At 41.1% G+C, this 59,456-nt stretch overlaps 1 protein-coding gene across 2 annotated transcripts; it reads right to left on the bottom strand.

The window, feature by feature from the left end:
• Nucleotides 1-10,447: 10,447 nt before the first annotated feature.
• psd2 (pleckstrin and Sec7 domain containing 2) lies at nt 10,448-54,297 on the bottom strand. 2 transcript variants are annotated; one of them, XM_005811126.3, is made up of 15 exons: nt 53,282-54,297; nt 40,457-41,035; nt 38,002-38,769; nt 21,551-21,739; nt 20,203-20,283; nt 19,384-19,496; nt 19,212-19,270; nt 17,110-17,199; nt 16,977-17,020; nt 16,678-16,868; nt 16,502-16,572; nt 16,048-16,205; nt 15,200-15,344; nt 14,962-15,105; nt 10,448-13,353 (listed from the first exon to the last, which is right to left on the bottom strand). In XM_005811126.3, exons 2-15 carry the CDS (start codon nt 40,843-40,845, stop codon nt 13,138-13,140), a joined length of 2,658 nt encoding a protein of 885 aa, XP_005811183.2. In that variant the 5' UTR covers nt 40,846-41,035; nt 53,282-54,297; the 3' UTR covers nt 10,448-13,137. The 2 variants fall into 2 exon arrangements, with proteins under 2 accessions (XP_005811183.2, XP_023184387.1); XM_023328619.1 differs by having other exon boundaries at nt 17,110-17,200; nt 19,210-19,270; nt 40,457-40,927.
• Between the last annotated feature and the right edge of the window lie 5,159 nt (nt 54,298-59,456).

Raw genomic sequence — 59,456 nt, 5'->3', positions numbered from 1 at the left:
TAAAAAAGAAATCCTTATTAAGATACCCACGTTTTCAGTGGGTAACGTTTTTTTCTTTTTCTTCTTCTTCTTCTTGTCTTATTTGTTACTTTGTTGCTCTTTCCTCTGGATGGGGTAGGGCAGGGGGGATGCGGGGGAAAAAAAAGGTTAAAAGGTCCAGTTGTGGGAGCGCAAGACGCAGAAAACAAAACAAAAAAACCCAACAACAAACAAACAAACAAAACAAAACAAAGGGGAAAAAAAGAAAGTGAGACGCGTCAGCGCGCGGCGAGGCAACAGCATCCTCTCTGACGTCATTACGACCCGTGCCTTATACACTCCACTCGTTTACGTGTTCTCACATGGATGGTCTGTGACCTCGACCGTTGTATGTTTTTATTTACGAGTGTTGTTAACAGTAGGCAGAGATATATATGTGTATATATATATATATATATATATGTATATATATATCCTACTCACCGACGGGGGAGGCTGCGGGTTGCTCGCCCCTGCGGTGCATGGAGCACGGCAACACTAAAAGTCAGCTGAGAGGGACGTGAGGGATGGACAGATGCGGTGGTGGTGGGTCGGTGGGTGGCTGGAAAGGGCTGCGGCCAATGAAATTCGAGGGGGTGCTCACTGTATTATGCCAACAGGGAGCTCAGGAACCCCCCTTGCTACACGACTAGTGGTGTGGCATCTCGTAGACATGGCAGAAAGACCCAAGAGATGGCTTTGCTAACTATATGCACCATTATGTTGACAAAAAATCAAATAAAATAAAGGATGAGGAGCTGCCGGATAGGAGTTGAGAGGTTTGCCCCATGCAGAGAGTGTGAGTGCAGACCAGAGGATGCAGAGGCCTATCAACGGAGGGCCCAGGCAGTGTCTATCTTTTCATGGTGCTACAGCCCTTGACCGGGTCCTCGGGACCTCTCGCCACTCATAACATGTCACTTTTGCATAATTTGTTTTATTTTTTATTCTTTTCTTCTGTCTTCCTTGTTTATGTCTCCATGTATACATTGTCCAAAAACGTCTCGGGTTTCTCCTTCCCAGCAAGAGAAGAAGCCGCCTGGCTGATGTAGGACGTTTCATATTAGTGTGCAATATTGTGTATGTGCCAATGGTGGCATTGTATCAAGTGTACAGACTATTAAAAGAGGAAGAAAAAACAAAAAAAAGACGAAGAAGAAGATGTACAGGCTGTGTGATCGGTAGATATTCGAGAGCACGAAGATAGAGGTCAATGCTTCTGCGTTATATTTCCCAAATGTGAAGACTGCTCAAGCTGACAAAACGTCGTAGTGAGGTCTCGTTTTCCCGTCCCATTCTGTAAAACCGGTAGGCTGCCTTGTCTGGGTTTTATTTTTGGTGCGCATACACTAGTTTAGTGTTTTCATGTGTCCTTCACCAATGAGATCGCCCCCTCCTCGCTCCTCTTCGGATGCACACAATGCAGACACACAACCGCCCCTATCCGTGGCAATGTTGGACCCCACCCCCCCGCGTTGGTCTCCGCTGGACTTCAACTGCTTCTTGAAGGCAGGGGTCCAGAGGAGGCTGACAGCACACATCCAGCCTCCCCCTGCTGAGGCCCCCCGTTGCTCTCTGAGTGTTTGGGAGGTCTCTAAAGTATGTTGAATGGTGTCTCGAACTGCACAAGGCCTCTTGTCAATAGGAGCCAGGAAAGCTGTGTGTTTGGAGTGAGAGCTTGTTGGGAACGGTCGACTGCAGGACAGGTGAACTACAAATCAGCTTGGGCTTTTATTTGATTATTGGAAGCACTTTTGCTAGCTGATCAGCTAAAGCATGGAGGGAGAGTGTTTCCAGTCGTTTCTGCGGTGAGGGTCACAGCATGTCCGTCGGACGTAGCTTTCAGATTCTTCTACTCAGGTCCGGTCCGGTCTCTCTGTGCTGACTTAATAACTTAAAATTGAACGCTCCTATCACAATCAGGTTTATGCAAGGCCAGTTGGCACACAGCGGCTAGCTCAACTGATCCCGTCACGTGGCTGCGGTGGGTTGGGGGACACAGACAGGCCGGAATAAAAAGCGTCGGGGAAAGCCGAGACACACCTCGGCAGCAGGACGACGACGGGTCCGCTTCGATTTTTGTTTTTAAAAAGGCGGAGTTGTGTTTGATTCATCACCCTTCTGGCATCCGAGAGAGATGCTTCTGATAACGCCGCCTGTTTCATGTAAAGACATTTTGGCTCATGGAGAGAGAGAAAAAAGAGAGAGAGAGAGAGAGACGATGAAAGGCCCGACGAAAGCCTGGCACTGCCCTGCTTTGGGCTTACCAGCAGCCGCCTTTCAGATCCTAGCAGGACCTTTTTCTCTCGCTTGCAGAGATTATTTCATCGCCCCGGCTTGTGAATGATAAAAAAAATAAATAAAACGCCGGTATTTATTGAACATGAGCCACCGATGACTGTGTGCCCGACAAAGCACATCTGAGGTCAGTCTGAGTTCATCCTGAGGGTCAAGACTCTCTGTTGTGTGGCAGCACTCATCCTCCAAAGTACTCTCTCTCCTTAGCTTGATTAAATTTAGTTCTCCGCCAGGTTCATGCAACACACGGCTAACCCACACACACCCCCCGTCCCCCCGCATCTCCCCGGCAGCCATTAATGAGAGGCCGAACCTGCTCAGACTTTATGAAACTTGCACCTTTTTCTTTCCGAAAGACCCCGACACGTATACTGTACAGGCCAGCGCCGCGGGGGGGGCAGTTGTGTTTTTGTCACAGAGCAGTTCTGTCTTGAAACGTGACTCGGCCCCTTTTTCTTTTGGGTCGCGGCTCTGTGTCGGATTACGCGGCAAAAAAGGAGGCGAAGGGGGACGCACATGGGATTGATTTTTTTTTTTTGCTGATTGATTCTGGTTTCTTATTTCACGGGAGATCACACAGACTCAAAGCAAACAAAAAAAAAACAAACCCGGAGTGACCTTGCAGCCATGTTGTTGCCCAGATTAGAGCTTTTTTTGGGGGATGCAAAATGGTAGGCCGGCGTTTTGTGTGCTGCTGTTTTTGTGCGTCAGTGGTCAGGCTCTGCGCCGAAGTTCAGCGTGCGCCGAAGCTGTTAGCATTGATGAGGATGATGGGTTGATTAATTATACTCCAGGCGGCCTCGCAGCAGCACCTCTAACGCGCCGTTTCCCGGCCTTTTCGTGTTTATCGACCGCAGCGCTTCTTTGTCAAATGAGCGTTTTATTTTCTTGAAACATGCGATGCTTGTTGAGCAAAAACTGGAAAAGTGAAGGACTTAGCCTCCTGCTGGCTGTTGTTGTTAAGGTTGCAAAGTTGACTCCAGCTTTCGGCGCTTGTTGTCTGCATCCGGACAGAACACCTGGCAGAACGCTCGGCAACAAGTAGGCATGGGAACGGCCGACGGGTCTAAAAACTTAAGGTTTCCAACCCGGAAGATTTTCCAGCTGCTATTGTTTTGATGTTTGAAAAAACGATCCTAGAGAAAGTACCAGAGTGAATGTCTTTTGCTCTGTGGCACTCCCCCCACCCACACCTGTTGCTGTGCACTGCCAGTTAGATGGCTGGGAACCCCCACCCCAAAAAACCCCCCCACCAGAACCAATTCAGCTGGAACAAACTAAGCCTCATTTAATGAAGCGCCACCAAGAAATCTCAATAAAAAAAGCTCAAATATTCTGAGCAGTAAGCACTTCTGTTTTTGCTTATTAAGTCTTTCTGTAAGAATCAAAATACCAGAGGATGGGAGAGTACCAAAGATACGTAGTCAAGTAAGAGTAGCACTACTTTAATGTATTTTTACTCGAGTAAAAAGTATCCAATCAGGAAATTACTCGGGTAAAAGAAAAAAAGTTTTTAAAAAAAAGTCTACTAAAGTACTGAGTAACTGTTCAAATGATCAATCAATTTGATATTTAAAAATTACATCACCAGATGGACTGAAATATGAAATTATGTGAATTTTTGTTTTTTACAAGACCAAACTGAAAATAATTCACATCAATAACATAATTACAAATAAATAAATAAAATCAGGCAAAACAAACATTTTTCCAAACAAAATTCTTTCAATTGAAAACTTGTGAAACTTTAACAAGAACTACAGGTGTGTGTGTGTGTGTGTGTGTGTGTGTGTGTGTGTGTGTGTGTGTGTGTGTGTGTGTGTGTGTGTGTGTGTGTGTGTGTGCGTGTGTGTGTGTGGGTGTCCGAGTATGGTGAAATTTTGTGGGGTAAAAAAATGTTTGTTTTCATTCAGCTGGTGGAGAATCCAGAAATTTTACTCAAGTAAAAGTAACGATACTTCGTAATAAAGTTACCGGGGTAAAAATAAAAAGTTCAGCATATTAAGAGTACGCCTAAATTTTTTTTATTTTTCCCCCCAAAAAGTTACTCAAGTAAATGCAACCGAGTAAATGTAACTAGTTATCACCCAACTTTAATATTAATGGATAACACCAATACATTCATTACAATTACTGTAATCAATGTAGCACTTTTGCAGGACTAGAGATATTGGCTGCATTTTTTTTTCTTTCAAATGAAACCAATCAGATCGTCTCTCTCTGGCTGAAATGTGACATTTCTACTGAAAGCTCATCATCTCTTAGCGGCGGCCCAACAACAAACTTCCAAATCAGATTAAAAAAAATCAATAAAAAGAACACATGCAGGAGGCGGCGACTTGCTTCTGCAAAAATAAAAGCTCTGAAAGAAACAAAAACTTCCAACAAGGTGCCCCCCCCCCCCCCCCACAACTAAATGTTCTTTGTTGGTTTTTTGTTTGCTTATGGAGTTCCCAGTGAACAATCAAAAAGACAAATAAATAAAAATCACAGCCAATCGCAGCCTCTTGTCAAAGCCAAGCACTTTTGTGTGACTCATCACAAAACCCCTGACAGGTGTGGATGGGGGCCGGGGCGGGGGGGCTTGGGAGTGCAAGGGGTGTAGGGAGGTTGGGTCCATTCGGCACGTCTTCGGTTTGCACACGCACAAAGCAGTAGGGTCCATGATGTCTGCAGACTGTACAGGCTACTGTTGTGTATAGTTGTAGAGACGTTCCTTCGAGTGTCGCGATGCTGTTAGGAACGACTAGACCCCCGTTCAGGTGTGGGGGGGCAGGGGGGTCACCCGAACGGGGAAGAGGGGTTTGGGGGGGGTCAATGCACAATGAACATATCCCATGACACCGTTTGATCCCTTTACCCATCCCCATTTGAGATCATATGTTGTATCTTTCAAACATATTTTATCTGTGGCGTGCGTGGGCGTGCGTGCGTGCGTGGGCGTGCGTGTATGTGTGTGTATATAAATATATATATATGGTTTGTTATATATGATGCTCCTCCTTTCAGAAAATATAACATGTAAACAGGAAAAACATCTTGCTGTTTTTTTTCCTTTGTATTTTATACTTACAGAAAGCATTGAATAAAAAAAAAAAAAAACCGAATACTTGCACTTTAGATATATTAAGAAAAAGGAAAAAAAATCTGCATATTATTTTTGATAGGGATCTCACATTTAAAGAGTATAAATTACAGGCTTTGTGACTATTGCTGGACAGAGATGTATTGAGTTCTACTTACTGAAGTATATTTTGTCTGTGTGTCAGAAGGTTTACTAAAGTAAATTGCATGATAAAGTAGTGCTACACCAATTATTGTTCTGATTTTTTTCTTTAGTTGGTATTAAAAAAAATAGAAGAAAAAATGTCTGAAAACTGTGATAACAACCCTCTTGTATCATGTTTAACCTCTCCTCACCCGTTCTAGGATATTTCTTACTGAAATATGGCCTTTCCCTGACTACATGACGATGGTGCTTACTTTGGCTTTTGACATCAAGCTCGTCCCATTCATCTCAACGTCATCACACCTCGCGTCCACACACACACACACACACACACACACACACACACACACACACACACACCGTTACTTTCTGTTATGTACTCTCGCAACCTTATTAAATTTCTGTTGATGGCAAATAAAAAGAAGGGTGTGCTGTTTTGTACATTTGCTGTTTGTTTTCAATGTTTTCTTTTTGGGAGCCTTGTTGTCTGAAAAACGACTAATCGCCGCAATAAAATGTCATTCCACGTGTCCCCCGTCTCCTCACAACTGTCTCGACTCCACGGTTATCCGCTCACACGGGTTGCCTTCGTGTACATGAAACTGTCCACAGTGTTGCTTTTGGAGGGGCAGGGGGAGGCATGGTGCGGGGTTTCTCGAGGTGAGGTTCCGTTGAAGCATCGTGTGCAGTCAGTATCTTATCTGCGGTGGGTAACGCGGCGGCGGCGTTTTTTGTCCGTCTGCATTAGTGTGTCCCTCCGGGATTTCACGGCTGTTTTTGTGATTTTTTTTCCCGTCTAATCAAAATCACTGATTCTGAGGTGTAACTTTAGAAATATTTGCAAATAATTTTGTGAATTTAAAAAAAAAAATTTCCCTTATTAAAACCCCTTACAAAAAAAAAAATGAGAAAGAAAATATCAAGCAGACTGGATACAAAAAAAAAATCTTTTTTATTCTTTAAATAACTTCAGTAGCTTGATTTTTGTTTATCGATCACAGACTATAACTCGACATCAAGTAAGGATGTGGCAGCAGTGTCGTAGAAGTAAGAAATACTGCCACCTGCAGGTGGGAGTTAGCAACTGGCATTTTTGCAATTAACTCAATTACGAAACAGCATAAAACAATGGTTTTGCGTAAATTTCCACGACTGTGGATTGAGGCACTTGACTTGTGTACATTGGATGGTTATTCACAATGAACCTGATTATTTTCTGTTACATGACAAATGGAGGTAGGAAGTGGTGCACCACCGGTGATCATCCTGTGTGAAACAAACTGAGAACAGAACATGTTCCGGTCAGAACAAATGTCTGAAAATCGAGATTTCGTAGAACTTGAAGTGAGAATGTTTTATTTTATTTTCACAACAGGTTATAAATCAGACAGTTAGTCACAGAACACGTTTCACGTGGGACGATAATTGGTGGCGCACGTCCTCTTGCCTTCTTTTATCAGGTAAATAATCACTTTATTCATGGTAAATGCAGCCTACTGCACACATAGCAACAGGTTAATTACAACAGGGTATTATTATTATTCAAGTTTTGAGACCAGAGTTCTTTACGATGGTAAAAGTCAGCCTTGTTGCTTATGCTAACAGTTAGCATCCAACTAATTTGCATTTACACCAAACGATGATGCTCAGAGTCTTATCCCCTGCAGGTGAGACATTAACTGCTTAACTACCTTTGAACAGAACATCTCTTCAAACAAGTGCATGCCACACCTTTAAGAAGGGGAATGTGCTGCAAACGTCCAGCTAAGTTGGACTGGTTGAGGCTACCTCAGCTCACGGCTCTGACCCCTCTCCAATATCACGGTTTAACCCAGTGCTGCGGACATGTGTGCTTTTAATTTTCACCCGGGAAATCAAAGGCAGAGTGTCACATTGTCGCCACAGCAGGACAGCGGACACACTGTTGACAGAGCGGTATCATCCAGGAAAAGGACGTTTCTCCCTGCAACAGGTCAGTGCACCAGAAGCAATTAAAGCCACATGGACAGTCTGAGTCCACTGTCAGCCTATTCCAACCGCCTGGAAGAAAAACAATTCATATTCCCAGTGGAGAAGAACTGTGAATATTAATGTGGATGTGGAAACCATCCATCATGAACCATTGAATTACTAAAAGATGCACACAATAAACATATTTACTTGAATACAGTAAGAAATTTAGCAAGTGTCGAGGCTAAATTTTTTGCTGAAATCTTTTTCTCTCTCGCTATTTTGATCATTTCTCCTTTTCTGCAAATAAACACTACATTTTTGCTTGGAATTTCAGAGACATGCTTTCAGTAGCTCATACAACAAAAGAACAATGTTCATTTTACTCAACCATATACCTATAAAAAGTAAAACCAGAGAAATGGATCATTTTCTCTTAATTCTTTCCAAAGCTGTAGCTCTATTGCTTCTGTTTTATTTAAAGCTATTAGAACATGTTCATGTGTATGACACCTAGCATAATTAAATAACACAAGTGCAGTTACTTTTATTAAATCACTAGCCCACAATGCTAAAGATGATACCAGAAATTAGCCTTAGCCTACTTTAAAATGACTTTTATACCTGGGTTTATGCTACAGGTCAACATTTGCATGGCAGTGATATAAAAGCTTTAGTCATTTAATGTTTGTCGAGTTTAAAAAGGAATAAACAGGTTTCTATGGGACAAATATTGAGCGGAAGACATGTTGGTGATGCAACTTTAAAAAAAAATACAATGAAGCACCTCGACACTGAATAAAGTATTACAAACTACCTCAGCTCTCACTAATATTTTTGACACACAACTAAATTTTCTTTCATATTTGAAAATGAATTTCATTTTTATTTTCTACAAACGTCAGACGTAACTCGTGACCAAACTCAATAAGCAAATTACTTATTAAAATGCAACTTTTTACAGCTTCATTTGAACATGTCTTACACTTGAAAGACTCCGAGTTTTATAAGTAATTTACTTCAAGTTGATAAATGATGGAAGAGAAATGAGCGAAAGAGCAAATACAATAATTAGGCCAGCTCAATGGCGTCACGGACTTAGAGCTACACTAGCCAGCCAGAGCAGCTAGCTACCTAGCTAGCTAACCCCGCGGACTAGCTGGAGCGCGAGGTGCATTGTGGGTAATGTAGGCGACAGGTTAGGCAAGTGAGTAATACGCAGTTATAAATCTCAAGACGAATATCTCTGGTTTGCTACATCATAAATTAAATAGACTGTGGAGGAATAATAAATATTTTTGCACCAGTTGCTATTCCCTACTCTTTTTTCCCCTCTGTTTTAGTTATTTTCTGGGGCAAATCTTACTAAACTGTGGAATTATTCTTGAAGGAGCTCATTTTAAGAGACAAACTCTCTTTCAAATTTAGGAGCCAAACTTTACAGCTGTGAAGGGAAAACAAGTTTCTAAAGGAGTATTTAAAAAAAGAGGGGGAACGCAGCTCGTTTATTACGATTTCAGCTCTGAGAAAGGACCAGAGCAACTCGAACTGTCCACTCCATCACTATGTATCACACTCAGTGGGATTCTCTGATGTCAACCCATTTGTTTCGTAATGGATTGAGGTCCAGGTATGCTGGCTGCTTCATAGCATTTATCTGGTTGTTCTGGAACCAACCTGCCACCATCATCCCTGGTAAGCGACAAAGGAGGGAGGTCAACACTCACAGGTAGGCTGCAGACGTTTCCATGACCACCTTGGAGGCGACCGTCAGCTGAGTCTTTACTGTTTTGGCTCTTCTTTGATAGTTTTCCATTTCCCTTGAAGTCCCTCTGACTTTCATTTTAAAGCATTTTCTATAATCTTTGTGCTTCACTGTATGTTTTCTTCTCTCCAATTAACTTTTCAGTGTTCACCAAACAATATTTAGAGCGAGCCTTTTCGCTCAGATTTACAGACTCTCTATAGCCAGCATTTAGATTTGTGAAATTAAAGGTATTAAATAAAAGTAAAAAAACACCCGTTTCAAACCACATTTTTCCACAAAACGAGTGACGTCCCTGATTGAAGCCCACGCTGTTGTCGTAAACAGGTTTGATTAATGCTTGTTACACACAAACAGCGGCATGTCGTTTGGTTTTCTATTACTCTTCTGCACTGACTAGTAAATTAATTGCTTTGTGGCAATTCAATTTTTATAGAAAACAAAATAAAAAAATCAGTGATGTTGGACCGCTGTTATTGTCGTAAACATAACTTTGGGTGAACAACTTTGTTATGGATTTTCTTATATGTATATGGTGAAGAGGTTGAGTGTTGCTGAAATATTTACATAATCCCCTTTGAATCTTTGAGGAAAGTGATTGCAAATTCTCTGGATTAAATGGTTTGGAATTACTTTACAATTGGGGGTAAATATGTTGAAATATATTTTAAATACACTGCTATATGTATGAACTATGTGAAACTATTTCCAAAGTGAAGTGAATGGATTTGATATTTCAATGTCTGGCGAGCATATTTTGCTTCAAATTCAAATTTAAAAGAAATATTCAAGTATTTATTTAAATTTTTTTTAAATTAATAAATAAATCTGTCATTTTTAGCAGATATGCATTATATCCCTTATGATGCATTATTTTTGTGCGTAACCATGATTCAACCACTTACCAATTCTCACACTGTTTCCTCCACAATAAAACAAATCAGATTCTAAGAAATCCTAAACCTTTTTCAGTAATCTAATAATCTGCTTTGCTCTGTGTTGGTGGTAATAAAGTCAAGCCAGAGTAAGTATAAAAGCTTACTTTATGAAGCACAGACTAAATACTCAGTAAATATGTCCTTTACATAGTATGCGCATTCTGTCAAAAAGTTCAAATATACAAACGAAACCAAAAAACAAAAAAATGACAGATCAAATTCTGACACCAACGTGCCAAAGTTGTCAGGTTTTTTTTTCTTTTTATCCACTTTTTATTTTTGTCACAACCTTATTTTACAGCACAGGCCTACCCTAGAACCTAGAACACGAGGAATCGAAGGTTAGAACGACAGCCAGACAAAGGGACTACGCCGGGGAAGTCTCCCTGTAACGAAGCGGTTCTTTTCATCCAAACGGCTTTAAAAACGGGTAGTTCCTCCTCCGGAAGCACGGCTCTTCTTCAGCGGTTTATGCTTTTAAGTCTGAAAGAGAATCCGGGTTATTCCAGCCAAAAGTCCCAAACGAGGATCCCGGACTAAGTCAAACCTGGTTCTCCAACGTGGCGGAGGCGTCCAGATCGTACGGTCGGCGTTTCCAACGTGAACCGCATCCGGGTCGAGTCAGCGGATACCGAAGTTACTGGTCTACAGTTGTGTCATAAACAGTTACGTTGGGGGGAAACAAAACATGTTTGTGTGTGATTGGGGGAGCTTAGGTTCAGTCCAATCAGGTGCTCACAAACAGATGTACTAGCGCATCTCCTGTTCCAACGACCGTCGTCTTCTTCCAGGAAGTTCAGGTCCATTGGGTTGCTTTTTATCTCTTGGTTTGGGGGGGGAAAAAAACAAAAAAAACACATGAGCCGTAGATCTGCTTTGCCTGTTATTGGTCTCTACTAAGAAACTTAAACTAGTCCCTTTTTCCTAGAAGACGCTTCACACCAACAGAAAAAGTGTTTTGATGGCTATGTTGCCGGATACCGACGGGCTTATCGACTTAGAAACACGAAACTGGAGCAGTCCCGCTGCTCCGCTCTACAAATCGGCCGGTTTCCGTTTCCCCGAAGTGAGACGTCAGCTTCAGTCAGTGCTGGATACTGGAAACAGGCCAGAGAAAGTTATGACGGGTGATAGATCCGAGGGGGTTATAGTGCATGTTCAGTCACAAAGGTAAAGGCCGGCGAGGCTTTGGAGAGACCCAGGCCTGACTGTGCCGGCAGGAAGTCACACGCGCTCAATCAGCTCGTCGTACGACGACGAGACCCGGGTATTTTACTTTAAAAAATCCTTTCAGCTGCTTTTAGCTTCAATATGCCAACTGGAACACATTCACACACAACGACCAACATGACCTGCATCGCCCACACCTTCCTGTCCTGCTCTTGTAACAGCCAGACATATTCTGTTGCAGCGCCAAGCTAAAGAGTTTCTATCTGTTGAACTTTTCCACATTTTGTCACTGCAACAAACTTCAGTGTGTTTAATTGGAGTTTTATGTGAGAATCAGATTTTGTGCGACCACAATTTGATGTAAATTAGAACAGAACTACCACTTTTAAATTAAAATCTGCTCACAAAAGTGTTAGACGCTACACGAAGCGATCATCTTTTCCAAGCTACCTGGTTTCCCTTTGTCGTCATGGTAACCAGGGGCACCTCCTCTCGTTGTACTCTAAATCCACCTCCGCTTTTAATTGTTGTATTGAAACTTAGTTGAACACAGCAACTGTTTTCAAATGCAGACTGACCTACATCTTGTCTTTATTGCTGGGAACGGACAAAATATTTTTCCTGTTTTCCTCAATCGAGTCCAAAAATATTAAGCGTAACGTAGCGTAACTTTCTTCTATCGAGGGAATAAATATGGCCCAAAACAATTTGCATTTATGATCCGGTTTCTACCTAATCTGGAGCCATTTTGCAAAGAAACAAGGGGCAAGAATTAGATTTCAGAACGCCGTTTACTGCCCACTTTCCAAATACGCACGAAACGCGTCGTGATTTATCAGAGACGATCCCGACGACCTGCACTGAGGTTTGCGACGCAACAAAATGCTAAAAAATTCAAGAGCGCTGCAGACTTGTTTCTGTTCAATTGGGACAGAGATGCAGCAGTGAGAGGATAGCACAGACAACAGCAGGGAGGGTCTATCTATCCAATCAGCACTTCTCATGACCCGTTTTATTTCCTGAAAATGTGAAAAATATGAAACCAATGTTAGTATTTTGGGCAGTTTAAGCAGTCGTTTGATCTCTCTGAGCCAAGGTGCCCTCCAGTAAGGCACTAAACCTCCAGCTCCATAGTAGAGCAACTCACTAGGAACAGTTTTACCCATTTTACATCCTCCAAAGAGACATAAAAAAAACCTTTCGGAAACAGGACGACAAACCTTCTCTGGGCTAAATAAAGTCGAATAAATAAATAAATATGATAATTAGGGACTTTATCCTTCTGAGTTAATACAGTCTTCTCGTACTGTAGGTCCATTCGCTACACATGCCTGGATGAGTCAAGATGAGTGAAAACGGTCCAATGCTACAGCGGTACAGCGCCTGCCTCACTACACCCACCGACTCACTTCAGGACTGAAGCACAAGGTCAGAAAATAAAAACCAGACGGTTCCGACTTGCTTTCCGACTTACTCAAACCACTTCAAGTTCTTCTCCGAGCTAACGGCACTTTGACTAGACAACTGCCCGACTCTGAGCTGATAAAAAGTAATACTGACGGTGCTGCTTCGAAGCAGAGATCACAGTTAGGATCGCGCCGAATGTGCGACAACAGGAGCTGAGAGAACGAAGGGAACAGCAGCTTCCCTCAACTATTGCTCAAGGTCAGGATTTTCATCAGGTTTAATAACATCTGGGAGGGAGCGGGACGGTTCGCCGGGAGGGGAGGGGGAGATCCGAGGAGCCACAAAACGCGACAGGCTAGTGACTAAACAGTGCATCCGGGGAGTCTCCCGTTCTGGCCGGCGTGGGACAGGCTGATGGACGGGAAGGAGCGCGTCTTCCGCAGGACGCACTCTCGGCCCGCCAAGTTAGCGTCCGACATCATTCTGCCGAGAACGCCGGCCTCGATCTTCTCCAGGTCGTCCGTTTTGGCGCAGATTTTGGCCTGCAGGAGGCTGACGTACGTCTCGTAGCGAGTTTTCTGCTCAGAGACAGGGCAGGGGGAGAGAAGAGAGTTCAGAAACAATCAGAATCACTCAACTTAAAGCTACAGTAGCTAACTTATTTTAAAAATCAGTTGTTTTTTTTTACACATTTGTTAAAAACGGTCACTGTGTCACAATAGTATAATCTCTCCTGAAGAAATGCCCAACTCCATCCAAAAACAACCAATCAGACCCAGGAGAATGGTCTTGGCGCTGCTAATCAACCTCATGAATCGCTGTTAAGAAAGAAACAACCTGTCTTTACAGGAAAACTGTTTATCTGCGTTAGCATTCGTGATGAGGAATACCAACGCTGTAGCGTAGCAGAGAGTTCGTGTATGTGACCAGCGTGTACATGAGCTTCATTGACAGCATTAAGACCCTCCTCCTCACTCTGATTAGTTGTTTCTGGTTAATGCTGGGACTAGGCAGAGGAGCTACATTTTTCCCACAGATTATACTCATGACATGGTGACAATTTTACCATTTGTAAAAGAAAAACTTATTTTATAAACGTTATATACTTCAACTCCACTGTGCAAATCGGAAATGTTCCAAGGCGTATATTGTGAGGCTACAAATTGTATTTAAACATTTATAGTACCCACCGCATGAATCTTCTCACACAATCTCACGTTATAACCACAAACCTCAAAGTATTTCCTCAGGACTTTGTATGAAAAGTGGAAGGAAAACAATGCAACGATTACAAAATGCAGAAATCTGAAGTGTGTTGCGGATTTGCAATCAGCCCCGTTTACTCCGACAACCCTAAATTTAATTGGGGTTCAGAAGTCGCCTAATGAGTAAAGCTGTGTAATTTTATTTCAGTATAAACTGACTGATCTGTGAAGAATTCAGACGTTTGTTAAGAGAATAAAACAGCATCATGAAGGTCATAACATGATCAATTTTGCTGGAAAATAAATTACCTCAGTAATTATTGCGATGATAAACAATAATATTGTTGTTTTGAGACCATTTTCAACTGATGTATTGATAATGGCTTAATAGTGCAAGTTTTCCCTCTCTAGGACCAATGAATTTAATTTTGTAAAGAACTTTTAACACTAGAACTGGACGATACTTTAAACGTCCGAGATGAATAAAACGCAACAACCAAACAAAACTAAGATCCACACACAACTGAAACCATAAATAAAATGAATCGGGATGTCTGCAAACAAAACCGACCTTCACAAAAATATTAATCAGAACCAAAAAAAAAAATGAAAAATGTATGTCTTCAGATATAGCCCAAAATACCTGTAGCTCTAATTAAAGCAAAACATGGTTCTGTAGAGTACCGACCCAGGTAGACATGCTGTTAAGATTTATATTTTAAATTCAGGTTTTCTGTTTAAGGTTGAAAATCATGTTATTTTCCTTCCACTTCACAGTCGTGTGCTGCTTTAATTTTGATCTATGACCTAAAATTAATTGAAGTTCGTGGCTAAAGGATGACAAAATGTTGAACCCAATACTTTTTCAAGGCGCTCTAGACAACCCGGGATTGTCGCTGATCAAATAATAACAGAAATCTCTGTGGTTCCTGTTTGCTGAAGCTGATCAAACAGACGGTGAGCGCCGCAGGAAGCCGCTACCTCGTACGTGAGGTAGTGCTCTTTGAGCCGGTACTCCTCCCGGTCGCGGCTCTTCGGGTCGCCCGAAGGCTGCAGCTTCCTGTGCTCCTCCAGCTCCAAACTCGTCTGCTTCAGCTTGTTCTCGTGACTCAGCAGCTGCTCCTTCTGCACCAACCAAAGACGGCCCGGAAAAAAGAAAAAAAAAGGCTCAGAAATTAGCTGCTGAACGCTGAAGTAAATCAGGCGTGCTCCTTCGTACCTGGCTCAGCCTGGTGGACGAGGACGGCAGGATGGGCCGGCAGAATTTCTTCCTGGATCCGATGGCGGCGGGAAAAGCCGGGGCGGAGAACAGCGCCGCCACCAGGTTTATCCGGAAGATCCAGGACATCATCTCCTCCTCACTCCTGCAGAGAGAACGGAGAATAAAAATGACCTGACCGGTATTTGATCAGCAGCACCAGTTTTTAGAAGCTTTTTCTCAAACATAAAAAAACTAATGATAATAAATAAAATAAAAAAACTAGGGGTGGACCGATCTACGTTTTTCAGTTCCGATGGCGATATCTGAGATCTAATATCAGTTGATACGGAAAAATAGGTGAATTGACTTAAAACGTTTATTTTTTTAAAAAAACAGACATAAATGTGCTGATTTTATTTGATAAGCTTTGTCAGATATTTAAAAACAACTTTAATTTGTTCAGTCAGACAATGTAAAATAAATAAAGTGAAACAACAGGTTGTCTATTTTGGTCAAACATGTAAAAATAAACAGCATCAAACCTTCTTTCAAATGGTTCAGAAAGTTCAGTTAGGGATCCCAAATATAATGTAAAAATAAATAATAAATCATGATGTCGCTCAGAGCACAAAGCATAGAATTAGACTGACTAGATCTGTCCTTAATAGAAACATTGTTACCAATATCCGAACTAGAACATTTTTAATATCAGGACCAATACAGATATTACTATCAGACCGGTGCATCTCTAAAAAAAAAAAAAAAAAAATCCACGGAGCTGATGTTAATTATTTTAACATTCATTAATATCAACACGTTAGTCCCTGCAGATGTTTTTTTAGTTTCATGTCTGAGTTGTTTCTTACGGGGCCTGCAGCAGAAACACTCTCCAGTCTGAAGTTTTCAGTTTCAGCACATGGGGCTTCTTGCTGTAGTCGGTGGCACGAGTGGCTAGAGCGTGATGAATCCTCACGGCGTTCTTCAGGTCCGCCTCGGAAATGTCACTGTCAGGTTTGTACTCATCCTGTTAAAAAAACAAAAGAGGAAAATCAGTTTAATAATTAGGTTTTTTTGTAAAGTAAACCTACCAGCTTTACTTGGAAGTCAAACTGAATATTTGGTCAGTGCAGGCGTCCAGCCAGCAGAGGGAGACACACACACCATGCCTCCCTGTCTCAACACATTTTCTACCACACGCACACACACACACGTGCGTGCATGCGCACACAAACCGCAGCAGATTCGCAGCATCCAGCACGGCTGTCGCTGTGGTGGTGGATGTGTTTCTATGGCAACGGAGCAGAGGAAGAGATCTGGTACCTTCTGGAGATATAAGATCATCCCCTTTAGGACTGCGTAGAACTTTTTCCAGCCCCGCCGCCCCTTCGGAGCTGGAGGAGAAACAAACTAGAGTAAAAATCTGTTTCACTGAACGGTCAGTGAATGTAGATCTTTGGTCGCCTGCGGTTTGCCGGTGGGTTCGTGGGCGCTCTCACTTTTTTTGCCGTCCATGTCGGCGTCGCTCTTGCGCGTCAGCACCCCGTGTTTGTAGGTGACGGCGTTCAGCTGAACGGGAATGGCGATGAAGGGGTTAGTGCCGTCCGTCACCCTGGCAACACGCTTGCTCCCGCCCTCACACTGGTCCTCCACTAATTCTGACAGACTCTTCCTGAGCTCCTCCTTCTCACTGCGTGCACACACACACACACACACACATTGAGATAAACACACCAAGAAGCAAAAAATAAAAATAAGCTTACATATTCCACAAAATACTTCTAAAAGGTGAACTCACACTGCCCACTCCAGCTTTTCATTCTTGATTGAGTTATACAGGACCTGTGACACAGACAGAAGAAAAATTGTTTCAGTTTCAGTTCTGGTGGGAAAGATAATAATAAATAAAGAGAAATAAAAGCTTATTGTACCTTTAATAATTCTTTAGGAAAGTCATTGCTGTTGTTGAGGCCATCTAGGTTACTAATAAACTGCTGGCAAGACATCTTCTTCCCAATGTTCTGAGGACAGGAGGAAAAGCAACCAAGCAGCTTGAGTCAATAAAGTTTTATTTTGAAGAGTTATTTTTTCAGCCTTAATGAAGGTCAGATCAGTGGAAATATATGTGAAAATGTAAAGATAAGGCATTTTCTGTGGTTCATTTTTCCCCTTCAGCTTGATTGCAGTTTCCCAGCTTCCCCACTGGGTGGCAGTGTTAAGCTGCTAGAGTTCAGCAGCGCGTCTGCTTTCATAAGAGGTTAGCTAGCAGCTACCTACCACAGAGGGAGTGTTGGCAAGTAATTATGGTCCAACATTAAAGAGAGAGCTGTTTGTAACTGCAGTCAAACTATCTGAACACAGATGAAAAAGTAAATCTCAGGTAACAATTCTGTTTTTAAAGAAATTGTTATGAGATTTGAATGGATTCATACTCAAGTTTAGGTATTTAGTTATTACAATAACTGGCACTCTGGTTTATTGGTAAAACGCAATTAAGAAGATAACAACTTGTTAGTCAAATTTAAAAATAAAACTACTAATTCCAACATGAGTGTGACTAATTATAGGCTTTGCTGTAAGCTATGCAGTTTAAAAATATTTCACTTTAATGAAACGGCTGCAAAAAATATATTCATCTGTTACTGTAGTTTAATCTCTGAACGTTTTAGAAAACAGTTGATTTGACCAGATTTATTTAGTGGGGGAAAGGAGAGAAAGCTAATTAATAAAAGCAAAAAAAAACAACAACAAAATCACCAGTTTTGAATCTTGAAATTCACCAGCAGGACAACACACTGAAGGTTAGCAAAGTCCTCACTTCTGATTGATGAATATTTAATCCCCACTCTCTTTTCTAGATGGCATCAAATGGTCGCTATGGATACGTGGTTCTCCAACGGTAACTTCTAAAATGTCCTCACTGTGCATATTTAAAGTAAAACTGTGTCAGAGTCCAGTCTTTGTGGACTATCCTCTGGCACCATCATGTGTTGGACTTGGTTTGTTCTATTATGTAGCTACATTTCTTTCATTTACAGTCTTTTTTATTTGCAGCTTCCTGTTTTATTCTGGCTAGTACAGCTAATACCTGTTTTCTTAATGTCTCAGACTTTCTCCTGTCTTGTGCTGGGTTTGGATTTTCTTAAGTCTAGATGTGTTTATATATAGTTTACCAGCTTCTAGTCTGTTCTGCAAAAAAACCCAAAATATCACCAAGCATTTTTGGTTTAGCTTCTAGTTTAATAACTTAGAAGACTTGAAATAAGACGAAACAAACTTCCTAGTAACTTTTCAGAAAGAAAAGAGCTTGTTCAAATTATTTCACTTATTACAAGACATTTTTTCCAAAATATAATTGAAATAATAGTACTTTTTCATTGATATTAAGGAATTATTGACTTAACAAGCTCTTATATTTTTCTGGAAAGTTACTTGCAGGTTAGTTTTGTCTTATTTCGAGACAAAAATTCAATAAAAGGAGAACTTATTTTATTGCTTTTCACACATCTTCACTGGGGCACACCAACAAACGTGATCTGTGCCGTTTTAGCTGGTTAAAGGAGGGCAACACATCTACAGGTAGAGTGTTAGTTGGTAAGTATACTCACCACCTGCAGGGGCAGAGAGAGACCAGGGGCCAGATTTGGTTAGCAGGGGGAAGGGTTTGAAAAGGAGGAAAGGGAATTGAAAAGACAGAGAGGATATTAGTTAATACTGCTAGTGAGGGTAGAAGTGAAGTGAAGAGCAGGGCCAAGGAGAGGCAAACTGTGAACTGACAGCGCTCCAGTTTTCACACCGCACACATGAAACGGGTCCTTTAGACGAGACATAAGCAGGTCATAAAGTAGGCCGAGGAGGAGAGAATGAAACAGCAAAAAGGATAGACGGGTAGAAAAAAAACGAAATGCAGAAAACGCGGCAAGGACATGCCGTCCTGACGGTAAGTCATCTCAGATATTTTGCATCACGTTTAGAAGACTTTATAAATTAGAAATCAGCAAAAACGTAGAGGTGGGAAGACGACGGTGCGTACATGTCCATGTAGATCAGTGTTGAGCAGCATTAGCGCGCAGGTCAATGTGTGGGCTCCATCTGCAAAAAGACGAAGAAGAAGAAGAAGGTCGGGGGATCGAAGTGAGCCGAATTGCTCTGTAAATAAAATAAGGCAAATCCCGAACGTGTTAATGAGGCAGGTTGAGTTAAACCTTCAGAAGTGGCCGTCAGTGGGTTGCAGTGACAGTAGCGTCTGGAGAAATGGACGAGGACCCGCTCTCTTTCCTGAGTTTCTCCCATCAATGGAAAGGCCTTTAAGAAGTTTCTGTAACATAAAAACAATCCAATGAAATGAGAACTGATGTTAATCTGTTCTAATTTCAATAATGAGAACTACAGCCGCTGTTACCATGAGCTGAAAACCCTACATCACGTCTGATATACTGTAGGGCTGAAACAATTAATCGGATTAATTGTGATTAATCGATTACTGAAACAATTGTCAATTAATTTAGTAATCAATCGCTATAGACTCTTAAAAAAAAGAAGCACATTCAGAGCAGTTATTAAGCCAAAGTTGAACAAAATATACATACATTTTGCATTGAGGGTAAAAAAAATAAATCTTTGTCTGTAAATAACTTTTAGCCAAAACTCCTCAAGTAGCTTCACCTGGTTAAATTCACTAAGAAAGCAATACTATTTTCATCTTTAAATGCATTTCCAGTATTGTGTAGGAAAACGCGCAAGTGGTTAAATGAAAAATCTGTAGAATGTGCCAAACGTTTTTATCCCATTAATGACTGATCAACAGTATAATCGATTAATCGTCAGAATAATTGATAGATTAATCAGTAGCTAAAATAATCATCAGCTGCAGCCCTAATGTACCGTAAATTGCACAGGATAATCGACGTCAACACTGACAAGGAGATTAGCTCAGAGCTAGTGTGGGTGCGTGTGTGTAGGCGTGTATGCAAAGGTCTTCTGTGTCACCCATTTGCCACTAAAATTTGCTGAGTAAGTGTTACCTCAGGGCTCGGTCGAGGGACAGGCCGGAGAAATCAAAGTAACTCAGGTACTCTGAAGCCACCAGCTGACTGAACTCGTTGCTGCAGAGAGAGAGAGAGAGAGATAATCAGCATCAGAAGGTCAACGTGACACCAGGCTGCGGTGGATGTAGCTTCTTATTAAAACATTAAAATCTCTTGAAGTTTCTCCACATTGGAACCACAAGATTCTACGTATTTTCTACTAGGATTTTATGGAACAGACCAACACAATGTGGTGCTGATCTGTGAAATGATAGCTGGAACGAATGCATGAATCTAAGATCATTAAAGTCTCGTCAGAAAGGAAGTAGGTTTGTTTTTGTTCTGTTGATGTGCAGTGCTAGTTTTTCATTACATGCAGTTTTTTTTTGTGAGCTGGTGAAAAAGTTAAACTTTGGCCTCACCTGCCCAACAAGAGCGGGTCCTCGTCCATGTTACACGGCTTGTGGCAAATTGCAAATGGAGTTTCTTTTGTATTTCCTTAAACAACATGAGCCTTTATGGTCCATAGGTGTTCGGACTTGCAGCTCCAGCAATTTTATCATTTCTTAATAGTTTGTTTCATTATACCCGGCCATTTTAGTTTATCCCTTGTGTTAATTCAGTCATTGCCATTGTGTATGTCACGACATATACAAACACTTTCAAAAACATCAATTAGGGGTTTTACTCATAAACTCTCCAAAGAATATGTTTCTCTTTCAGAAGGAAAGTTTGCTGATTTATTTGAGAGACTCTAGTTACATTTACTTGAGTAATTTTTTATCCGTACTGACAGCAATTGGTAATATGTAATGTTTCATTTGTCGATTTTTGTGTTTTTATGATGTAAAGCACTTTGAACTGACTTCTTATTGAAACGTGCTTTGCAAATCAAGTCTGATTGATTAATTGATATGAAGTATTGCTACTCTTACTTTAGTAAAATTTCTAGCCACTGTGAGTCACTTCACTGAATAAGGAACAACCAAGTTAAAAGTTTCGTACTGGAAAAAAAATTGATTTGGAAATTTTTTATTTTTTATTTTGCCTGATTCTATTATTCTGTAATCTTGACATTTATGGGAATTATTTTAATTTTGGTCTTTAAAGTACCAACATTTCCACATAACTTTATATCTCAGTCCATCTGGTTCTTAAATATTAAATGGTTGATGTTTTGATCAGTTACTCTGTACTTAAGTAGCCAAATGCTTTTTTACTTTTCAGTAATCTCTTGGACGGCTACTTTTTACCTTAACTTGCGTGAAAACATGTTGAAGCAGTGCTACTCTTACTCGAGTTCGGTTTTTTGGTTGCTATCTGTCCATGTGTTACACCGACTCACTTTTTGCCCAGGTGTCTGGCGACGTCGCAGCGCTTGAAGCCGTCCAGGTGGTACAGGCGCTTGGCCAGCCTCTTGGCGGCCTCGCTGTCGACTCGGCAGCCATTGGCCAGAGTGTCGGTGCTGCCGCGCTCCAGACTGCCCAGATCGCTCTCCTCCAAGTCAGACGGCACGTCTGACAGGTCGGCATCGCTGGGAAAGGCAACATGCGCACACAGACACACACACAACAGATGCAAGAGCTCAAGTTAATGAACGGGATGAAAAGAAAACAGTTTTTTACCTCAGCACTCAGATTTGTTCTATGCCTTTTCCTCCGGTTCTGGCCTGACGTTGCCTGGGGGTAGCATGTCATAAAGCACGGGACAACACAGGTGCACAGATCCATCCACCTCCAGCGTCAAAGTATCCTTAGGTCGGAGGGGAGGCATTCTAACACTTGACCTCAGCTGTGATGCTAGCTGCACACTTGTAAAGTCTGACTGTTACGAAGCTTTCCTGATAATGTCAGACACCTGCCAGGTTTCTGAACCAACGACTACGCTTTTTGTGAATCTCCCGTTACAGCAGGAACACCCCCCCCCCCACACACACACACACACGGGTTTGTGCCAAGAACGGCAAGGTGAAAACAGCAGCAGCAGCAGCTTCGTGGTAGTAGGTGGCAACAAGACGTACGCGCATGCTGACTTCAGCAGCTCCCATGAAACTGTCCTTAAGGGTAACACTCAAAGTCAAAATGAACTATTCAGCCGTTCAATTTGTGATTTTCCCCGACTGTCTGGCGAAGTGAAAAACAAAACGTCCGATCCCGTAAAAGCACTGAAGAAGGGAAAACAAAGACAAACGAGCAGGAAAACTGTAAATAAACACATTTGCTTGCAACAACATGACAGCTCCACAAGATGATGAAAATGATTTTTTTAAGTAATACATCATAATTTAGACAATATAATCGTTCCAGCGAATGGCTGGATAAGGATGAATCATAAAAACATCTCCATTGTCAGTTATTTTCTGCTCCGCTGGATTTTAATGACACCTATTAATTGTTAAAGCTCGTTTTAAACACGACAAACACATTAGAAAGCTCCTGAAAAATAAAACATGGGGGGGGAAAAAAAGAAAGAAAAGCAACCGACACTGTTTCAGACGTCCTGTCCCGCGTTACAATAACCATGCACTGTTGTAAACTAAAACACAGAGAGGCTAAGCAGCTCAGTTCTAATAACTGTTTATGGGTCGGCCTCATACTGTACACAGTTGTTACGCTGTTGTCAAGTAAACAGACAATCAATGTGCAAGTATTAATTAGTGCCCTGCTTGTTTATTTATGACCTACCTAAATAATCTTGAATTGCAGTCAGAGCGCATTACACACTTCACTCTGCAACGTGCTTCTCTGCTGAGTCAACCAGGAAGTGAATGAGCCTTTTCAGGGTCATTTTAATAAGCCGTGTTTGTGTTTGATTGCGAGTTTGAAAAATGCTCTTATTTTAATTACTTCTGCACCAAGCAACTTGATTTGTGTCCCAAGAGCTTTCTTCTGGATTACACACTTGTGCGTTAACAGCGCTTTATTTCAACGTCAACGCCACACAGAGTGAGCGTAAGCAGGGCATTGTTTTGGCATTTGCTTACCAATTTATGACAAATGGCACAGATTTATTCACCTCCACTAATCTGACTGGCGTTTCCTCATTTCCTGTTGGAGCATGCCTACCGGCATTCTCACCAGATGATTCAGATGTTTTTTTGTGGGGGTTTTTTTCTTGCTTAATCTGATCAGCCAAATTTCATTACCGTGACAAATTCAATACATGACAGACCAGCTGATTAGATGGCTACCACGGAAGCAGCTGACGCTAAGTAGCCTGTCCAAGCAGAACAATGGCTGAAGCGTAACACAGAAACATAAAGATGGCAGAGAATGTTTCTTCTGTTTGTGTGTTAATGCAAACGTTGAACTTCTTCATATGTTAAAACCCCAAACGTCTATATTATGTTACTGCGACTATCAAGTGACAAAGCAACTGCATACTTATGGAGTAAAAAGGAAAACAATGCATTGTTTTCAAAATGTTCTACAAATAAAAATAAACGTGTATTCCTCCAAATCACTACTTTGCAGAACCAAATACTTTAACAAAAAAAAAAAAAAGGCTAATCTTTTTTGAGATAGAGTTGGAAAATTTTTTTATCTGAAATTAAACTACCGCATCCAGTAATCAGTATTGGTCCCATACTCATACTGGTTTGATAAGGTAATTTTATTTATATAGCACATTTTCAGCAGCAAGACAATTGAAAGTGCTTTACATGAATTAAAAGGAAATAATAATAAAATAAAACAAGCCAAAGGAAAGTGCAAAAGAAGAAAAATAATCTAATAATGTTGATCCAAGGTATATAAGCCAGATACTGATGTTCAGTGTTGCTAGATAAATATCCTCTGGTCTAATTCCTTTTATGGGTTAGAAGAATAGGAGTCTCTCTGTATAATCATCTAAAAAGTAATATAGAAAGTATGTTGGTTTAAATAGTGAGCACTCCAAAGTTTCAAAATATAAGCTAGAGAGTAATCTAAAATAATGAGAGTATTGATACTGTGCACTGATCAGTGCCTTCCACCTCTACCTTCCACTTCATTGTACAGATGCTCATGTCTCGCATTCATTCCTCATCAGAAATCGTGTGAAGCCGAACAGGTTCAGCAGCACAACGCTAGCCGCCATTGTTTTTGTTGTCATCCGCCCATCCACATGTAGAATGAGTGCCACAGCCGTGCGTTCTGCGCCTTCACGCCTCGGCACGGGGTGCTACAGAAACGGTGCTACACTCTTGGCTTCAGAAAGTGCCAGTGTGAGAGACGCCGGTCACAGCTGTAGCATTTTTGCATTTGGATCGCAACAAAAATGTCACGGTTCAACTGGGGAACGTCTCCGTGCAAACGTGGATCTCAGATAAAATCCTGACGTCATACACAAGCCAATCTATCCTGTTGTAACAGGATAGAAAGTTTAATGACATGTTAAGACACTTGACCTACAACCTTCGTGAAGGGCCTGGATGTTGATGCTCTTTGCAAGATTTCACTCGAGTGTCGCTCTTCATCTACTTCTTCGGACTTAGAAAAAAGTTATTTATCGTATCAGCACAGCCCCAGGGAACATAAACGGCTGCATAGCGATGAGCTGCCTCTTGTAAACTCCTCCACCTTATCGTGGCGAAGCATCAGTCGCACGAACCGTGTCGAGATGGTGGATAGAGGCGGTAGAAACAGAGCGTGAGCTCAGCCTTGGGGACGGGGTGGGGAATTTCCAAGAGGCTTGAATAAAAATAAAAAGAAAACCCACTGGTCTTTGGAGTGGAGGAGAAGTCATCTGATTTTCTTTCGAGATGGGACTTAAACGCTTCCTGTGATGCTCCCAGCGGAGAGGCTCTAGACACGTGAAACAGGGCGGAGGCCGACAGAGCGAGTCGCTTTATGCAGCATAAAACCTGTACGGATTACTGCTTATTTAGTCTTTAAATTCATATAAACTCCATATAGAGATACAGAAACACCTTGAACTCATTGGGCCTCAGATACAGACTCCGATCACTGCAGTAACCACAAACGTAATAAAAAGAGGTCACTGCTAAGCCGTCCCTGCAGTAGAAATTGCTCTCGCTTGTCTGACCATATTAATTCCCAAGCTTCAGAGAGACCTCATAAATCACTCAAAACTGATATCAGTCATGGGGCGAACATGATGCGCACACACACAACGATGGAGATTGGACACAATATTAAAGAATTAGACTCAGATTTCGAGACCAGACACTTGGAGTTGCCAAAGGCCAAGTGGCACACAGCGACGCTATTAGTATATCTAAAAGCACAATTCTGTACCCCGAGGCCAAGCGTACTCGGCTACCATGGCCGCCGCTCAGTCTGCACGTGTGTGTGTGTGACTGTGTCAGAGTCAGAGCGCATGAAGAGGCACGCCTGTGACTCACATGCTAATCCTTTGCAGAGTACCGCCGGTACCCACACCTAGAAAAGCCATGCAAGGTGTGAGTGGGCGTGACTGGGAGGGAGGTGGATGGTGGTCGCCGTGGCATTTTAAAAGGTGGTGTGTGTGTGTGTGTGTGTGTGTGGAGAAATAATCCTGAATAATAGGGAATTGGCCAAGTTTTGCAATTCACATGGTTTCTTTTTTCCCCCATGAACAATGATTGATAGGGAAACCAGAAGCATTGTGGGAAAAAACAGCGTGCATTTGTTGTTGCATGTGATATGTTGCAGCTTGTAGATGTAATTATGTGGAAACGCTGCTGCAATACCGGACCTCAACATTCAAAACAAGCAACACCTCCAGACTGATTTACAGAGAGTTGCTAATGGCAACGTCTACCACTGTTCACATAAACCGTTCTTTGTTCTTTTTTAACTGATTTCTAATCAAATCTGATGGTGTAGCATTAAATGTGGTGAATTCCTAAGAATATTTAAAGTTTAAATACAAATTACAGAATATTTGATCATTTTATGGAAAGCTTTAGTACCATTCTTGCTAGTTCTTAAATTAGTTATACATCTTGGACCCGAGGCTCTGAAAACATGTGGTAAGCAATAATTTTTATCTGAATAATCAAGTAATGACCTGACAAATACAGAGATTTCTGTTTTGATGAGAGCTGCAGCCAGAGCCTGCAGCTCTCATCTTGAGTGATTTAATAGAGATAAACACTTTCTTGTCTTACAGCGTCATAAATCTGGATAAATAGCTCTATATAAAAAATAAATATCAGCTTAGTTATACACCAGGATCATTGCTTTTTCATTGTGTTAGGGTCAACAATGTTTATTCAGAGGTTACTCTGTGATCCCAGTAAAATATTAGCAGAACTACTGACTCATTCCCAATTTTTTTTTTTTGCTTTTTTTGGGGGGCATCCTATTTTTTTTAACGTCGCCTCCCCTCAACTATAAACCCATCAAACGGATCTTAACGCGAAACTCACAGGAGCTGCAGCAGGAAGTCGAAGTGAACATCATATTCCTCCTTCCACATCTCGGATCCTGGAAGTGAGCGGGGGAAGGCGCGCTGCGGACCGACCCCCTCATCCTCCAGCGGCCGGGAAAACGGGCATCGTCCCGGTTTGCGGGTTTTGACGTCAAGCTGCAAGCGATCTGCTGAGCGACCGACCGACCGGATCCCAGGATAAAAGCGCTGACGGTTCCCGATCAACCTGAAGGGTTAGCGCTGCGGCAGGAGGTGAGGTCGTACTGTAGAGGTTTTCCTTGAAGTTTCTTGGTCGGTGTGGACTCTTCACAAAGGAGAGGATGTTGGAGGCGGAGCGACCGGCTGGACGGGATTGCGCTGTTCCTAGTTGTGGCTTTACAATGGCCCTGTGTGTCCGGGCCAGCACAACTTCCTCTGCGCTAAAATGTGGAGACTAGAGGCCAACAGGTCGGGTCTGTGTGCGCGGGGTGTCCCGACTTCTGGATACCACGTTGCTTTTTCTGCATGTTTGGAGGCGCAATCAAAATTAAAAAAATAAATACTGGCCGGTATTTGTATTAAAAATCACCAACCTAATAAGTAATGAGGACGAACAATATCAGGAAAACGTCCAATCGTGCTACTATTGCTGAGTATTTGATTGCCTTCCTACAGGGCTGGATTTAAATTAATTTAAATTAGCCCTTGAGCTGGAGCCAGTTTTGGTACCCCATCACGAAAAAATTACAAAACAAAAAAAACATTTCAAACATCTAGCAGATGGCTCCATGTTGGCAACCCCCCAAAAATAGATTTTTTAAATATGAGAGTATTTAAATGTTTTTTTTTTAAATCCAGCAATATTTTTAATAAAATGCCACATGCAAAATAATCCCTTGACATCAATATGAGGTACAATGTAAAACATGCACAGTATACAACAACAAAGACATTTTTTTAGCCACCCCCCAAAACTCTCTGCCCTGGGCTGTTGCCCCAGTAAGCCCTGCCTTCCTTCACTACTCCACTCGATTCCAGTCTCTCTTCACAGCTCAGACAATCAACTAGACCTTTACGAAAAGCAAAGCACAAAAAAAAGACCTTCACGTTCCATCGGGATGACCAGAAATACAGCCAGAGTAACAGCCAAAGGGTCTAGTTCTGAAGTCTACAACCTTTTCAGTCCAAGGAGCCATTTTTGTCTTCATTTCAACAAAATAAAACAGTCTTGGTGTGAAGTGGTGACGATGGACCCAAATTCAGAGCAGGCAGAGGCAACGAGTGGCTGTGAACTATTTAGTGACAAAATGATAAACATGAACTAACAAAACCAAGGCGGTGACAGGGAGCAACAAACAGGGACTGTAAGTGTCAGTTTTTGGACCTGGATACTAGCAACTGGCACAAATACTGACTGATGGTGACTTGTCTTACTTTATCAGTGCTTGGAGGAAGCAACAATTTCAGTTTATTTTATTATTATTTTTTCAACGACTGGCTGTTTGAATATTGATCAGGTTCTTGAAGGGACTTTCTCGGCCACTGACCCGACATTCAAAGACATTTAGCTATCACTTTGCCTCATGACAGAGTGCTCCATCATGCTGAACAAAAAACCAAAACCAAAAAAACCCCCATGGACTATTGAGTTGCTGCTGGATCACTGGGGACAGTTGCTCTTCGAGAATGCTTTGATCCCATTATTTATGTCAATAATGTTAGGCAAAGCTTTGTGTGACTCTACCCTATGAGACAAGACACGATGACTAATGTGAACACCGCAAAAACACAAAATCTTACCAAGTATTTTTAGGTTCTAGTGCAAATATCTTATCACACTTGAAATAAGATTAAACTAAATCATAAGTAACTTTTCAGCAAGATATGAGCTTATTTAAGAAAATAATTCATTAATACTGATGCACAGGTACTAGCTCCATTAGCGGATAAATGTACTTATAACAAGCCAGTTTCCTCTTGTTATTAGTGAAATAATCTGCAAGTGGAACTAGAGCTTTTTTATGAATATTAAGGAATTATTGACTTAATCTCTTATATCTTGCTGAAAACTTTCTCATAAGTTAGCTTTGTCTTATTTCAAGTATACTACGATATTTGTACTAGAAACTAGACCAAATATACTTGGTAATTTTTTGTGTTTTTGCAGTGTGCAAGTGTTTCCTTGCAGAAGAATGATTTGTTTTGGAATAAATCATTCTGCGTTTCTAGTTCAGTCAGAATGACAAAGTGAAATCAGCGGCCCTGTCCACTTGAAGACACTTCCCAGCTTGAATTGATGCCAGCGCATCAATTTATGGCATCGCAAGTACAAATCCAGTTTTTCCTCATCGAGTTCATTTCCATTATCTTTACTGACTAGAAGCAGTTGCGAGTCATTTCATTTCATCAGAGCACTTTTCACTGAAAACACACTGAATGCAAATTTAAATGAAGCAGTAAAGCTTGTGAAAATAAGATTTCTGTCCGTCTCAAATCATCCGTCTGCTACCTATAAGGAGGCATGTGGAGGTTTTTGCTGCTGAGCTCTGGTCACAAGTCAGTCTGCCGTGACTCACCGGCTCTTTGTCACTCACTGACAATAGACCAGACGGCAGAATTTATAGACCTGCCCGACGACAGCTTATTTTCACAGCAGACGTCAGATAGGAAAAGTCTCCTGTTTCACTGGAAGAAGTTACGGAAATCATATGCAGCCTAATAAAGTCGTCCTCACACCATGTTTTTGCTTTAAATGGCCAGACAACATCGCCATGACGTAAAGCTTTATTCGAAAGCAATCTGAGCGTTTTTGGGCTTTTGGCTCCATCTGTATTATATCCAATATAGACTCTGACACCTGCCTGTGTTTTCAGTGAACACAGACATATATGGGATTAAATTGGTGCTGATAATTTTGTTTTTGGATGTAGTTTTTTTTTTTTTTCTTTTGGTCTATTTATTGTGATTAACCCTCTATGGCATGACTTTTTATTTTTGTGGGGAAGAATTATTTTCCTGCATTCTTTGGGAGCTTGGTGGTCCCTAATTACATGTCAATCATAAAATCGGACTCTGACACCTCCTGGAACCAGATTTGGGTTTGTTGCCTCAGGGTAACATTGGTCTAGAACACCAAGATTGTCTACACTGATTATGAGAAATGAAATACAAATCAAACAAAAACTATATTCATAAAAAAACTTTTTTTTGGACAAAAATATGTCAAAAATCATGCCCCCCAAAAAATAAAATAAAGGAGCAATGTGAGGTACAGCTATGTGGTTTGTTGCCTGAGGGCAACGCCATGCCATAGAGGGTTAAGACTTTTTTCTAAAATGTACACTGACACCAGTCATTTACAGGGAGTGAAAAAGGGGTTGATATTCGTTACTAAAATTACAATGTGATGCATTTTTCTTTATGTAAGAGCAAATATATCCATGATCACAGCAACCATGACCGCTAACTGATTAAAATCAAGTAAGAGGAAGAAAAGAGATGCTCACGAGGTATGTGGTCTGCAACAAGCAAGTAAGTAAGTAAACTTTATTTCTATAACAACCCTCAAATAGGTGGTGTGTGTCAAAGTATGGAGGGCAGGAATTAGGCTTGGGTGATAAATCAAATTTTTGGTTTTTGAGGATTTAATTTCGGAAGGAGAAAAAAAAGAACATATCAGGATTTTTGGTCTCTTCGGGTTTCCGTAGCTCAGACTGGCGTCAATGCACGCGGGGCTGGCATCTTGTTTGACAAGCGTGTTTTACAGCTTTTGTTTATTTGGACAAAATTACCAAAAGCTGTAACTCTACGAAGAATTATAAAGAGTCTTTCTTAAATTATGAGGAAAGAGTCACAATGTTGCAAGAGTACAGCCACAATATTAGGAGAATGAAGAAGCAATTTTATGAGAACTCCAACACAAAAAATAGAGAAAAACAATTATCCAAGCTTTCTGGTGACATTGTGTCTTTCTTCCGTTAATATTATAACTTTGTTCTCATAATTAACAGAAATTGTTGTAGCTTCGCTTTTACACACTTACACTTGAATTAGAGGAATACAGAAATGAACTGAATCAAAGTTTAAGCACTCTTGTTCAATTTTTAAAAAAATAAGAGACAAACCAATTTGATATTAATATCTGAATTGGGCCCGATGTTGAAAAAAATTGTAGATTGAGCATCATACAATGAGGGCGGTTCTATCCAGTCTAATTCTATGCTTTGTTACTTATTTTGCTTTACATTAGAATTCCTGATTGCACTGACAGAAGAATGAAAGTTTTGTTATTTTTACATGTTTGATCAAGCTTGTAAAACTATTGATGTGTTTAAGTGTGCTCTACTGGGACAGAGTTAGCAAATACATTTGTAATTCAGTTCATCTATGTCCCTGTTTTTTTAAAAAAAAGAAACATTTAAAGTCAGTTCAGCTCTGTTGTCCTGTATTGGATCGGTATAGGGCCATACTAAACTTTAGATATCAGTATCAGAAGTGAAAAAGTGGATCAGTGAATCCCTAATTAAAGAAAAGAACATTTATCTAAGAACAGAAGTTGTTAATTGGAGGATTTTAACATCAATTCTGCATCACAGACAATAATAAGAATCCTCAGTGCCAAGTGTTGAGCTTTTTCTGGTATCTGCCATGAAACTCAAAACAACAAAAACGTTTCACTTTCACAATGAAAGAAAGCTCTACCATTTACCTGCAAACCTGGTTTTTCACCATAGTGTTGATCTATTTTCCGTCTCGCTCTGTCAGTCTCCCTTTACAGACACAGCAACACAACATCACCACTTAGCTGCAAACAATGAACAATGGTGACCTCTTTTGGCTGAGTGAGACCAATTATGCTCAGGTGTGGGATTGGGTTGGGTGAAACGCTGAACAGCAGCCTCGTCTGACTCGCAGAGATTAACCTCTGGGAAAAGAAAACAAACAAACAACAACAAAAAAAAAAACAGCCACGCTTTTACAGTGAACAGCGTCCCAGGCTGCGGTGGGAAGAACCTCAGCCAGCCAAACCAGTCGTTGCTACAGTAAGAATGTGGGATGTGTCATTAAACACGGAGTCGAGCTATAAATAGAGACGGCTAAATCTGCCAGCGTTGAAATGAGTCCCTTACTGTGTGCGTTGCGGAAAGTGGCTGGAAGGAAATTTTGTGCTGCTGCATGTTTTTGGAACAAAAAAAAGAAAGTGTGTAGTCATCCTTTTGTGTCTTTGCATGTGTGTGTGTGTGTGTGTCTATATAGCTGCCTGTGTGAGAGCCAGGAAAAGATCATCTGCAGGATGTTTCAGCTCAGCTATAGAACCATGCTGAGGTTTTTATTTCCTAAGTAATGCCATGAAAGAGAGAGAAAGAGGGAGAGAGACACTTCCTATGTGTGCCGTTGAGGAAGCTTCGGGATGTGAGCGAATTAAGCGCAGCCCTTGTTTACGTAAGCGCTGCTGCCGGCCCGTGAGTCTTCTATGCCGATGTGCGTTTCTCACTCCACGTACATGAAAGAGATTAGTCCACACGCCAGAGCTCCTCCTCTGATATGGAAACAACTGCGCCTGGCTTTCATCTGCTTTGCCTGGCGCTCTGATCTGCAGGGCCTCGGAAGGCAGCGGGGAGGAACGCATGCAGCAACGCAACGCATGCACGCAAATAACCGACCGGGAACAAACCCGAGAAACGTGGGGAGACGCATCTGTCTGTGTGTGTGCTAATAGTAACACCTGAAAAGTTTAGTGTTTTAATGTGATCGTGTGAGCCGTAGTTCATCTCGGAGTGTAAATTGCTGTGACTAATGTCAGCAGCAAAGTTCCATATAATTGGTACAAATAAGAAGCCAAACTGCAACCAGGTTAGAATCCTGAAGGCATTCAGTGGAGGCGCATTTATAAAAAAAAACTAAAACTAAAGTATCATCCTTCCCTAACAGTTTCTGCAGCTTCGTCAGTCACATATGCTGTTCCAACTGCTTCACACTGCATGCTAATGATTTCTTGCAAACACACACTTCAGCTGTTGTGTGATTGATATTCAGTCGGCGTCATCGCACGTTCTACCAAATGTCAAATATCCACATCCAGAGCTGCGTGTCTCCTCAAGGAAATGGCAAATTCATTCACGACCCGTGTTTTTGTGTTTCTGTATGTGGCCACCGGCCAGAACAATGGCTGGTGTTTGTTTGTCACAGCGGCTGACGAGGACAGCCTTTCAGATCTGTTAGTTTTACAGGCTGTTTTCCTTTCTCTAGGGATTAAAAAAACCCACAAAAAACTCTACACCATTTATTAATCTATGGAGGAGTGTTAGGACCATACTGAGACAAAACAAAAAATAAAAAAATACAATTATGAGAATGGTCATAACATTAAGACTGCAAAGTAAAACTATTATGAGAATCAAGTTGTAATATTATGACTTTATTCTTGGATTATTTTAACTTCATTCTTGTATTCTCCTAATATTATGTAATTTTATTACTTTATTCCTGTAACTGAATTTTTAAAAAATTTCTTAGCATGGTCATATATACCGTCATATTAATCGACACTATTTAGGAGAAAGCAAAATTATTAAATCAATCCTAGTAAAAGTAATTAATGTCACATAGACATTGAAAATGCAGTATTATGTATTGTCCAGGCACATAGTGCCATTTTGTAGCACAATCACATAATTATGCTAACTTCAGTTGTTATAAAAAATACTGTTTAAATCAAATATGACTTAAAATAAATCTCCCTTTATAATTTAACAACATGAAATTGGGTCTCTGTCTCTTTAAGAAGCTCCTGCTTCTGAAACTCCGCCTTCAGGAAGTCATCACAACATGACTCCTCTATTAACCCTTTAAGAAAAGTTTTACCACCGTTTACCTGAGAAGTAGCTCCTGAAAAGTCATATTTGGAGTTTACCTCAAATTATGTGGGCTCACAGGATATGAAGGTGTCCTGATCAGGCGAGACTTTACACACAAAGAGCTTTTTGTGGTGAAAAACTATTGATGCTGTCACATTCCCACTGTGGCGCATGGCGGTGGGAGCATCATCCTGTGGGTGATGGGAAGCAATACACAGGACAGTCCAGGAAGAAAACCTGCTAGAGGTTTGCGCAGGTCGATAACAGATAAAATGCAAACTTATCACCACTTTCACCCTTTTCCACTTTACAACTACTCACTACCGTTTGCTGATCTATCGCATAAAATCCCAACACAACACGTTGATGTTTGCGGCTCAACATGATAAAATGTGAAAAAGCTCAAGGCTACACATATCTTTGAAAAACACTGTATCTATTGCTGCACAGCCGCTCTGTCCTGCGGTGAAAAAGACGAGCTGCCCGTGACGCTCTGGGAGCCGAGATGTGCAACCAATGGCTAGCCACTGGAAAGAACGGAGGAGAGGAAAGAAGGATCAGAAGGAGCAGAAGAAAAACACTGAGAGGGGAAATGGAAAACAGTGGGATGCAATAAACAGTGGAGGATGGTGTGTTTGTGGCCGAGGGGGGGGAGTGTAGGTGATTTTAGATGAGCCTTGTCACGCCATTTTATCTCAAAAGGAGAAATGAATGGAAGGTGAGACTGTCAGCAACAGCAGGGTGACAGAAAAGGAAGCTCAAAATGTTGTAACAGTGCAAGTCATACGTTTAAAATAAACATCACTGACGTCTTATAATGCCCATTTACAAGAAAGTCCAACTAAAGAATATCCTTTTAAATACAAAAAACTATGTGGATGGAGAACATAGGCTATATTTTATGACAATAAACAAGCATTTATGAAAGAATTGAATCGAATCGTGGTCCTAAAAATGGGAATCCAATCGTGAGATCGTAACAGATTTCCACCCTTATTTTGGAGTTCATAACGAGGTCAGTGCAGTGCAGATCTCCATTAACGAGACACAAAGTGCTGTCATGATAATACATTTTACTGGATGATAAATTGTTCCAGTAATTATTGCAATAAACGATAATATTGGCGTTTTGAGACCATTTTCAAGAAATATATTGATAATGGCGTAATAATGCAAGTTTTTCTTCTCAAAGGCCAATAAACTTTTCTACAGAACACTTAACTCTGGAACTGGAGGATATTTTATAAAACCCAAAATAAATAAAACATGACAATGTAACGGAAATAAAAACCACATGCAATCGAAACCATGAATAAAATGGATAACGAAGTCTCTGTAAACAAAACATTAGGCTTCAAAAAATACTAATCATCACAATGGAAACCATCAAGCTCATTTTAATTGATTCTGCTGTTAATTAATTGATTAACGGCCTATGCAAGGCTTAGAGACAAATTTTTAATAAATACTACCAACAACACTAAACCTGACTTACTCAAAAACTGTTAATGCTCCCCATTTAATCCTATAAAAGGACCAAAGCAGAACCGGGATCAATGTGAAAAAGGATGCTGTTGAGTGTCTTTAATATTCTCCCTTTAACACTGCCAAACAGATGTATCCACTCCACATTTAAGTGCACAAAATCTGGCAAAGCATGGCCAACGCACAGAGCAATAATCGCTCACATTCGCTCCGAGACCCCGCCAGGCAGAGGGGAGGCTGAAGACGATGATGTCATGAAACAAACAATAGCTCATTGAGGCTGAGGCTGGTGGTCAGGAAGCCAGGCCGTCCTTGAAGAACAACGTCTGCAGACTGGATCGACAAGGAGACGAGAGCCCAGGAGCAGAGAAGAGCCGCCGTCTAGAGGCCTGGAGTCGGCCAGAGCCGCCGGGCGAATCCCCACGGTTTGTTGAGCAGATCATGTCGGAGGGACTGTTTGGCGTTGTGGTCCGTTTGGAGCTGCAGGAGCCGTGCAGTGCAGGAAAACAGACTTCAGAGGCGGTGGAAATGCCAGCCAGGAAGACCTACGGCCTTAAGTTGCAGTGAAGCAGCAAGGTTTTCCCCATATGGTTCTGGTTACGGCCTCCCTCCCTGCCCCACACAGCCACCCCCGCCCCTGGTGGCTCTACGCCGTCTTCCTCGAGTCTTTTAGGGCTATTAAGGTTATTATATGTAAGGAAGTAATGTAAGCTGCTGCTGTATTCCCACAGTCCCATGGGGATTTTGCATATGATGCTCAGAGTGGATGAGTTTACGATCGCAGAGAAAAATCGTTAAACCAGTTCAAAAGATTTTCTCTCTGTAAGGATCCTCCATCATGCGAGAACATTGTGGTTTAGAGACTTTTGCATTGTGCTTTTAGCTACCATTTTCCTCCGATTCCTAACCCTAACCCTTTTGTATTTGGCTAACCTGCCTTGGTTTCATGTAGTTTGTTTTTGATTCGCTCTTTCTGTGTGTTCCTGTACGGCTGGTCTTCATTACTTAACATTCTGACTCTGACTTTTACTCTCTCTGCTGCTCCTTGTCGAGTGCTTCATGTTGTCATCGCCTTTCGTTGCATTATGGAGTTTCCTCCGGCATGCCTATGGCTTCCATGTTGGTTCAGCAGATTCTTAGATTAGTGTTTTAGACTCCCTGCAATTGTAGCACCTTTGGTTTCAGAAAGTACAGTTTGATTTTTGACCGTATCTCTGCAGATCCTAAACTTACATACAGGACATCTTCATCGATTTAGTACCACTTACCATTTTTGCAAATACCTTTTATGAAAAGTGGTTAAATAGACAGTAAAAAGATGAGCTGGTCACCAACTTCTTTCTTTTCAAATGCAAAAAGCCCTTCTTTAGAAAGCTACTTTCACATTAAAGTCTTTCACAATTGAGCCAATATATAACTCTTACTTGCCAACGGAAAGCACAGCCGTGAATATACAAAGAAGAAAAAAGACTAAAGACATTAAGATGTGTGAAGTCGACCTACATTTTCCTTGTTTACTGAAAAGAGAACTGCTTTCAGCAGCTCTTTTTTCCAAGAGCTGCCTGAAGAAAAGTGAGATTGATCTGTCTGTACTGAAAGGTTAGTTGCTTTTTAAAAAAAGAAAAAAAAGAAAAGAAGAGCACATATCCACCTTCAACCCACACGTTTCTCTCTCTCTAAGCACCCACTTGCAGGGTTTCACTTTACTAATGCCATCTGCTGGTTGAGTCAAGGTTACAACACGTTAATTACACTTTTGCCAGTCCGCTGCGCAGACTTTTTTTTTAAATATAAAAACGAAACATATATCACATTAACAGAAAAGAAGGGCATTACAATCATTTTTTATGGTCTTAAGATTGTTCTTTTTGTGAAAAAGTAGAAAAATAAAACATTATCAACACTTTTACACTCACAAGACAGAAAACACAACTCAAATTTCCATAGTTAGGAGATTATTAGAGTATTAGAGACTTTTCTACATCTCTGATTAATACATGTAGCCTGCTGATCCTTTTGACACAACTCAAAACAACAGAACCACTAACTCCCACAACACATTTTATTTTCATTAATTATTGGTGACTGAACTGTTTTTTTTCAGCTCAACCAGTTGGAGATTCCTATATCCTATCTTTCACTGATCAGTAAACACACCACATTTCTAAGAGATGGAACAAACTACATTCAGTATCAATTGGTACTGGGTTGGGTTTGGAAATCTCTGAATTAATATAAGAATCTACAGTTATTAAAGCAAGTCACGCTAACTGTGCTAACTGCTAATAAAAGATACTACAGGCATTTAAAAGGTTTCCTCTTTGGTATGAGACAGTGAAACCCTGTGTTACAGTGACTCCTCTTTGAACATGCAGCGTGACACCACAGCTGCTCCTAATACATATGATTAATAACCACTCCTGGCAGGAGAGCTGGAACAATCATTCTCTGTTTTTTATCTTCATATATTATAGTTCTTCAAGAGAAATTGGAATCAGTTCAAATCTGCTGGTCAAAAAGCAGAAATTGGGAGTTTGCCACTACATTCTGATGCAGCTCTACAGACTGGGACCAAACTTTAAAAAAACATCAGCTAAAACCAGGCACAGAGATGAATTTCAATCATAAAGCCTTAGAAAAGGCAAACATAAAAAAAATATAATTAAAATATATTTTTTAGCACTTCAGTTGTTTCATCCTAATTAAAGTGTGTGCAATTTTTTTACCCTTTCTCCATGACTTGTCACTTTTACTGTTATTGTTAGTGTTTAGCTCTGTAAAGACAGTCAGTGGTTAGAGTTCCTGCGTATAAAAAATGACCTCTGACCTCAGTCTCCTATATGTTCACATGCTGACCATACTATGCTGCCATTGTGCTTAAAACCGTTTCATCAGACGCTCTTCTGGGGGAGCAAGTTAAGCCTGGTGGCCTGCCAGGCTGATAATACATTGATATGTATTATGAAGCGTCTATCATGTTATATATAAATACTATTATAGATTTATTGCCCAGCCCTGGTTTGCAGCAGCCAAATTTAAACTCTTGAATATAACCGGGAACCTTTATCCTTCTACCTTCACATTTGTAAAAGCTACAGAGTGAAACCTGCCTTGTCCTTACCTGACAGAGCTGACCATGGCTTCAGTGCGCTCCCCGGCTCTCTGGGAGTCTGAGTGGTATCCATTGGGAATAGCCCAGCGTCCGGGCTGGCTCAGCGTGAACTCCGACCTGCTGCCTGGTATGGTCATCCTTAACGGACTCCCCCCCGCAGCGCCGCCTGCTCCACCTGTACGTGCCGCGCTCTGGCCAGCCGTGTCGTCGCCATCGAGGCCGTCGGCTCCAGGCTCGGCCCCTTCCTGCTCCTGAACCGTGGCCAGCTCCAGCTCCAGGGGCTCGGGCCCCTGCAGCAGGGACCTCTGCTGGATGAGCGGGGTCAGCGGCGCCTCGAAGCTGACGCAGCTGTCCGTCTCGTCTGTGAGCGACAGCACGTCCAGGGAGTCGAGGCTGCTGTAGCACGTGCCGCCCCTCAGCAGAGCAGACTCCACAATGCGCTCGAACGTGGAGCTGAAGCCATCTTTGTTGTCCACCACCTTGTTTTTCTCCTTCTCCAACTCTCTCTCTTCTTCTTCTTCTTCTTCGTCGTCGTGCGCATCAACCTGCTCCACGATTTGCTCGAACGCCGAGCTGAAGGTGTCCTGGTTTTCCGTTTCCTCTTCGTCTCCCTGGGCTCCTTCGTCCTCGTCCTCCTCCTCTGTGTCAGCCTGCTCTACAGTCATCTCAAAGTTGGAGCTGAAAGTATCCAGGTTGGTACGTCCCTCCCTCTCTTCTCCGCCGTCCTCCTCGCCGAGCCTGTCCTCGTCATCGTTCCCGCTCATACCGTTTTCAAGCCTGTAAAAAGAAAATCAGAAAATATCTTGAGATGACCTCTTTTATTCTGACACACTTTCAAACGAATATTCATTCATTTGAAATGGGAGTCCAGTGGCAACCATCACATCTGTTCTTGCTGTGACAGAAATTGTGGAAAAGTGGGCAGTTTTGGTCTGACTGGAATTGGTAGGAACTTTTTGAAAGCAGATTAGTTTCAGGAATTAAGGATTCATTTTACATGAATTCCTTATCATTCATGACAGTGATGTCATCCGTCTGAATTAACATCTGAGCGGCCACTGCTGTAATTTAAAATAATAATGTTCTACTGTGTTGTTCATGAATTGGGAATACAATTTGTTTTATGAAAGATAAAATTACAGTTCTGGTGAGAAGAAGGTCTGTCACAGTAGCAGATTTTGCTGGAGGATAAGTTGTCCCAGAGGTTATCGCGATAACCGATAATATTATTATTTTGAGACCATTCAAGTATTATAATGGCATAATAATGCATAAACACATTCTCAAAGATCACCAAACTTATTCCATAATCAAAAAAGATTATGGAAAATTAACTTCAGTTCTTATCCCCAAAAATGAGAGTTTTGGGGGGAGAAAATGAATTTAATGTGGATTTGGCAAAATGCAAACACATCTCAACTCTGTTTTGCTGTTGGTGTGCTAGCTTGTTTATTTCCAGTTTATTCAACAAAAACCTCAAGTATAATTCCTATTTCACTTTCTTTCATCTACAGCTTCCTAATCTTTATTGTCTTTTCAAGACAACAAGACAAGTGGTTTTAAGCTGAGTCAGTTTTTTTTATATTGTTTTCTGAGCTCAATTGGTTGGAGATTTTCTGTTAGAAACAGTGAGTGACGCACTTCAGGCTAGTAATGTGTGAGGAAAACACATAGAGAACACCTCTTGAAGAAAAAATATTTCCAATAAAAAGATCAGTCACAAGAGGCTTTCTGAGGAAACAGCAACATTAAAGAGGCAGAGTAATGTGTTTCCCAGGCACATAATGCCGTTTTACAGCACAATCAAGTAAATATGTTACCTCCAGTTGTTATAAAAACTCCTATATATATATATATATATATATATATATATATATATATATATATATATATATATATATATATCAAACATGACTATAAACAGAAATTTCACTTTGTAATTTAGCACCTTGAAATTGGGCTTCTGTTTCTTTAAGAAGCTGCTTATCTCTCTGAAACTCCACCATCAGGGAGTCAAGACAACATGGCTCCCCTATGAACACTTTAACAAAGTTTTTAAGAAGTTGCTCCTATAATGAGCTCGGCAGATGCGCCGCTCCATCAGGTGTTTGCTAATTGCTGCTGGCTAGTCTGAAGGAGTTGAGTGGAGGAGCTGCTCTGTGAGGTGGAAGCTCAGTTTGGAAACCGCCTCAAAGGCGGGGCTAGGTCCAACCAGGTGTTTTACACAGCTGAATGGTTGCCATGGAGAATAAATGATTTCTCAAGCATGCGACACTCCAGGTACGTTTTAGATTAGGCAATAACCTTATAAGATGATGCAAAGCTCAAAAATGTTGGTTTTACACAATACTGGCCCTTTAAATACTTCATTACATCCCCACATTACAAGTACTTGCTAATAAACTCTAAACATTTAACACCAATCTACATTATTTATAAAACACACATGGTTTCATTCACTGACCGTTCAGTCGGTTGAGGTTTAGTTCCCTCTGTCTCTGCAGATAGCTGCATGTCTTCATTGTCCCCTTTTTCGTCTTCTTCTCTTTTGCTCCGATGATGCTCTTCTTCAGTTGAACCTTCCTCCTCCTTATTTAACTCCTCTTCCTCTCCCTCATCTTTTCCCTCTGCCCTCCCCTCCCCCTCACTTTGTGCCTCCTCCTCCTCTCTTCCTATGCTCTCCTCTTCTTGTCGCCTCTCCTCTGTACTGTCCCTCTCCACGGCCTCTGGCCTGTCCTCCACTGCCTCGCTGTGCGTTTCCGCAGGTGGGTCGGTCGTGGTTGCGGTCGTGTCGGGCTCCGACGTGTTCTCAGGTGGGGTGGGAGAGGGCAGAGCCTGCCCCTCCTGGGTCATGGTGGCCTTTTCAGAGCGGCGCAGCAGTCCACTCTGGCTGCAGATAAATACCAGCACTGCAAATCAGCAGCCAGGGAAGCAGCTGGAGCAAAAGAGGAAAGAGAGGAGAGAGACGCTAACTGCACTGAAGAGAAAGACTGAAGATAAACTACATGTGACTCTTCGGAGCGTTCAGAGGTGATCCATGGAGCTAAAAAAGAAAAGAAAAAAAAGCCATTAAGTTTTTCACAAGAAAAAGAAAGTTTTGAAACTGGACAACATATTTGAAAGTCCAAAAAAATATTTGAAAGTGAAAAGTTAAGATCTGAAGCTGAAAAAACCCCTATTTGAAAACGAAATAGTTTTGAAAATGAACAAATAAAAACTGAAAATAAAGATTTGAAACTGAAAAAAGGTTTGAAACAAAACAATTAAGTGGTTTTAAATAAAAATGTAAAACTTAAAAAAATGTTTTGAAACTAAAAAAAGAACATGAAAATTATTTTTTTTTCAAAACTACTTTTCAGATTAAAGTTGTTTTTTTTTTTTATCTTGAACAAACTTTATGGCTCCAATTTAGCTCCATAATGATCACAGCAGTTTAACCCGTTTAGAGAATTATTTCTGCATAAAATGCACCTAAATATTGTTGAGATTTTTATATAACAGACCAACATAAAGTAGTGGATTATAGTGAAGTGGAGGGAAAACTAAAAATGCTTTTCACATTTTCTTTGACAAATAAAAACCTGTCAAAAGCAGAATCCATTTATATTCAAAACCCTTCAGGCAATACTTTGTAGAACAACATTTCCCTGCAGTCGCAGATGAAAGTCTTTTGAGGCATCTGTCTACCATCTTTGTACATTCAGACACCGAATGTTTCCCATTCTTCTTTGAAAAACAACTCAAGCTCCCGTCAGACACGATGGAGAGCGTCTGTGAACATCGACTTGCATCTTCTGTAACAGACTGGATTTAAGGCTGGACTTTGGCAGAAACATTAAAATGTGTCTCACACAATTGCCTTTTTTTTTTTTTTTTAAATGGGAGCTAATGTCCTAAATTGTTGTCTGAAACCTTGCAGTTACTGACTGCAGTTTTGATGATTTTTAAAAGGTCTGACCTTCTACGTCCAATTTTGGAAGGTATCGTTTTTTTTGTCTGAAAAGTTGATAAATATAGCGACAAAGTTGCTAAGCTGGTAACACTGGGATGATTGTTGTTCAAATTTACGGATGCACCGATCCACTTTTTTCATTTCCGATACAGATATCTGAGGTTTAGTATCGCCCGATACCGATCTGATACAGAAAAACAGCTGAATCAACTTCAAACGTTTCTTTTTTTGTTTAACGCACAGCCACAAATATACTAAATTACAAATTTATTTGATAACTCTGATGGGCACTCTTTTAATAGACAGCAAATTGCTAAAAATAACTTGGTAGAGATTGAAAGTACCAGTCCTTACGGATAAATGGGCAGAAATATTTACTCACAGGACATTTAAAGAACTGCGTACAATTAAAATAAGCAAAAATATCCAGGCAGAGATTTGAAACTTAGGTCATAAAGGGTTAATTTCTTCAGTTCAAAACAGAATTAGACTCTGCAGATCTAAATAACTGTCACAGATACCTGATCTAGATTTTGCATCTGTATGCAAAATATTGTTTTTGATATTTAGCTAGAAATAAACAATATGTTGTGAAGATAAAAGAGAAGTTCAAACTTCTTTTGGATGTTTTTTTATTTCTGTGACGGTAAAGACGAAGAACATCCCGTCTGAACTTTGACTGAACAGTGTGTTTGTAATTACAACAGTCCGCTGACAGGCTGAAGTAGAGCCGCGAAGCAACTCTATCTGCCTGATCCTCTCTCATCTCTGCTGACTCATCTGCAACGAGGGACTCTGAGCAGAACTGCAGTAAAATATTTACTGCCACTCCGAGCCTTTTTTTCTGGCTGCATGCAGACGCAGGTAGGGATCTGGTACGTCTGGAACAAACTCTCCCAATCTGCCAACAAATCGCTGCGGCCTCTCAGGAGCATTTCTAGCATTTCTGAGTCCAAAACATGCAGCGGCGGGATACGCAGGGGCTCGGATGTGAACCGGTTTCGCTTCTCTGATTCTGCGAATGCTTTGAATGCGAGGTTGCCAGGGCTTCCTCCCCCCCTAAATGTTTCATCAGAGTTGCAAAGTGACGATGCAAATTATGCAGAAGCCTGGAATAATTTAACAAATCGGTCCCCTCGTTTCGAGCTCCCGGTTAAGAGTGGAACGTTTTGCTTTCTCAAGCGTCACGCCGATGAAAAAACACAGATGAGATACAGAATAAAGATATCACACTTACGAGCTTTTATGTCTTGCTAATGAGTCCTCTAATCCCCCTTTCTCAAACTGATGCTGCTCTGATCTCAAAGGACACTCTGGCAGATTGCTCAAACAAATTCTTCCTGAATCCATAATCAGCGATTAGCCTCCTCCTTTTATTTATTTATTTATCTATTTCGCAACCAGATGCTTTTAGTGGATCAGTTAGCCATCTGCAGAAGCGTCACTCGTTTTTGCCGTTACTAACTGCATTTTCACACAGTGAGAAAAGTTCCTCTCAGCGTAATGAGTCTAAAAGTGTCTCTGGCACTAAATCATTCATGGATTAGTATCTTCTGACTGTCTTCAAAAGCTGCATTAGGGTGAGCTCAGCATAATCCCAACCTCAGGTACTCAGTGGTCAAAAGACGTCCCCAACTTGGCTTCACTGCATGTGAACCAGGGCTGGGCATTTATCGTATCGCTTATCATTTATCGTGATAAATTCCTAGAATTTTGATTTATTGTAGTCACGATAAACTCCAATTAAGGATGTTTAAACCTCCACCAAAACTGTCCTTATTGTTGGGTTTGACAGATTTACTATTTTCTCCACTGTTCAATGAAAGCATCAGTGAATGGCAATAAATTTACAGCGATATAAATCACACTTTTTCATGTGGCTGGTGTCTTAAAGAAGCACATCCCAAATGGGAATGTTTTTCAACAGCAGTGTTTGTGTTTGGGGAGCTATAGTTGCTGTGATACACAGTTACCTAAAAAAGATGTAATAAATAGTACTTGTCCTCACTTTTGTTGTTATCGCAATAGAGCAGCAAAATATCGCAATAAAACTTCAAGTCGTATCGCCCGGCCCTAATATGAACCACTTCTACCCAAACATCAGCAACCTGCATCCATTTCTGCTGCTTCTCAATGAGGAATATTAAAATGCAGTCAAATGGACTCCCAGATATGCGCAAGTGGAGCAGTGACACGTCGCCATAAATGGAAACAGTGAACCGGTTATGAAACCAGACACGGTAAGTGGGAATTCTCCGTTTCTGTCTCTCTCCCCCTCTTTGAGTCTCCTGCGTCCTGTTTTCCTCCCACTCTGCCTTCTTCATCTGTTTCACATTAGGTTTGCTGCTATCTCACACAGCCTAACTCCGCTTTCTCTCATCTCCATCTCAGCCTCCCATTTAGCTCTGATTGAGCTAAATGGGACTTATCCAATGGGGTGGAGAAAAAAAAACAAAAGCAAAAAGAGAGAGAAAGGCTGTGGAAGTGAGAGGAAGTACGAATCTGGATGCAGAAATGAGAGAGAGAGCGCAGATGTGCGCAGGCATCCCGCATGGACGGAAGTAGAAAATGCAGCCAGAGATGGCGAGAGAGTGTGTGTGTGGGTGGGCGTGTGTGTGTGTGTGGGTGTCGCTGCATCTTTGTGTGCCAGACAGGAAGGACTTTGCGCCTTCTACTTTTGTCAGCCAAAAGCCAAGGCTCTAAAGCCTTATCAATTTCCTTTAATTGGAATCAGACCACCTGCCAATCATGTGGACAGCACACCAGCACAACACATAAAACCCGCTGCAGCACAAAGGGCCAAACTGCCATCAGTTTAGTTTTTCCTGAAACAGAAACGCGCACAAAGAGAAAGAGGTACACACACTACTCCAAGAATAGAGCCAGACACACAGAAACACACCGTGCTCTAATTTATTGATCTGTGAGACGGCGTGCCGCAGTCCGCTGAGAATCCCCCGCTGATGAGCATGACTGGTCTCTACAGGCAGCAGCAGAAAGCCAACGCTACAGAAGTAATGAAACTGGAAGCTTTTGGAAACCAGAGCAGCTCGGGGGGGAAATCTCAGAGCTCATCTGGAAGAGTTTCAGAGTTTATTTAATCTAATGTCGATTTAGGCACGACGGCCATTACAAAGCAGTTTTAAAAAAAAACATTGAGGAGCAAATTTCCCTCTTTTCACAAAAAGATGTAAGTGTTCAAATATTTAGACTAAAGTAAAATAAGATTGGTCATTTTGATTTGGACAAAACATAAGACAGTCTTACTGTTTATAGTGCATGAAAGAAAAACGTGTTTCGGTCATTTTGTACCACAACGACCAGGTGGACATCTCACACCTGCTGTGATTAATCTCCCATCTAAAGTAATTTTCTATAATCTACGTACAGTCTTCTGTAACTGTATGTGGTTATGTGACTCCAATAAATAATATCCCATTAGGGGTCATAATCTGTCAAGCCAGAAGGTGATTAGAACCAAATTGAATAGAAATACAGCGTAATGCAAAAATTTCAGATAATAACCCAGAATTAAGTAAAGTTTTACGCAGGGTCTGATGATTTAAGAGACCATCTACCTCCAATATTTATGGAAATACTCAAAAACAACAAGCAATTAATCAATTAATCACATGATAAATTAAAAGCAGTTGATAATTTCCATTCTTGTGATTAATATTTTTTTGAAAGAGAAATTTAGAATAGAATATATAGAATAGAAGTACATTATTCATCCCAGCAGGGAAATTACTTCGCAGTTACAGCATAGAGACAAGACACAATAACAACTACCACTGAGTAGCAGTTGTAGATAAAATAAAAAATAAAAATAAAATATAAAATGCTGTTAATATAAAAAGCAACTTAGAGCAGTCCTTGCAAAGATTCAAAAATTTGCTCACAGAGACATCACAACACATTTTACTTATGGTTTCTGCTGTGTGTGTGGTTTTCATTTCCATTTCATTTATTGTTTTTGGTTGTTGTGTTTATTTTGAATATTTAAAATATATTTCAGTTCCAGGGTTAAGTATCCTTTATAAAAGTGAAACTTTATTAGTCTTTGAGAGAGCAAACTCGCATTAATAGGCCATTACCAATATAGTATTTGAAATAGTTCTTGAAACAACAATATTGTAATTTACCGCAATCATTTCTGGGTCAATTTTGATATCAACAATAACAAAAAATAAACTCCTATGCCATTGTTTAAGTACACGGTTATGTGACTGGTACAGGTAGAAAATGAAAGTAGAGAGAGAAATAAATGATATTGTACACTGACAATATCAGGGTACCAATTATTGAGAAAAAGGGTCAAAGTGATCCAGAGTCTAACAAAACTAACACTATGGATGGATTTAAAGAAGCTCTAATTCAACATGTTTTCAACTTTGTCCAAAATATAACATCCATATGGGGGTCCAGTGGTCACAGCTCCCCTAAAGTCACAAACCAGTTCTGTGTTTCATTTGTTCAAAATGGTAAATATTTCACTACTTACTGTTTTGCTAAACTAGTTTTCAAATCTTCTAGTCATCATCACAGTACATGATTTCTATTAAAAGTGTTTTCATTTTTTAAAATGTTCAGGTTGGTGTATTGTGTAGAACCAAAGTGAGACAGTAATGGTTGTTTGGTGACTGAACAGGAACAGATTCGTACAGATTCGCTGGAATATTGATTGTGAATTTAAAATATCTAGTAATACCTAACTGCTCAATATAGTCATTTCCAATCGGACATCTCAATATCTGTATGTGCAACAAGGAATCCATTGGACACCAAGCAGGCTCTAATATCTGTAAATACCATTCATTCACATTTTATTTGGACATTTGCATGGACTTTCACTGCCTTTAACCCAGTTGTGATGTACGATGTAGTAACTAAGATGCTAGAAGTCATAATGAGGTCAGCATGATGTGCAGAACACAGTTTGTTAGACTGAAGGGTTGAGTGTGTAACCAGGTGGCCAGCAGCACCACAGGGCACTGTACTCTCAAGACACATTGATTCTGAATCTAGATCAGGTTTCACCAATAAAACTGGTGTGTAATTTTAATTTGAGCTGAATGGAGGACGTGGATCCAGTTGAACGAAAGAACCCGTTCCTTATAAGTCACTACATTACGAGATGACCCCACCGTTCAAAACAGATGCTGCTGATGTAAGTCACACTACCGCATGGTTATGATGTGCGATTCCTGGAAATGCAACAATACTTGGTCTAATGAGGGTAACTCCAAAAGGGAATCATGTCATTCCCAGATGAAAAACAGACGATAAAAGACCATCTCCTGTGTAACTGTTCAGGAATTTTCCACTTAATATTTATTATACCAATAAAAACAACTAGTTTATAGTGCCTTTAAGCAGGGCACTGTGGGGAGTACGCTGCAGTTAGATGTTACTGGCTGTCAGGTGATGCAGTGGATGGGGATTATCCTGGATTCCCAGAGAGTTTAACAAATGAGACAAACAGGATAAAATCCAGAAGCAGCAAATTTGACACAATGCAATGTTACAGCAAATTACAGCCTAAATATGGTGTTTGAGAAAATCGTGTTTTGCTCTAAAAAGACTTAATCTCCTTAATCCTTTATCTCTATCTATCTATCTATCTATCTATCTATCTATCTGTTCTAGTTTTACTAAACATCATTGTAGTTTCTCTTCCGTGGATTGAAGTGTTCGCCACCAGTTGACCACATTCAACCTGTCTGACCTCATTACATTCACAGTGCTGCCCACAGTCAGTCCAAACACAAATGTTTGTGTGTAGCTCTTTTGGTTCTGCTGCGTGACTCACTAAGTTTCTTTCTAAAAGGCAGCAAAAACAAAAGGTGCGATGAACACTACGCGTTGCTTCAGTGCACTCACCAACATCGAGATGACTACGCCATTTTTATATATTTTTTAAATCCGTATTTCATAGCCAACAAACGGAAAACAATGACAAGTGGCTAATACCACATGGTTTTGGTGGGAAAATTAAAAATGTAGGCAACCACAGTGAACGTCTATCAGGTCAAGTGTTGCCACTAATATCACAACAATATTGTGATATTGGGTTTACAGCCACTGTAAACCCAAAGACCCACCAGGATGACTCTCTAAATACTTTCTATAAGGAAGTAATTAGCTGTCAAAATTAATTTATGAAGCTGCCAGGTGAAATGATTGGTAATATAAGATCTGCATACTAAAGACACCAAAGGAAAACCTCCAATGTGCTTCCCTTTTTGTATCCCTCCACAGTGGCTAACTAGATTATTCATGCCCCTTTGAGTTTTTCACATTTTGTTGTGTTACAGCTAAAAATAATATGTTCTGTGTTAGTTTTTTTTTTGGTACTAAAATAGAGGAAATAAAATGATACATAGGTTTCCAAATTTCTAACAAGAAAAATCTGACAGCTGTGTGGTATTCATTTCTATCCAACGCCTCTGAGTTAAGACCTTGCAGAAACACCTTTCACTGCTATTGCAGCTGCGAGTCTTTTGGGGTATGCCTCTACCAGCTTTGTGCATCGAGACACGGACATTTAGCTCAAGACTGGGACTGCAGGACAATAGGTAAACGTGCAATATGGAATAATATCAGTGAAAGTCGCATGATTATCAGCTGTAGGTGAATGAAGTCTCCCACCTAAGCCGTCTCTGATTAATGCTTCCCTTGCCCAACATGCTATTTTAGGTGAATGACTACTACTTGGTCGGTTTGCAATTCTGGCATAATCCTTCCATTTCAGGATGATGGACTGAACCAGGCTCCGTGAGATATTGTTTTATAAACATAAACTTGCTTTAAACCTCTCCACAAACTTTCTCCCTGGGCTGTCTGCTCTGTTCCTTGGTCTTCATGATGCCGTTTGTTCTCTAATGTTCCCTGAAATACCTCTGAGGACTTAACAGAACAACTGGGTTTATGCTTAGATTCAATTAGTGCTGTTAAACGGCTGCTATAATTATTTTCTCAACTTTAATTAGAAAAAAGCCAGAACAGCAGATGTAAGAACTTCATTTTTCAAAAGAAAAGCTCTCTATGTCACAAAAGGCACAGGTTGTTACTGTTCAATAATCTGTGCTTGAACGCATAATCTAACAAGATATATCTGGATATTCAACTGGTTTCTTCATGTATTGGTTTGAGGTTCTTAGATTGAGAAATTGTCAAGTTTCATCCATAATGGCTCAATTAAAGATAAACTTGTGTTGGTTTAAAACTTTTGCACGTTACTACTATCAATATTACAAAGCTGTTCAAACAAACTGGCTGTCAAAATTGGAGGGCAGAGTTAAAAGCTACACCACCAGGTGTTTCTTAAGCAGCATCAGGTGGTTAATTATTGTCTGGTGGTAATACATATTAAACACCAGGTGGCGCTGCCATTTATTAGCCATGTAGTGGCTCTAATTACATGCCAGGTGGAGCTTTTGAGGGCATTTATTAGGACATTTAGGTGATGGTGGAAAACAAGTAATCTCCAAAATGGCTTCCTCTAAACTTCTTATCTAAAGTTACTGCTGTATATAAATGCAAGCTATGCTTTTCAGATATTCATTTGTAAAAAAAAAAAAATATATATATATATATATATATACAGATATGAAAACTATGTATCATTTTCCTTTCACTTGACAGGTACACTCAACTTTCTGATAGTCTTACACATATTTTTTTATTTAATAAATTGACTCCCACTCATCTTTCATTGATTCCTATAGCCTAACTCTGACACTAATCCCACACCTAACCTCTAAACCCAAAACAGAACATAAGGGCAAGCGGGTCTCTGTAATGTAGTATTTATTGGAAAAATGGGCAGAACAAAATGAGAAAGGCTAAAAAAAACTACAAAAACCATCTGTATTTCTACTCATATGAGGCCTTTGAATTGACTTCCATTCATTTCTTTAACTGTATATTTGCCTAACTCTAACCTTAACCAAAGCTCAATTCCAAGACCCATCGCTCTTCAGATGGTTGGTCGGTGTATATAGGCAACATAAACAAGTACACACACACACACAATGCAGATATAGAGACACCTTTAAAAATGCTGGTGCAGGTGCAGAGGGGAAGTAAAGCATTTCATCATTTCCTACTTGTGAGCCTGAGACAGGAAAGCAAGGAGAAATTAGCTTGGGTCTAGTCCAGGGTGTTTTGCTATAGTCTCTGTGTCTGCTTACAATCCGCCACACAGCACCAGCGTACAGCCTCCGTCTGACTATGCAAGCCTATTGGAGCGTTAACAGTGGCCCAGCTCCACCCCAATGTGTCACTTCCAGGCCATCAAGGTCAACTGTCCACTCGCATTTTGTCTCTTTCAGTGCTTGTAATACACATGTACATGTATTTTCATTAAATACATGTACATTTATGCATTTTATAAATACATAAATGTACATGTATTTATGTAAACGTGTGTATTTACATAAATACATGTAAATACACTTAAAAAAATGTATGTACATGAAAACACAAATGTGATGTTTAGGACTTTTGCTATGTATCCTTTCTAATTTCTTATTACATGAACATGGAAAAGTGCAACGGTTCAATTTGGCAGGTATAAGTGGTTTAACTTTGTCTAATTTTTGGAATATCAGTGTTAGAATAAAAAAAAGAAATTACCTGAAAAATGTGGGCAAATTAAGTATCTAACTATTTTTGAAGTATTGATGCTATTTCAGTAGTTTTGATATTCTTCCACAATCTTCCGGTTAATCCAGGATCGAGTTGGAGTAGCAACAGCCTAAGTAGAGAGACCCAGACTTCCCTCTCCCCAGCCACTTGGACCCAACTCCTCCGGAGCTCCCAAGGTGTTCCCGGACCAGCCGAGTAACATAGTCCCTCCCTCCCTGGGTCTTCCTCTGGGTCTTTCCCTGGGTCTCTTCCCAGTGGGACATGCCAGGAATACCTCACCAGAGAGGTGTCCATGAGTCATCCCAACCAGATGCCAGAGCTACTTTAACTGGCTCCTCTTGACATGGAGAAACAACGGCTCTGCTCCGAGTCCCTCCTCGATGATGGAGCTTCTCATCCTACCTAAGGAAGAGCCCAGAGACCACCCACTTGTATCTGTGACGTCATTCTTTTGGTCACTACCCAGAGCTCGTGACTACAGATGAGAGTAGACATGAGGATTGACTACAGCACTCACTTCACTGCAGACACTGCACCAATCCGACTACCGATCTCCAGCTCCATTTTTCTCTCATTTGTGAACAAGATCCCAAGATACTTGGGGAAGGACCTCTACCCTTCTACAACTCAAGACCCTGAATTGCTCATTCTCATCCCGGCCGCTTCACATTTGGCTGCGAACCGCTCCAGTGAAAACTGGAGACCCCGGTTCCATGAAGCCAACAGAACTGTTTTCTGCACAAAGCAGAAACCCCATCCGAAGGCCACCAAAATGGATCCTGTTCTGCTAGAAATTCTGTCCATAAACTTTATGGGCTGTAGCTCTGACACTGGTTGTACAGGGACCTAACTGGGACCTTTCAACGGGCCCACTCTATAGGCAAGCACCTCCCACAGGATTCCCAGAGGGATGCAGTCGAGCGCCTTTTCTAAGCCCACAAAACATGTAGACTGGTTGAGCGAACTGCCATGCAGCCTCCAGAACCCTGCTGAGGATGAAGAGCTGGTCCAGGCGACAGACAGGCTGACAAGCTAGAATTATTTATTAGTTTTCTTGCAGTTGTGTTTTAACAACTTTCTTTGTTTTGACTGAATTTATTAAGTAATAAACTTAATTTTCATTCAGATTCAAACAAGAATGAACTGAGAGGAACAACATGCGGTTGAAAATTCAAACCAAGCATGGGTTAACGTAGCATGGGTTAAGTTAACCCGGGACCTGACTAGTCCATAGCTACGATATTAGGGGTTGGTATTTATCGTATCATTTACCGTGCTAAATTTCTTGTGATTAGATGAATCTTGATTCATTATTGTCACGATAAAGTCTTATTAAGTTAAAAAGAAATAAACAAATAAAACTGTCCTTGTCATAGTAGAAAGTTTTGCTGTTTTCTCCACTTAATTAATTAGAACATATGCCTAAAAGCAGTTACTGTGAGCAGTTTAGTGATACAAATCATGTCTTTATGTGACTGGAGTTCTTAAGCAGCGTATTATACATGTATGGGAATGTCTTTCAAGAGCAGTATAGCATATGTGGGGATATCGGGAGGTGCTGGTGTCTTTCTCCAGCTAACGTTCCGGGTCAGAGGTGGGGTCACCGTGGACAGGTCGCCAGACTGTCGCAGGGCAACACAGAGACAGACAGGACAAACCAATCACACCAATTAACCTGACAGTCATGTTTTTGGGCTGTGGGAGGAAGCCGGAGTACCCGGAGAGAACCCACCATGCACAGGGAGAACATGCAAACTCCATGCAGAAAGACCCCGGGCCGGGAATCAAACCCAGGACCTTCTTGCTGCAAGGCAACAGTGCTACCAACTGCGCCACTGTGCAGCCCACACTGATACAGTTACCTAAAAAAAAAAGAAGTAATAAACAGTTCTTATGCTCACTTCTATCGTCATCACAACAGACCCACAGTCCTCCTCTATTCTAAATCCAGGTCTGGGTTTGTGAAGTAATCAGGATTGTGTTGGTTTTAGCCCAGTAGTTTTTAGAGTGCATTCGCCAAGGTTTTTAAACATGTTCCTAAATACACGGACTTAAACAAACAGGACCGGGGTTATTATCTACTCACTCGCCTGTCTCTCTCCCAGTTTGTGTGTGTGTGAGAGAGAAAGGGAGACCACAGCGCTAGACAGCCATGTTCTCCCAGCCTCCTCGAGCCAGTAACCATGACAACGGGATGGCTGGGAGACACTGTTAAAGCTCAATTGAGGCCGGTGTCTATCCTCTAAAATAGACCTTGGTCGTGTTTCAAGAGCGACTTGTCCTCCTAAAAGCGGAGAGGAAACGCTTTTCTTCCCCTTCTTCTCTTCTCCAGGGGGGTACGGAGCAGGAGAAAGCGCACATTCACACACACCTCGATAAAAAAAATAAAAAAATAAAAAGAAGGGGGGAAAAAATCCCACGGCCCGGGCGGTGCGTATCTTCCAGGCTACATTTCATTAGCTTTCATTTGCTGTCCTTTAGGAGAGTAGACTGAAAGCTGCTGCTGTGTTTGGTAAGAGAAAAGGAAACGGAGGGATGCCAAACCCCGAGCCTCCATGAAGACTTTTTTAGAGGGTGGAGGGACGCTTAAAATAAAACGGGCTACATCCTAAACAACCGGTAAATAGAGACACAGAGAGCCCACACGGCTGCTGTAGCTTCAGCTGATAAACTATCCTCACTCACCGGGAAAACGCGTCCTGTCAGGAACTGGAAACGAGAGACTCCTCGTCTGCTTCTTTACATCCACACCGGGTAATAACTCTGACAGACGGGCTCTTTTTCCTCCGCTCGGCCCCCTCCTCCACCTCCTACTCCACCTCCTCCTTCTCGTTCACGTCCGCCGCCGAATGACCGAGTCTCGCGCCTCCGCTCCGGCTGGCAGGCAGGCAGGCGGGGGCACGCGGGCGGTCCGGGCGGCGGAGCGCGGCTCCTCGGCGGACCGATGAATGGCTACAGGAGCGTCCTCCCCGTCCCCTCCTCTCCGCGGAGCCTCGGCGCGTTTCAGTGGCAGCTCGGAAAATGGAAACGTTGCTGCTCCACGGAGAGCTCCGGAGCAGCCGTCACTCCTCGCGTGGTCAGAGCGCGGAGTGAACGGGACGCGTTTCGAGGGGCACACTAGCACCCGGCCATCAGTTGTGTTTAACACACGTGTCTGCACTGTCCTCTGTCACTCCAATCTGAGATTTCACACATCACCCGAGGACCGTGAAAGTGTTTCACCATGTCCTCTGATGGACTAAAGTCATTTTCTTCACCAGATTTTGACACATTAAGAAAAAAATTAACTGGCGTTTTGGGGTTTTTTTGGAACAAAACAATGAGGAAGAAAAAAAAGATCAACATTCAGATGATTTACTGGCAGTAATCTAGAGCTGTCCAAGGTCTAAAGTCCTGGAGCTGACATGTTCTGGATGTTGCACTGGTCATGGTTTGAACAGGGTTTGTATGTCTGTGAGGGAAAACATGACCTTTGCAACTGTAGATAAAGCCTGCATTTAGCTTTGTATCTTGACGTGAATGACCCCGTAAAGATGCGACATACTTATAACATAAACTGTAAAATAATTCAAACAAAATCCAACCTTTCGGTTTCCATTCGATGGTTTATTGCTTCCTTTTCTCACCCGCTCTCGGTCCTGTTTAAATGTTGCAGGACTGGCTTAGCACTACGACTGTACACCGAGATTTAGAAGAAAAAGATGGTTTCCAAACAATTAAAAAAGTATTTTTCCTTAAATGAAAGAGTAACTTTCTCCAGCTGTTCAGTGAATAAAGTAATGCAGCACTGCCTCGCCTCCAGCTGTGATTTCCAGCTAGCTGAAAACAGGCTAACAAAACTTTCCCCATGTTTGCAAGAAAGTGAAATTCAGCTGTTTAGAAATAGCTACGCTTCTAAATAAATTTTAAAAATTACAGTATTTTTTTGGAAGTACACTGGAAACTGCACTCTTCCTTGTGTTTGGTTTATATTTCCCATTTATTTTGTGAAAGACCTTTTGGCTCTTTGAGATTTATTTGTATTTTAACAAAGTTCTGCTGTGTTAGAAGTTCTGACTCAGCATATCCCAGCATATCCTGTTTCCACTAACCCTCTCAGTCTTTTTGAATGTATTTTGTCACATTCCAACCAAAAAAGGTGAACAGATTTTACTTACGTCATAGCACATCAACATTAGCATATTATAAAGATATTTTTACTAGGAAATTTTCTGTTACGTAAGATGGGCAAAAATTAGCTCATCAAAACAAATTCATAAGAAGTCACCTTTCCTGTTTGCCACAAGGTCGTGTACGGGAAATTGCAGACACGCGGAAGACGTTGCTGTTGTCACATGATAACTTTCTGGCTTGTGTGGAATGTGTGGGGGGAAAAAAAACAAAAAAACATGGGCACATCACCCTGAACGGCAGTGGTGGCAGTACCAGGCTGTGTGATTTCCTTGGCATGGACAGAAATCTGGTCAGCCCTCATGTGAAGACATCATGGCTACTTACCAGTACTTTAAGCTACTTTGTTAGGGTCTCATTTCTGGCTGTAAAGACCCGACTGAGCACCAAGAATCCAAGTGTAAAACGCAGCAGAAGATCAAACACTCGCCGTGTTTGGTTTTGATTATTAATCTTTGTAATCTATCTCGAGTTCCCACTCCCGACAAAGCTGCTGCCAATGTTCCGTCTTTACATGTGGAGCAAGATTTAAAAGGAGAACCGTCGCTGATTAAATCACCGAAGAGCGCAATCATTCACCATGGAGAACAAAGATAAATCCAAGTCCTGATGTGACATTCTCAGCGAAAAGCAACGGCGCTAGCATCAGCTGAGCGTCTTGAGTTTTTGTCTACATGTAGAAAGTGTTGGTGTGCGCGTGAGCGACATCTGTAAATGAGAGCCGTCAGAAAGGTATTTGGCCTTTGATGCTGGAATGAAGCAGCGATGTTGTCAGACGGGGGACCGTTTCAAACAGAATGTAAAAAATCTTAACGCTGCAATGCTACCTGTCAGCATTTCGTGAGAATCACTGCCTGTACCCTGTTTTCTCGACAAACCAGACTGTCGCGCCTCCTTCATCCTTCATGCTTTCCCCAAATATAGAAAGAGCTCAGTTGCGGTGGTTTCCAAAAGTAATTCAGACCCTTTCGACTATTCCAACACAACAAATCCTGCAGAGTTAAATCAACACAATGCCGAGTCTACTTGGCAATGCCAATTTTCAGAATTGGCATTAATTTAACTCTTACAGTTATTTCAACAATAGTTTGAGTAGTTATAAGTTTTCCAAGAGTTAAAATTACTCAATTTCTTGTTGAAATAACTCTGGAAAGAGTTAAATTGACACCAATTCTGATAAAGACCAAATAGACTCAGCATAGTGTTGATTTAACTCTGCAGAATTTACTGTGAAGGTTTGTCACGCCATAAACAAGACAAATTAGTGCAAAAAGAATAAAGCATGACAAATAAAAACACTCAAAAGTGTTCTGTGCAGCTCATGTGGGATATTCTGTAGTTATGACTCCATAAATATGTCCTAAAAATGAAGAATGTGCTCAAGCTAGATAAAACCAAAACTTTTTTTTTCCTTTACCAGCAGGCAAACTGGTATCTGTGTGGAAAAACTCCACCATCTCCACCGTGAAACATGGTGGTGGCGGCATCATGGTGTGGGGATGCAGAGGTTCGCCTTCTGTCCAGATGACATCCCTAAACATACAAACCAGAGTAACGTCAGAGGAACAAAGCCCACACCGCAAAAAACACAAAATCTTACCAAGTATTTTTGGTCTAGTTTTTGGTGTAAATGTCTTAGTACTCTTGAAATGAGACAAAAGTAACTTACCAGTAACTTTTCAGCAAGATATGTGAGCTTGTTTTAAGTAAATAATTCCTTTTAAAAAAGTAACACTTCCACAGCCACATTATTTCACTTAGGACAAGGGGAAAATGTCTTGTTAAAAGTGAAATAATCTGCCAGTATCTACTACTATTTTATCAATATTAAAAAATTCAATTATAAAAAAAATCTAAATTAAAATTTATTGATCCCACAGGGAAATTAAAAGTTGTTGTAACATATTAATTCAAATTCTACAGAGAGTTTATATATATATATATGCTATGACAAAGGAGGTGTTAGCAAAGCTACCGAGCTAAAGTTAGCTACCTGCCTTTGTACCAAAATTCTGTACCTGGCCTTTATCATAAAGATATTTAATCAATATTATCTAAAGTTAGCTACCTGTGTACAGTTTATTTCGTATATTTTAAGGCACTAGCTTTCATCTCTTGTCAACCGTTTACATCTAGTCTGGCGTAAAAGCTAACATGCACCTAGCATGTTGACTCAGTCTGGGCCTGAAAAAGTGGTCTTTGTCTCGGGTTAGGTGGTCTTCTTGACTACAACACTACTTATACTACAGGTTTTTAAATGTCATAGTTGCTGAAATCACTCATAAGAAGGCTTCCACGTTACGGTTAAGAATTTCCTCTTTGTTCTTTCACATAAAATCGAGAATAAATTGCGTATTTACAGTCTAAGTAGAACCAGAGCCACTTTAACATGCTTGTGTTCTCTTTTTATGTCGCAGCAACCAGATTACACATTCTAGCTCAAAGTCATTTTGGAAGCACAGGACATACTGAACCCTTTGAATCTTTCCCCCCCCCCGCTGAAGACTTTCTGGTATACGCTTTCTTATCAACTCTCCTCAAATGTGCAACATTGACTAGCTCTAATGCAACGTGAGCGTGGGCCGAGGAGATCGATAGAAGGACACAGAAGAAGAAGACGAAGAGAGCAAGTGAAAACAAAGACTGAGAGAAGATGGAGAAGATGAGAAAAGTGAGGAGAAAGGTAGAAGTAAAGCATAACAAAATAAAATGTTGGGTGTGTTTTTGAAGGTTAGAGAGGCAAGGTTGGCCAAGGAGCACAGGTAGTGTGTGTGTGTGTGTGTGTGTGTGTGTGTGTATGTGTGTGTGGGGGGTTATCCAAGGAGAAAGATGAAGAAGAGGAGGAGGAGGAGCGCAGCCATCTGAAGATGACAAAGGGAGTTCAGACTGACCAGCAGTTTTATTGGAAACCCATTGAAGATGCAATGTCAATCCTAATTACTAATTCATTAACCTTCCAACTCCCATCCCCCTTTTTTCAGTTTTTTTTTTTTTTCTTTTAGTCAGGCACTCCCACATACGCAGCCGCTGCTGCCTCTCCACCCACACCTCCCTCCTCCTCCACCCTGTCTGCGTCCCAGGAGAGGCAGAGGGATGGATACGCGGAGAAGTGAAGAGATGCGTCTGCGGCTAAGTGACATCTGCCGGGGCCCTGATGGAGGCAACGTGTTGGGAACGCTGCAAATCCCTGATGTGACAATGGAGGGAGGAGGAGGAGAAACCGGTGGATGAGGAGGGGAAATGGAAAAAAAAAAAAGAAAGAAAGAAAAGCAAACAGCTTGTGTTCTGCTTCGTCGGGAAGAGGGGTGGTCTCCTGTAATGGTGCACATAAGTACGTTAATGTGCATTGGCAGGATATGCATTTGCAAGCGTCGGATGCATGCATCTTATTTTTTTATGAGTGTGTGTGTAATTTTGCAGTCGTGTGAGGTCTGTGTGTGTGTTTGTTTATAAAAAATTGAATGCAGGTTTTGGAGGACATAAATCAATATAGTGAAGTAATAACACCGCGTTCACAATCAAAGCAAGGGGGAGGTGGCAGACGAGACTGATAGTGTGTGTTTCGCTTCTATACCTCCAGACTCCTGGCTCTGAGTGTGTGTGTGTGTAAGCTTCATCCCACAGCAAGCATTCCTCTGCACATGCTTACATGCAAAACTCATTAAAAAGATACAGATACAAACGGTGCTCTCTCATGGGCTCTTAATCGGGCTCTGAAATGTCCACACACACACACACGCACACACGCGCGCGTGCACACACACACACAATGAAACAGTGCTGCACAGCTGAGTGGATTCAAACAGAGAAATCCTCCAAACAAGTATTGATCAGCAGAGTTTGCAGCTCCGGTTCCCTCAGTGTCTGCAGGCTGAACGACGGGGGGCTCTATGGGACAGCTGGGGGAGCACACACACACACACGCACACACACACACACACCCACACACACACACGCCCACACAGATCACAGAGAGCATGTGTATATGTGATTTTCATCCCCGAACTTCACAGCAATAACAGCCTGAGTGTCTATAAAGCACGCCGACATCTTTAATACACGATAAAAAAATGTTTTTTAAAAAACGTGTCCACATGCATTTAAGTGTGGAACATAAACAGAAGCAAAGAGAGCCGTTTTCAACCCAGAGTCTCAAGACAGCACGCTTAGAAGTTGCTTCTCTTCAAAGTTGTTTCTTGTTTTTGCAGAAGTCATGATGTGCTTTGAAGATGATTTGTGTTTAAAGTCTCCAGGAATCCAAGAAAACTCGTTTTTAGTTTCAAAACAAATAGCATTAGATTTTTTTATTTCCCTTCCGATACTGATATCGGAGGTTTGGCATCGGCCGATTCTGATCTGATACAAAAACGCTGTGCTGAAGAGACTTCCAATGTTTCTTGTTTTGAACACAGACATAAATATACTAGATTAAAAATGCATTTGATAACTCTGCTCCAGTACGTCACACTTTAACACACCAATAGCTTCACAAGCTTGGTCAAACATGGAAAAACAACTTTCATTTGTCCAGTCAGTGCAATCAGGAGTATAAGAGCCAATGTGTAACAAATAATAAGGAAACTGAAACTGACAAAAACAATAAGTTGACTGTTCAAATGTAAAAGATAAATTGCAACAAATCTTCCTTCAAATGGTTCAGAAAATGAATTTAGGGACTCTAAGCATAATG

This window comes from Xiphophorus maculatus, chromosome 23 (genome assembly GCF_002775205.1).
Source record: "Xiphophorus maculatus strain JP 163 A chromosome 23, X_maculatus-5.0-male, whole genome shotgun sequence".
Classification (NCBI taxonomy): Eukaryota; Metazoa; Chordata; class Actinopteri; order Cyprinodontiformes; family Poeciliidae; genus Xiphophorus; species Xiphophorus maculatus.
Note: the sequence above shows the minus strand (reverse complement) of the source record. Positions and strands in the feature narration are given on the sequence as shown.

Bases quoted from the DNA above. Each gene is read 5' to 3' on its own strand.
- psd2 (XM_023328619.1), bottom strand. From the start codon at position 40,845: ATGACCCAGGAGGGGCAGGCTCTGCCCTCTCCCACCCCACCTGAGAAC. The intron at 21,740-38,001 runs GTAAGGACAAGG...TGCCTTTCCCAG, and splicing joins GCCATGGTCAGCTCTGTCAG to CGATGCCGACCTGTCAGACG. The intron at 19,497-20,202 runs GTAACACTTACT...TTTATGTTACAG, and splicing joins TCCCTCGACCGAGCCCTGAG to AAACTTCTTAAAGGCCTTTC.